General features: G+C 41.6%; 1 protein-coding gene across 1 annotated transcript; it reads left to right on the top strand.

Moving 5' to 3' along the window:
* Window positions 1-20817: 20817 nt before the first annotated feature.
* On the top strand, window positions 20818-45463 carry MXRA5 (matrix remodeling associated 5). The gene is made up of 5 exons (XM_083172576.1): window positions 20818-20921; window positions 22250-22640; window positions 25346-30313; window positions 31481-32381; window positions 41172-45463. Exons 1-5 carry the CDS (start codon window positions 20850-20852, stop codon window positions 43075-43077), a joined length of 8238 nt encoding a protein of 2745 aa, XP_083028702.1. The 5' UTR covers window positions 20818-20849; the 3' UTR covers window positions 43078-45463.
* Window positions 45464-72089: the final 26626 nt, after the last annotated feature.

The raw sequence follows: 72089 nt of genomic DNA on the forward strand, positions 1-72089 counted from the left end.
ATGGAATTCTGAGTACTCACTGCATGCCCAGGATAAATTTATTTGGCATCAGGTACAACATGATGGACTTTCTGTGCATAGCTACTGTACCAATTATTTTACGGCAACTCAGATGATATCAACGTACGATGCTTCCGATACTGGAGAACACTTGCATTGGTTGCCTTATTCCAGGCATGCTGCAAGCATAGCCAAAGTCTGCTTATTTAAATAGCTTTTGACAGGTTATAAGACAACCAACGCTGCCTTCGAAAAAGCCACCCGTAGTTTGGAGAAATGCATTGAGAATAAGGGAGTCTTACTTCTGTATAATATAAGGAATGTTATATAGGATGTTCTTTAGAAACAAAAATGGCTGCTATTGCAATTGGAAACAGGGAACCCCCTCGTTGTTAATTTTGTGGATACTTACATTTTGCAGATATCCCTTGAAAATTTCAGTTTTGAGGGATTTTCAACTTCATGGGTTTAATAAATATGCCAACTTATTTTTACTTCTTTCTTTCTTTCTTTTCATTGCCAACAAGCACCACCACTTACCATTCAATTTATCGCACGTCACAGAATCTGGAAGTGGTGGACTTTATATTACATCTCCTATATTTATTATGGAACTAGGGATTTATTTTTAAATGATTGTTATGGATGGGTGGACTGTCAGGTTAAAATAAGTGAAGGCCATGGGTAATAATCAAATCATCATCCCCTTCTCTGACACTTTATCTGAGACAACCCAGATAGTGATGCAATATATTACAGTGTGGGGTATGAGCTACATTTTGCACAACATACCATACACTACCCAGACTCATTGTGACTTTTACTCTGAAAGTCTAGGTGCAGGCATCAAACAATAATTACCCAAACTCTCGCACATGGATTGCATTAACAGCAGTGCTTGGAAATTACCCGTCACCATTTGTTCCTTAAATGCAGGAAACTGCACATAAAAGCAGCTGAGGACATACATTTTGTCTAATCTTGGTTAATATAGCTGTCCTTGAATTCTGACTAGCATTGACAAGATAATAACCCCTTCTGGCTGCTCCTAAGATAGGGGCAAATGCAGTATTTCTACAGGGTGGTTTTTATATAGGAGTTTCACAACAAACCCTCGGGCAGATGTATCATAGCAGCGCTTATCGCGCCGCTATGATACTTCCTGCTTCGCCTCAATAGCGAGGCGAAGCAGGAAGGGACATCGACAAGATGTATTAACATCTTGTCTGCCGAAGCGGGGGAGCGTTAACTCCCCCCTCCGGTGATGTCCCTTTCTGGAGATAGCGCATCAGTTAATACTGATGCGCTATCTCCTGTCCCCCGGCCGGCCGCACTGGGCATGCGCGGGATCTCGCTGTTCACGCGAGATCCCCAGCGCAGCCCAGACCTAACAGCAGGGACAGCGCTGTCCCTGCTGTTTAGATAGGGCTTCGCCAGCCTGATGCTGGCGAAGCCAAACCTGGCTTCGTGCGGAACGGTCAGCGATGCTATTCATACATATTCATACATATTCATACATATCATTTTGATAGCAGCGCCGATATGGACAGGGGCGCATAGCGCCCCTGTCCATTACCACATCCCGGCCGCTTCATACATGGGGGAGAAGCGGTATCAGTGCACATAACGTGCGCTGATACCTTTCTCCCCCATATCGACACATCATACATCTGCCCCTGTATCGGTTAAAACAATATCATTTCTGTTATCTATCATCCTCTCTCATAGGGTCAGATGCACTAAGCTTCAAAAGTTATAAAATGGAGAGTGATAAACAGTCAGCCAATCAGCTCCTACCTGCCATGTGCAGACTGGGTTTGAAAAATGTCAGGCAAGAGCTGATTGGCTGGCTGTTTATCACTCTCCATTTTATCACTTTTGAAGCTAAGTGCATCTGTCCCATACTCTTTGCCCTCTCTTATGCTTCCCTCCCAGCCTATTTATCCCTCTGATTGTCACACTCGTTTTCCTTTTGCATAACTACTTATACCATCATCATTGCTTTCTCACACTTCTCATTCCCCACTTGGGCTGGATCTCAGCAGCAACAGCCCTTTCAGGTTCCTTCCTGTCACCAGAGCCTTGATGAAATACTTAGCTCTACAAATGTCCAATGGAGTAGCTGCTGTTGCTGGACTCGTGCAGCAGGTCTGCCATCTTCTTTAATACAATGTGCAGAGAGCTGTGCCCATCAGAGCCCTTTTTGAGGAGCTGATCGATGCCAGTGTGTAGAGAAGGAGACAAAGCTGTTCCCATCTAAAGAAAACCTTTGGCAGTCAGGGTGTTTCTGGGTACTCGTAAAACTCTGTGAGAATGCCCCTGCAAGATTCCCTATGGCACAAATCCTAGTTTAAAACATAAGTCTCAATGAGACTCTACTTAATATTAAGAGTTTATTTTCCATCTCCAATGCCAGGTCCCCATAGCAGCTATACATATTATGTAATTACTTCCAAGAAGAAAGTTAAAAGGGAATATGTATACTGTTCAGGTAAATGTATGAGACTGCTGGAGATCATTAAAGATAATACGTTTTTCATATTTTAGGATTGAGCAGATGCAAGTGATTGTGGTTTGGTAAGAACAAAGTATGTGAAGAAACAGAGCCAAGCAGCAGCTTGGAGATTGGTTCAAAATCATACTTCAAAACATAAAACCTTCCCAAGTTGCATTGCACTGAAAGGCTCAAATTGCTGTCAGATGATTGGTCAGATTGCCCCTCTGCATATATTTGATATGTGCAGGAACAGCGTATAGCTTCTGGCAAAATATCATTATTATAATATTTGAAGTGACATTACTGGAGGAAATGAGTAACATAATATAATCATTAAACTCACTTGAGAAAAGAACATAATATGTCTTTTCTGGAAAACTATAGTATTTGGATTTACCTGTAGTACATGAAAGTCTCTCCTGTCAAAGCTACAATATTTGACATGTTTTATACACCCATCAATATACTGTGGACTGCCAAAAGATCTCATATTACAACTGTTTTGAAAACTTTTAAGAATTATCTCCAGGCAACAGTTTGTTTATGGATAATGCTGATGTCTTTAGGGTTTAATAGCAATTGTCTTTCCAAAATGTGTTATAGGCTCGGGACATTTGTACCTAGCTTTCAAAATGAATGGCTCCATTTCATCCCTGCATTTAGAAAGTATAAAAGCATCAGATCTAATATGACAGCAGGCTCCTATTATCCTCGTTTAACATTCCATTCCTATGAAAGGGTACACGGCTGTCATTTCCAGCAATATATCCTTTATGCTCACCATACTGCTACAAAATGTGTGCAGCATGCACCTTTATTATAACAATAAACCCTGTGAGTAAAAAAAAAAAATGTAATAAAAACAGTACACGTCATTGACTATAAAGTTCTCCAAAAATGGCATTCAATGTGGCAGTAAACTTATTACCCTCTATTTATCACCAGTATACTACACAGCCTTTTACACTTAGGGATGCATACACTTGTACATTCAAAATTTAGAATTTCAGTTAAAGGAAAAGCATTAAATGTCATCAAAATGTATTGGGACCAATGCAAATACTCACTTACAGTATCACAATTATTGGTTGCACAATGCTGTGGTAGTTAGTTATGTGACTAGTATAAACATTAGAGATGTGCAGCAACCCTCTTGTTCTGACTTTGGTCCTGTACTTTTTTTTAAAATTGCATCAAACAGCTAAAATCGTGTATTTTGGGCTTGTTTTGGTTCCTGTAGTATCGTTAACACCATTTTGACCATCTCACAGCTCACAAAATTGTGGGGGTTATTCAGTGTGGGATGCATATTCGAAAACATTGCAATTCAGCATTGTTTGCGAATTTGAGCATGCATTGTTTAAACATGTATTGCATAAAATTCATCTTCAGTCTAAGATGGGGCATTGACTCAGCATTGCCAGGAAGGTTGACAGGGTTGCAGTCCAGACCACAGAGGGATTTTCTTTGGGAGGCAGCAGTTGTGTGACACCACAATCAGCTGTTGCAACCCTAAGTGTGGCAGCTGTGCATCTGGCTTTGCAGCTAGGCTGAACACAGCCAGGGCAATACCGGTGATGTGCAAGCACTTCACTGTGTAGAGTAGTGCTAGGATAATAGTGATGCATTTGCAAAAAAAATGAATCACAGGGTTGGACCCCTTGCCCTGTGCTGGGTGGCACTCAAGGCCCACACATGGGAATTAGGGCAGTACGGATGGTGTAATGGTTAGCATTACTGCCTCACAGTGCTGAGGTCATGGGTTCGATTCCCACCATGGCTCTAACTGTGCAGAGTTTGTATATTCTCCCCTTACTTGCGTGGGTTTCCTCTGGGTACTCCGGTTTCCTCCCACAATCCAAAAATATACTGGTAGGCTAATTAGTTCCCAACAAAATTAACCCTAGAATGTCTGTGTGTGCATAGGGAATATAGACTGTAAGCTCCACTGGGGCAGGGACTGATGGGAATGTTCAAATATTCGGTACTTGTTTCCTAGCACGGCGCCACTGATTTTGATTGTATCCATCAGGTCGGAAAAATCAGGTCGATCGCATCGCATGCCAACCAAATCGCATGCGATGCGATCGACCTGATTTTTACATTGGAATCAATGTAAAATGGTCCCTGAGACCCGATTTTACATTGATTTCAATGTAAAAAGCCCCCAAACCCCCCATTTTAATACCAAACCCCCCCTCATGTTTCAAATGCCCCCCCCCCATTGTTAACGCCACCCCACTATTGACGCCAACCCGAAGCGTGGCGAGCGCAGCGAGCCCGCGAAGGGGCGGCGGTACGCGTCCTCCGACCTTTTCATACCCCTACTATCCAAGTCGGCGTGGAGTTAATTTTATATCGTGTGGCGAGCCCGAAGCGTGGCGAGCGGACGCGGATACCTTCACAGGTATCCGCGTCCCCTCGTGGGCTTCACAGGTATCCGCGGCCCCTCGCGGGGCTCGCTGCGCTCGCCACGCTTCGGGCTCGGTGGCTCGCTGTGCTCGCCACACTATATAAAATCAACTCCACACTGACGTGGATAGTAGGGGTATGAAAAGGTCGGAGGCCATGTACCGCCGCCCCTCGCGGGCTCACTGCGCTCACCACGCTTTGGGTTGGCGTCAATAGCGGGTTGGCGTTAACAATGGTGGGGGGGCATTAAACATACTTTTTAACCATATTCAATGTGAAATGGGCCATATTGGCCCATTTCACATTGTCACCTATGTAAAATCGGGTTGATCACGTTCATCGCATCACGGCCCATTATAATGGCCCGCGACCGACGCGATCAACCCAATTTTCACTTTAAAAATAATTTTACATTGTTCCCTATGGGAAAATCGCGTTGATCACGTCGGTCGCATCGTGACCCTTTATTAGGGGTCGCGATGGACGCGATCAACCCGATTTTGTCTTTCACCGGCAAATTAGCTGGTGATTGACACAAAATCGGGTCCATCGCGTTGATTGTATGCCTTAAGTGCCTTAAACTTAAGGCAAACAATCAACAAGATGGGCGCCGTGCTAGAAAACAAGTACCAAATATTCTCTGTAAAGCGCTGCGGATTATGTATGCGCTATATAAGAAACTGTTAATTAATAAATAAATAAATAAATAATTACTCGAGAAAGCAGCACATCTATGATAGGTAAAGAGTAAGGAAGGATTATTTCATTTTATTTAAATGCCAAAATATTTGCATTTGTTGTGTACTTCAGAACTATACTCCTGATGTTCTATATTGTAGAGAAATGTTATTTTCTGGGATCTTGGAATAGGATCAGAGTTAATTAGAGATAGAAGGAAATAGCTGGATACAGTAACTAATGTGCTTAAACATATGTATATATCAGTGAAGGTATATCCAGTTTACCATAAGGCTATAAGGAGATATCCATCAACATTAAAAAAAAACTATATCAGAGGTTTTGGATTAGTAGAGGTGAGAAACATATTCAAGTGTTTGCTAAATATTTGCCTCATTCTACATTTGGTCATAAAATAAGTTTTGCTAGGTAAAATACACCATCATTTGTAGCCCACTCTCCCCTGACTATACCACATAGCAGAAAGGGAGATGTGAAACACCTGTTCCAGCGGTTCAATACTGGTCATAGAATCCATTTTTTTTACAGATACTGTATGGCTTGTCTTCTACCAAATATACTGCCAACAATCCTCTAATAAACTACTGTATACTATACTTTTACAAAAACATGTTAGTAATTCTACTACATTTTTAATGACTTATGAAAGTTTTTGGACAGTTATTAACTCTCAGTACAACTGTCCAAAAACCATGATAGAGAAGTTTTATTTTGTGAATGACTGACATATTAGGACCTCTCCAGGTCATGTGACCAAATTGTTGTGTCACATTTATACTGCTATTTGGTTTTCTAGAACCATATATTCTTTTAGTTAGAAATGATAAAATATACGTTAAAACAGTTACAATATGTTTTATTTTTATTTTTTATACAGGAGCAAAAATGAAGACATTAACCAAAATGTATAACAAGACACATTTATGGTTGTTGCCGGTAATTGTTATACTCTTAAGGCTTCCGCACAGCACCTTCTCCTGTCCCCAATCATGTGCCTGCTATGTCAATTCTGAAGTTCATTGCACTTTTCGATCTCTCGCAACAGTACCAACAAGAATACCTAAACACGTGGAAAGAATAAATTTAGGGTTTGTATGATACTTTGTTTTATTTTTTATTCATCCAGAAATATTAGATTTAGTATGGACATTAAAGATAATTATAGCTTGCTATTTTATTAACAAATAAAAGTCAATTGGGTAAACAGTAATTTCCTAGTTAAACATGCAATCAATGTACAAATAAAAGTGCTAATAAATTATAATGCATAAATAAACTTAGGGGGAGATGTATCAAACACGGCCTGCCTATAAAATGAAAATTCGGAGAAGATTGGTTCTTACTTTACTCTCTCCACTTTAGTGCAATGGACTAATATTATATTCTAATATTCTAAGAATTTGGAATATAGTATATTTCATTAGGAAAATGAATATAGACCTTATTGCAGGTTTCGTTGGAGCGAAATGAGGAATGAACGTTACAATCACAAATACATTATAACAAGCTTGGTATCTATGGAGCAGCTGTAACAAACCAATTAAATAGTGGAGAAGTTTTTTTATAATATCCAATCAGGTTCTACTGTAGCTAACCCTAATTGAGTACTTTTTGTAAAGTGATAGGCTTGTCTACCTCACCACACTGTAGAACAGTGGGGTCAAACCCATGGCCCTCCAGCTGTTGTAGAACTATACGTCCCAGCATGCCCTGGCACAGATTTTATATAATGGATCGCTAAAACTGTGGCAGGGCATGCTGGAACATGTAGTTGCACAAGAACTGGAGGGCCATGAGTTTGACACCACTGCTTTAGAAGGTCTAAAACATCTCTTCTTTTGTTATACTGTATGTAGCCAATAGAAATGTTTCCAGGGTATGCTTCTATATCTATGACTTCACCTCTTAATTTGCTTTAAGGTGGTATATTTAGACTACTTTGTATGACTGAATAGCTGGAGAGTGTCATCAAACCTCTAGAGGTTCACAGATCTTTAACTAAAATATTTGTCAAATCTAAAGACTGTGTGTCGGGAGTGAGCTATTTGATATTACGGTCCGGATGTAATACCATGCGGGCTTCCAGCCGAACTCGACAAAACCATGCCTTGTAAATGGCTGCCCCTTTATAAAAAGTTGTAACTACATCCCGCATGGCCATTGGACTTGCCCTGCATTACATCCGGAGCTTATAATTTTTATCCTGGTTTGTGTCAGCATCAAGTGTTTTGTTTATTTCTTGTTGCTTTTTCAGTCTCTTATTTTGACTTTACTAGTATAGTTTGTTTGTATCATGCATTACTGTATTTGGCTACAGATTGCACAACTTGTATTATTAATTATTTTTTGTATTTCTTTTTTATTTTCAGTTTATCTTTAATACTGTGCAAAATTTATAGGCAGGTGTGGAAAAAATGTTGAATGCTTTGAAAAATAGTATTACCAATAGTTTAGTTTGATCAATTAACAAAATGCAAAGTAAATGAACTGAAGACTAAATCAATTCAATAGTTGGTGTGACCATCCTTTGAATTCAAAACAGCATAAATTCCTCTAGGCATATTTGCATACAGTGTTTGAAGGAGCTTGGCAGGGAGGGTGTTCCAAACATCTTGGAGAACTAACCACAGATCTTCTGTGAATGTAAGCTTGCTCAAATCTTTCTGTCTCTTCACAGACAGACTCAATAATGTTGGTGATCAGGGCTCTGTAGGGGGACATTTCATCACTTCCAGGACTCCTTGATATTCTTTTATTATATTGGCATTATGTTTGGAGTTGTTGTTCTGCTGCAGAAGAATTTGGAGCCAACCAGACACCTCTGTGGTGGTATTGCATGATGGATAAGTACCTGCCTGTTTCACAGCATTGAGGGCATCAATAATCCAAACTTGCAAAGAACCTCCACCATGCTTCACTGTTGCCTGCAGACTCATTATTGAACCACTCTCCAGCCCTTAACCCCTTCCCGACATTTGACGTACATTTACGTCATGGCCGGGATGTACTTCCCGAAAAAAATGGCATAAATGTACGTCATGACTTTAAACTGTCACTGCGTCTAGAGACGCAGTGACAGAGGGACGATGTCTGCTGTCCCTGACAGCAGACATGTCCCTGCATGCCCAGGGGGGGCTGCGATGCCGCCCCCCCGTCGGCGATCGCTGTGATTGGTGCAGATTTTTTTTTATACATATAACTGTCAGTGCTGCTGCTGCAGTGTCCTAGAGTGATAGATAGTGATAGATAGTGATAGATAGTGATAGATAGTGATAGATAGTGAGAGATAGAGAGAGATAGTGACAGAGAGTGATAGAGAGTGTATATTTTGTGTCTGCTACCCCCCCTTTTGTGCTGATCAGTATATCTGTGCTGATCAGCAACTTTTTGGGGGCGCAGGGTTTTTTTTTATATATATACCTGTCAGTTGCTGCCAGTTGCACTGTCAGTTGCACCAAAGGTTGTGCACCTGCTGCCCCTCACTGGTAATCAGTGTCGCATCACTGATCACCTTTTTTTTTTTGAGAGTGCTGTGGGGTCTTTTTTTAATTTTTTTTTACACACACTGTGATTTTGTGGGTGTCCTGTGGCCACTGTGCTTTTTCGGCACAGGGTTAATCTATTTTTTTTTTTTTTATCAAATTCCTGTTGCCTTTGAGCGCTGTTCAGTGACGGACGTTACTGACCAACATCTGTGCTCAATTTTTGGCGCAGGATCTTTTTTTTTTTTTTAACCCCTTCAATTTTTTTTTTTTTTTATTGGGATCAAATTCCTGTATAAAGTATTTTTTTTTTCTGCACTACATACACACTACACACTACATACCCCCCAGGTTGAAATAAAGTTTGTACCCCCCCCTACACTATACACGTGTTGAAACATTTCACTACCAGTAACACAAAAATAAAAATGGCATCCCAAATGTCATCCCAAATGTCATCCCAAATGTCATCCCAGTCATCCAGAAGAATGTATTCAGTGGAGGAGGCATATGCCATGCTTGCCTCTGACTCTGACACAGCCAGTGATGCAAGCGGGGAATTTGAAGGATTCGTCTTAAGCTCCTCTTCCTCCTCTGGTGATGAGGGACCCCCTCAAAGACGCCCCCGTAGAGCAGCTGAGACCCCCCCCCAATAATTGATCTCGTATGGACCCCACCACCAGACAATTTTGAGCCCCAGGTTCCTGAGTTTTTGGCCATGCCAGGAATCCAATTTGATTCCACAGGTCTCAGAGAAATTGACTTTTTCAAATTATTTTTCTCTGATGATTTTATAAATTTAATGGTGGACCAAACTAATTTATATGCCCAGCAGTTTATTGCTCAAAACCCCACGTCATCATTTGCTAGGTGGACCCCTGTAGATGCAGTAGAGATGATGACGTTTTGGGGTCTGGTGTTTCATATGGGCATAGTAAAAAAGCCAGAAATTAGGCAATATTGGAGTACAGATGTTCTGTACAGCACCCCATTTTACCGTATGGCCATGCCCCGGGCTCGATTTGAGACGATCCTTAAATTTTTGCATTACAACGATAATGCACAGTGCCCACCCAGAGATGATCCCACCTTTGACCGGCTATTCAAAGTCAGGCCGGTCATTGATCATTTCAGTGCCAAATTTGAAGAGATGTACATCCCTGAAAAATTTATTTGTATTGACGAGTCCCTTATACATTTTAAAGGAAGGGTTAAATTCCGCCAGTACCTTCCCAGTAAGAGGGCAAGGTATGGCATAAAAATGTATAAGCTGTGTGAAAGCACCTCAGGGTACACTCACAGGTTTAGGGTATATGAAGGGAAGGATTCAAGAATTGAACCGCCAGAATGCCCCCCCTCCCTCGTAGGTGTTAGTGGAAAAATTGTCTGGGATTTAGTGCACCCCTTCCTGGATAAAGGTTATCACCTCTATGTGGATAACTTTTACACTAGCATCCCCCTGTTTAAGGCCCTTGGTTCAAGAGGTACAGCAGCTTGCGGTACTGTGCGCAAGAACCAAAGAGGCCTCCCAAAAACGCACATTGCCCAAGTAATGAGAAGGGGTGAAAGCAGGGGAATATGCACCGAAAATATGTTGTTGGTCAAATATAAGGACAAGAGGGATGTCCTTATACTGACAACAATTCACGGAGACAGTACCACCTCCGTCCCTGTACGAGGTACCAGTACCCACACCTCCAAACCTAATTGTATCCTGGATTACAATAAGTACATGGGCGGAGTGGATCTTTTAGATCAGGTACTGAAGCCGTACAGTGCCCTGCGGAAAACAAAAATCTGGTACAAGAAGCTGGCCGTGTATATCATCCAGATGGCACTGTATAACGCTTACGTGCTATTCCGTTCTACCGGCCAGAGGGGGACATTTATGCACTTTCAAGAGGAAGTCATAAAGGGCCTAATATTTGGGAACCAGCAGGCAGAGGGCCCCAGTACTTCTAGTACTGGCCCCCGTATTGTACCAGGGCAGCATTTTCCTGATGAAATCCCCTCCACTGGAAAAAAGGGCAGGACACAAAAAAGGTGCAAAGTTTGCTATAAAAAGGGAATAAGAAAGCAAACTATTTTCCAGTGTGACACTTGCCCCGACAAACCCGGCCTATGTATAAAGGAGTGTTTTAAAATATACCACACATCTATGGATTATTAGGTTCATAATTTTACCGTGCTTCGGGGGTCTTGCTAATGCCACATAGCACCCACCATTCATTCCACCAGAATCTGAGCCGCAAAATCCAAAAATCACTCCTTCCCTTCTGAGTCCTGCCATGCACCCAAATGGTATTTTTTGGTCACATGTGAGACATTGCCGTACTCGGGAGAAATTGGGGCACAGATTTTGGGGTGCTTTTTCTCCTTCATACCTTCTGAAAATGAAAAATTTTGAGCCAGAACTGCATTTTTGTGTAAAAAAATGTAATTTTTCATTTTCACTGCCCAGTTGTATCAAAATTGGTGAAACCCCTGGGGGTTTGAAATGTACACTATACCCCTAGATGAATTCCCTGAGGGGTGTAGTTTGCAAAATGGGGTCACTTGTGGGGGGGTTCCACTGTATTGGTGCTTGGGGGGTCTTGCTAATGCAACATAGCACCCACCAACATTCCACCAGAATCTGAGCTGCAAAATCCAAAAATCACTCCTTCCTTTCTGAGTCCTGCCATGCACCCAAATGGTATTTTTTGGTCACATGTGAGGCATTGCCGTACTCGGAAGAAATTGGGGCACAGATTTTGGGGTGCTTTGTCTCCTTCATTCCTTGTGAAAATGAAAAATTTTGAGCCAGAACTGCATTTTTGTGTAAAAAATGTAATTTTGCATTTGCACAGCCCAGTTGTATCAAAATTGGTGAAACCCCTGGGGGTTTGAAATGTACACTATACCCCTAGATGAATTCCCTGAGGGGTGTAGTTTGCAAAATGGGGTCACTTGTGGGGGGGTTCCACTGTATTGGTGCTTGGGGGGTCTTGCTAATGCGACATAGCACCCACCAAAATTCCACCAGAATCTGAGCTGCAAAATCCAAAAATCACTCCTTCCCTTCTGAGTCCTGCCATGCACCCAAATGGTATTTTTTGGTCACATTTGAGGCATTGCCGTACTCGGGAGAAATTGGGGCACAGATTTTGGGGTGCTTTTTCACCTTCATACCTTCTGAAAATGAAAAATTTTGAGCCAGAACTGCATTTTTGTGTAAAAAAATGTAATTTTTCATTTTCACTGCCCAGTTGTATCAAAATTGGTGAAACCCCTGGGGGTTTGAAATGTACACTATACCCCTAGATGAATTCCCTGAGGGGTGTAGTTTGCAAAATGGGGTCACTTGTGGGGGGGTTCCACTGTATTGGTGCTTTGGGGGTCTTGCTAATGCGACATAGCACCCACCAACATTCCACCACCAAAAATCACTCCTTCCCTTCTGAGTCCTGCCATGCACCCAACTGGTATTTTTTGGTCACATATGAGGCATTGCCATACTCGGGAGAAATTGGGGCACAGATTTTGGGGTGCTTTTTCTCCTTCATACCTTATGAAAATGAAAAATTTTGAGCCAGAACTGCATTTTTGTGTAAAAAAATGTAATTTTTCATTTTCACTGCCCAGTTGTATCAAAATTGGTGAAACCCCTGGGGGTTTGAAATGTACACTATACCCCTAGATGAATTCCCTGAGGGGTGTAGTTTGCAAAATGGGGTCACTTGTGGGGGGGTTCCACTGTATTGGTGCTTGGGGGGTCTTGCTAATGCAACATAGCACCCACCAACATTCCACCAGAATCTGAGCTGCAAAATCCAAAAATCACTCCTTCCTTTCTGAGTCCTGCCATGCACCCAAATGGTATTTTTTGGTCACATGTGAGGCATTGCCGTACTCGGAAGAAATTGGGGCACAGATTTTGGGGTGCTTTGTCTCCTTCATTCCTTGTGAAAATGAAAAATTTTGAGCCAGAACTGCATTTTTGTGTAAAAAATGTAATTTTGCATTTGCACAGCCCAGTTGTATCAAAATTGGTGAAACCCCTGGGGGTTTGAAATGTACACTATACCCCTAGATGAATTCCCTGAGGGGTGTAGTTTGCAAAATGGGGTCACTTGTGGGGGGGTTCCACTGTATTGGTGCTTGGGGGGTCTTGCTAATGCGACATAGCACCCACCAAAATTCCACCAGAATCTGAGCTGCAAAATCCAAAAATCACTCCTTCCCTTCTGAGTCCTGCCATGCACCCAAATGGTATTTTTTGGTCACATGTAAGGCATTGCCGTACTCAGGAGAAATTGGGGCACAGATTTTGGGGTGCTTTTTCACCTTCATACCTTCTGAAAATGAAAAATTTTGAGCCAGAACTGCATTTTTGTGTAAAAAAATGTAATTTTTCATTTTCACTGCCCAGTTGTATCAAAATTGGTGAAACCCCTGGGGGTTTGAAATGTACACTATACCCCTAGATGAATTCCCTGAGGGGTGTAGTTTGCAAAATGGGGTCACTTGTGGGGGGGTTCCACTGTATTGGTGCTTTGGGGGTCTTGCTAATGCGACATAGCACCCACCAACATTCCACCACCAAAAATCACTCCTTCCCTTCTGAGTCCTGCCATGCACCCAACTGGTATTTTTTGGTCACATATGAGGCATTGCCATACTCGGGAGAAATTGGGGCACAGATTTTGGGGTGCTTTTTCTCCTTCATACCTTATGAAAATGAAAAATTTTGAGCCAGAACTGCATTTTTGTGTAAAAAAATGTAATTATTCATTTTCACTGCCCAGTTGTATCAAAATTGGTGAAAACCCTGGGGGTTTGAAATGTACACTATACCCCTAGATGAATTCCCTGAGGGGTGTAGTTTGCAAAATGGGGTCACTTGTGGGGGGGTTCCACTGTATTGGTGCTTGGGGGGTCTTGCTAATGCAACATAGCACCCACCAACATTCCACCAGAATCTGAGCTGCAAAATCCAAAAATCACTCCTTCCTTTCTGAGTCCTGCCATGCACCCAAATGGTATTTTTTGGTCACACGTGAGGCATTGCCGTACTCGGGAGAAATTGGGGCACAGATTTTGGGGTGCTTTTTCTCCTTCATACCTTCTGAAAATGAAAAATTTTGAGCCAGAACTGCATTTTTGTGTAAAAAATGTAATTTTTCATTTTCACTGCCCAGTTGTACCACAATTGGTGAAACCCCTGGGGGTTTGAAATGTACACTATACCCCTAGATGAATTCCCTGAGGGGTGTAGTTTGCAAAATGGGGTCACTTGTGGGGGGGTTCCTAAATTTTAGCATCTTATGGTGCCTAGAAACCTACATGGTGCCTAAAAAATAATCTCATAAAAAGGAGGCTCCAAAATCAAGTAGGTGCTCCTTCTATTATGAAGCCTGTGGTTTGGTCAACGTGCACACTAGGGCCACATATAGGATATTTATGAAAACAAAAGAATTGGGGGAATCAATTTTTAGTCACATTTCTCTAGTAAAATGTACTGTGTTCCTTAGAAAAATGTATTAAAATTGCAAATCTGCAAAAAAAATGAAATTTTGAAATTTCACCTACACGTTGTTTTAATTCCTGTGAAACACCTAAAGGGTTAACAAACTTCCAAAATGCTGTTTTGAATACTGTGAGGGGTGCAGTTTTTGAAATGGTATCATTTATGGGGGTGTCTCACATACAAGTCCCTCAAAGTCACATCAGAACTGAACTGGTCCCTAAAAAAATCAGTGTTTGAAATTTTCTTGAAAATTTGAGAATTTGCTATTCATATTGTAAGCCTCCTAGTGTCCAAAAAAATTAAAAGGAAGTTGAAATAATGATGGAAACATAAAGTAGACATATGGTCTATGTTAGTTATTAACTATTTTGAGTGGTATGATTATTTGTCTCACAAGCAGAAAATTTAACATTTTGCAAATTGCTAAATTTTCCATTTTTTTACGACATTTTGGTATTTTTCACAAAAAAACACAGACTGTATCGACCCAAATTTACCACTAATTTGAAGTACAATGTGTCACGAGAAAACAATCTCAAAATCACTGGGATAAGTAAAAGCAAAAAAAAGTTATCCCCACTTAAGTGATACATGTCAGATTTGAAAAAAAGGGCTCTGTCAGGAACGCAAAAACTGGCTCTGTCAGGAAGGGGTTAAACAAACAAACAAACTGCCTTCTGTTATTAATAATAATTTACAGTTTTGACTCATCAGTCCAGAGGACCTGCTGCCAATTTTCTGTACCTTAGTTCCTATGTTTTCTTGCATAGTTGAGTAACTTAGCCTTGTTTATATGTTGAAGGTACATTTGGCTGTTTTTATTAAATTCTTCCAAGAAGATTTCTCTTAACAGAAGTTGTTGGTGTATACCTGGGACCCACTAGTTTCTACCAGTCCTATGCTGATGGCGCTGCTAGATATCTTTCAATTTCAAAGGAAAGTAGGCATGAAGGGGTAAATGTACTAAAACTTCTAAAAATTAAAATAGATGATGTTGCCCATTATTGCAGCAGATACCTTAGATCTTTCCAATATATGCTGCTATCCATCCATTATACATAAAGGGGCAGCTAACCTGTTTTGCACAGTATTGTATTTAACACTAGATGCATTAATGAACATATTCATAATTTGGTTTTTAACCCTTTGATTGTCAACATCTGTGAGAGATGTGCAAAATATCTGCTAAAACTGTCAGTGCGGCTCACATTTGTTATATAAATCCAAATAAAAAATGTTGTGTAAAAAAGATTAGATTTCTTATATAAGGTGAACATTACAGGTCTGTATGATGAATAAAAATGTCTGCTTTACTACTTACACACCAATTTTTACAAACTCACTTGGCATTCAAAGAGTTTAACCTTTTCGCACACTTGTCTCCAGTATCACCTGCCTGCTGGTGTTATTCTCTTCTTGCAAGGGCAGCTCTATAATAAATGACTGACCCGGGGATGACTGAACTTCCAGGTTCATGACCTTAAAGTCAAAAGGAGAAGCCATCAGTCTGTACATGCTCAAGGGAGCTGCTTCTATTGAATGCATTGGCTAGGGGGCACAAGCTCTGAAACAGTTATGCTTTCCAATGCTAAATCAATCAATAAAGTACATTTAATGTTAAGAATTAAAAGTGTACCTTATATTAACCCCACATTCTGCATATATGCTGTAAATCACACATAGTTTTGGATGTTAGATATGGTTTAACCTCAGAACTGTGGGACTGAAGGTACAATGATTTGGCTCTAATGGAGCCCATGAGATCTTGGGTACAATCATGCAATTTAGATCAATCGCACCAACAAATCGCATGGATCAGAAGCCAATCACATGTGTCACCCGACACAATGCACAGGCATGTTAGTTGAATTTCACATCTCAAGATATTATGTGCTGCACATAATATTTAACGCAGTCCATTTACGATCGCATTTGGTTTTAAACATATGAGATTTATCATAATGCAATCTGCCAGTTTATTTAGCACAGCCCTCATTCTATCACTCGATTTCAGGTCGCAAGGGGCATGCGAATTATCTCATGATTGTATGCACATTGAATGCCAAAAAAACCTTTGAGATGTGATTTATCGCACGGTGAGCTTCAAGGGAAATCGCAGTACGGTTGGCCACCTTCTGGCGCTATTGCAGCCTCGAGTCTGTACTATCCCACAGTTATCACCCAATAACAATTTACAAAACCATACAATACAACAAGATTGGGGTTCCGGACTTCTGAGGCGCAGGGACTTCGGCAAGGATGTCGAATGCCGACGTCTCCCTGGATCTTATCACCACCTTGGATGTTCACACTCGGTGTGTTCCCAATATGAGGAAAAAAACAATAAGAGAAAACCAAGTGTTATATATCGTTCCTTAATTAAAAAAACGCAAGGTGGATACGGGAAAAAGAGGTAGATGGGCGTAACCCACTCACAGTGTCTATGGCGGGGTATGGGCACGTAGCATTTTCTTTAAAGTCCCTCTGATTCTTGTCTATCGGACCAGCCTTTTATTCTCCCGGTGTGTGTACATAAGAATAATAAAAAAGTATATTTGTGTAAATGTGTATCCTTTGTTCGGATCCTGAATAAATAACACCTTTCAAGAATACAGAACAGGATTTTCCTTTCTATGGGTGTACCTCACTCACCAAATGAAAGGTGGGGGTACACCTATAAAGGTTTCTTTTCAGTGTGAGAAAACAAAAATAACGTGTTCAAACAGGATGGGCGTACCCCACTCACGGTATTTCTGATGGTATATAAGCCCGTAGCGGGTTCTTTTCCTTACGTCCTCTGTTATTCAGAAGATTTCGGAATTCCTCATCCGGTCGACATATACAAAGTAGAACATATATGCAATGTGTAAAATACCTTCAAGTATTTTTAGAAACTACAGATAGTGTAGTGAGAAACGTGGATATACAGGGAGCGTACCAGAAACTCACACTCTATAGTGTTTTTTAAAGGTGCGTAAAGGTATCTTTTATAAAAGGAACCGGAATCCTTCACCGTGCAGACATAAATGTGCAATATACCCAGTAGCTTTCAGTGTCTTAAAGGAGGTTAGGGGGTTTGCGTACCAGACTTACGGTTAGGAAAGTCTTAAAACTCCCATAGCGTTTTCTTGGCCCTGTGTCTTTATAATGATTCCTCCGCTTAATCCGATGTAGAGGTATATACCCAGAAAGACAGATATAATTCACAATGAGTGGTTCAATTTGAAGAAAAAATCCCCTCACAAGTTGTTTAAAAAAGTTAAAAAGTTTTTTTTTTCTTTATTCTTATTCCAACCACATATCCTCTGTCCCCATGACAGTAGGACAGACCATAAAAATGGGGGGGGGGGGGGCGGGGTACAGTACATAGACCACGCAGGGTCACAACAGGTTCAAAAAAGGATTCAAGAGAATCCAAAAACATCCAGATAAAAAATACAGCAATAAAAACAATAAGATAAAAAAATACTTACATCCAATGCAGGGTTGGATAGAAAGAGTGATGGCTGCTCACACTGGCTGTCGACGCGTTTCGGTGTGTCAAACATGACTTTTTCACTTTTTTAAACAACTTGTGAGGGTTTTTTTTCTTCAAATTGAACCACTCATTGCGAATTATATCTGTCTTTCTGGGTATATACCTCTACATCGGAGGAATCATTATAAAGACACAGGGCCAAGAAAACGCTATGGGAGTTTTAAGACTTACCTAACCGTAAGTCTGGTACGCAAACCCCCTAACCTCCTTTAAGACACTGAAAGCTCCCGGGTAAATTGCACATTTATGTCTGCACGGTGAAGGATTCCGGTTCCTTTTATAAAAGATACCTTTACGCACCTTTAAAAAACACTAAAGAGTGTGAGTTTCTGGTACGCTCCCTGTATATCCACGTTTCTCAGATGCATGTAGTTTCTAAAAATACTTGAAGGTATTTTGCACATTGCATATATGTTCTACTTTGTATATGTCGACCGGATGAGGAATTCCGAAATCTTCTGAATAACAGAGGACGTAAGGAAAAGAACCCGCTACGGGCTTATATACCATCAGAAATACCGTGAGTGGGGTACGCCCATCCTGTTTAAACACGTTATTTTTGTTTTCTCACGCTGAAAAGAAACCTTTATAGGGGTACCCCCACCTTTCATTTGGTGAGTGAGTTACGCCCATAGAAAGGGAAATCCTGTTCTGTATTCCTGAAAGGTGTTATTTATTCAGGATCCGAACAAAGGATACACATTTACACAAATATACTTTTTTATTATTCTTATGTACACATCGGGAGAATAAAAGGCTGGTCCGATAGACAAGAATCAGAGGGTCTTTAAAGATAATGCTACGTGCCCATATCCCGCCATAGACACTGTGAGTGGGGTACGCCCATCTACCTCTTTTTCCCGTATCCACCTTGAGTTTTTTAATTAAGGAACGATATGTAACAGTTGGTTTTCTCTTAATGGGGCATATGTATTATCCGTCGTTATGGGGGAGAAGGGTATCAGCGCACGTTATGTGCACTGATACCGCTTCTCCCCCATGTATGATAGAGCCGGGATGCGGTAATGGACAGGGGCGCTATGCTCCCCTGTCCATATCGGCGCTGCTATCAAAATGATAGCAGGTCGTTCCGCATGAAGCCTGCTTTGGCTTCGCCAGCGCTGTCCCTGCTGTTAGGTCTGGGCTGTGCTGGGAATCTCGCGTGAACAGCGAGATCCCGCGCATGCCCAGTGCGGCCGGCCGGGGGACAGGAGATAGCGCATCAGTATTAACTGATGCGCTATCTCCAGAAAGGGACATCGCCGGAGGGGGGAGTTAACGCTCCCCAGCTTCGGCAGACAAGATGTTAATACATCTTGTCGATGCAGGGCCGAATTTAGGGCTCAGGCCGCCCCTAGGCACAAAATCTTTGGCCGCCCCCCCATTTTTACATATTCTTGCAGATCCAACTGTGCAATTCACATTGCATATCAATCTGCTGGAGGGGGTATTGAGACGCAAGGAGGTGGTACCGTGATGCAGGGTGGCACGGAATGGGTAGAGACACGCATGGTGGAAGGTAGTGGGTAGAGACAAGCATGGTGGTAGGGAGGGAGTTGAGATGCAAACACAGGACCCCTCATTGTCAGTGAGGAAGCCTGGGTCATCTGCACCTGGCCCTGCACTTTCACCTTATCTGTGCTGTTGCTCCTTCTCCCTCTCGGGTCCGGCTGCTGCCACTCTGAGGGTTGTTCTACTGATGGTCACCGGCTCCTCTTCTGCTTTTCAGAGGGGTACTGTCCGTCCTCTCTCCTCCTTTACCGCAACTGTTCCTGGTCGAGGAGAGGGGGGGCACTGTCTCGTGATACTAGCGCTGCTCCTGGTTGAGGAGAGGGGAAGACTGTCCCCTGGTACTGCTGGCAGACACCGCACTGCTGCCTCTACTTGTCTGCCAGCTCACTTAAGCCCTGGACCTGCCGCATCAGTGTTAAAAAAAAAAAAACGCTGCTCTCTAGCTGGCGCCGGCATGGCCCGCCTCTGCTGTCTGACAGGTCCTGCGCCTCCGGTCCCTGCAGCAGTGCTGACAATCCAGGAGACAGCCGCGCAGACTCCCCCGGCTGCCCCAAGCCATGGCATCAGCACTATTATTTATGGTACTGTGCTCTGCTTCCCCTCCACCACTGCCTGTCACTCGCTTCTGCCTGATCTGCCATGGTGACAGGCAGCATGCCGCCCATGATAGGTGCCGCCCCTAGGCCCGTGCCTCACGGGCCTAGTGACAAATCCGGCCCTGTGTCGATGTCCCTTCCTGCTTTGCCTCGCTATTGAGGCGAAGCAGGAAGTATCATAGCGGCGCTTATCGCGCCGCTATGATACATATGCCCCATTGTTTTTTTCCTCATATTGGGAACACACCGAGTGTGAACATCCACGATGGTGATAAGATCCAGGGAGACGCCGGCATTTGACATCCTTGCCGAAGTCCCTGCGCCTCAGAAGTCCGGAACCCCAATCTTGTTGTATTGCATGCTACACAGCTGCTTAGTACATCTCCCCTAAAATGTCATTTTACAGGCATATTTTTGTTAAAAAAGGAAGACCCATATTTATGAGATTTGACATTCCATGCCTGAGGTTATCTATTGATTGTCTAGAACACAAAATGTAGATCTACTCTACAGTATTTGCCAAATAGTATTTTCTGTTTGCAACAGGTTCAACAGTATTCAAGCCATACCTGAAAATGCATTCTCAGGATTATCAAAACTGGAGATGCTTTTAATTCATAGCAATGATGTGCAAAATATTCCCAATGGTGCTTTCAAAGACCTAAGATCTCTGCAGGTAATATCCTTATTTTATCTTCTGAATACATTTTTAAGTTATTAAAAGTCACAAAACTATGGGGGATGTTATAGTTATACAGTATATACATTATACATGTTATAGTTATACAGTACTGATAAAATGGGGTGCCGGACAGTTTCCCGACAGTCATTACCCCGATGTCTGAGTCCAGCCAGTCGGGATCCCGACTGGCTGGACCATATACCACACCCTTATAAAAAGACTACAGAAAGCAGAAAATTTTACAACAATGGTGAACAGTATTGGTTCTGTAAATGGTTTCCAATGAAGCAAGACTTTATAAGTAAAACCTTCCCGATCTTTATGTCTACAGTAAAGCAAAACTACCTGGAATTTTATTTTAAGCATTCTTTCATTTTGCATGTATTTGTTTCTTCTCTGAATATGCCAGGGTGTAACCTATTTTAAAGTATATAGGTTGAGCATTTAACTGTAGTTAATCAGAGCAGTAGTATTTAAGTAGGACTAATTCCCCTCAGAGAAATCCTCAAAGCATAACCCTTGTGGGAATAACTCTCATCTAGCACTATAGCTTTCAGAGACCCACTGTATTTTTGGGTATGGTATAACTTGCCAACAGTCGGGATTCTGACGGTCCTTTTTCCGACATTGGAATATTGACTGTCAGGAGCCAATAGGGGAACGAGCACTTTCAATCGCTCCAACTGGCCATGCTGCAGGCTCGGCTATTCCATTGTCCCTCTATGGTGGTCGTGGACCCCGATGAGGGAAAATAGCCTGTGTAAGTCTGAATTCTGACCGTTATGCTCCTGACAGTCGGGATTCCGATGTCGGTCCCTAATCCAGCACCTGTATCTTTGGGTGTAATGATTGAGAATGGATCCATTTAACTTTCTCTTTTAGGCACCAATATAAATCTGGTGGTTCCCACTACATGCAAAATCATTTACTATGATCATAAAGAAAGAATACTGCAAGATATTGTTAATAGTTCTAAATACTTATAGCACTCAGGGCCAGATGCACTAAGCTTCAAAAGTGATAACACGGAGAGTGATATACAGCCAGCCAATCAGCTACTACCTGCCATGTTACAGACTGTGTTTGAAAAATGACAGGCAGGAGCTGATTGGTTGGTTGTTTATTCTCCATTGTATCACTTTTGGAGCTTCGTGCATCTGGCCCTTATACTGTATATGATTTGAACATGAATTGCCAATATCTGCTTTGTAATTTCTATGTATTAATACAATAAAATGTACAATAAAATGTTATACCTTTGGAAATACAAGTTATATCTGTACTCAAAATCAAAATATTTTGTTTTCTTTTTTTCCCTATAGGTTTTCAAAATGAGCTATAACAAGCTGAAAGTCATTAACAGCCACACATTTCATGGACTTTCTAGTTTAACCAGATTACATGTTGACCATAATAAAGTTGGATTCATACATCCCAATGCATTTAATGGCTTAACTGCCTTAAGGCTACTTCATCTAGAGGGAAATTTGCTTCAGCAAATTCATGCCAACACATTCTGCACTTTTAATTTTTTGGGCTATTTTAGACAATCAACATTGAAGCACCTTTACTTATCAGACAACACAATCCAAACGCTCCCTGCTGCCATGATTAAAACATTGCCATTGCTAGAGAATTTATATCTCCATGGCAACCCATGGGCCTGTGACTGCCAATTAAAATGGCTGCTTGAATGGGATGAACAATCCAATGGTAAGTACAGTCAGGGCCGGTGCAAGGCACCGGAGCGCCCCAGGCGAGTCGGGCTGGGGGCGCCCCGGTGCCGGGGGGGGGGGGGGGGGGGGGTGGGGGGGGGGGTGTGAGGTGGTACCTGTCCTACCGGCGCTGTCTATTTCAATCTGGCGGCGGAGGCAGCGGGGGTCCCTGCAGTCTATTAAAAATCACGAGCGCTATCCGCCGGGCTATGCGGAAGCGCTTCTAGTGTGAAAACTCAGGCAGCACGCTGATTGGCTGAGATCAGCGTGCACCGTGCTGCCAGAGTTTTCACACTAGAAGCGCTTCCGCATAGCCCGGCGGATAGCGCTCGTGATTTTTAATAGACTGCAGGGACCCCCGCTGCCTCCGCCGCCAGATTGAAATAGACAGCGCCGGTAGGACAGGTACCCGGGCGGCATTTTCCGCCCTCCAGTGGCCGGCGCCCTAGGCAAATGCCTAGGTTTGCCTAGTGGTGGCGCCGGCCCTGAGTACAGTTTGATCAATTATATTATAGCAATAAAAAACTTCTGTCAGTATTATCTGAGGTTGCCGACTTTCACAGTCTCCTCTCCGTGAGAAGCCCGGAGAGGAGACTGTCAGCATCACTTTAGGGGTGGGATCTGATGGCGACATCATCAGTCCCTGCCCCCAGTAATGCAAATCCCGCAATATGCGGGTCTCCGGTGACAGGGCGGGGCTAAATATGCATGATTACCCTCTTCCGCCAAAAAGCAGCCAGGTACGTTAGGGGCAGAAGGGGGTCTGCGGGAATCCGGGAGGGTGGCCCACCTTTCCGGGGGGCCGGGAGGGGGACCCGATTTTCGGGATCCTCCTGGCCATTCCGGGAGGGTTGGCAACCCTGTATTATCTACATTAATATTGAGCATATGCTTATTATGAAAAATGATCTTACAAATCCACCATAACACGGACCAGTTTAGTGTTTTTAAATAGCCACCTCCAGGTGACCGCCCAGGAAACAGAAACAGAACTCCCATCTTAGTAATATTCCCTATGTGTCTCCATTGTACATTTTTTTCCTTTTGCATACAAACAGTGTACTTTGTGAGCCATACTGTATGTGTTAGGAATTTTTTGTAGAAGCGCAGTAACAATAAATAACTCAAATCCATTAACATTGGCATTTTGTGTGGCTCAGAATCAGTTATTAGGAATCACAAGCAGTGTCTGCTTATTAAAATGATAAGTGGCATGATTATTGTCAGTGTGTGACTGTTAATGTACAGTATCTGCATAACAAATTGGATGTTAGTGTTTTCCTGGAAAACACTGTAGCGTAGCATTTCGTATGCAGATTCAGCTGCAGACACACATTAATATAAACATGTCACATCAATTTAATTAGCAGAAACTGCTTGCGCACCTTATTCATTCTATTCTTTTGCAAAAAATGCTATTTAAAGAGACAAAGGGCCTGATTCAGGTTGGCTTAATAGGCAGCGTGCATAGTGAGCCAATAAACTCTGCTCGCCCAAATGCCTGCCCACCTCACCGCCAAATCACCTTGGTACCATGAAAGGGGATGTGTAAGCTAACACTACTCCTCGCATTCGGCCTAAGGGGAGAGGAATCATTTGATAGTCGCTAACCATCGAATAATTTCTCTCCCCTTCGGTAATAAAAGTCAGTCTATACTGACTTTTAATTCCAACACTGTTCGCTGAAGACAGGACAGCCGCTGATGTCATGTGATGTCAGCCACCCGCCCCAAGCAGGCATCGCCATACCTTCTTCTACAGGGGAACACCCAGCGTTTTTATGGGGACACCCATAAAAGGCTGGGCATACCGCTGCTGCCTCCCCCTGCAGACCCCGGGCCTCCCTCCCCACAATGAATGGCCTGGCCCGTTTGTAACTCACCAAAGCCATTCGCTGCCAGGCTTTACACTTGCACATAAATGCTCACGTGCAAACCCAACCATCAGGGCTGGGGCCACATTTGGATCACAATGAGTGATCCTGAATCGGTGCCAAAGTCATTAAAATATGCTTGACCCTAAAGAGTCACGCGGAGCTCACACACACACACACACACAATGGGGGTTATTCTGATTCACTTGGAAAGGCACAATCACTCTCTACTGGACAAAACCATATTCACTGCAGGTGGGGCTGATGTAACATGTGCATAGAGTTAGATGCGGGTGTTTTATTGTTTCTGTGCAGGGTAAATGTTGGCTGCTTTATTTTTACACTGCAATATAAATATCAGTGTGAAGTACACCCCCCCACCACCCAAATCTAACTCTCTCTGCACATTTTACATCAGCCTCACCTGCAGTGCATATGGTGTTGTCCATTAGAGAGAGATTGTGCCTTTCCGACTGAATCAGAATAACCCCCAATGTACAGTATAATGTGAATTGTATTGCATAGACGTATGTGGACACATCTGTGAAAGTTAATTTCAGCTAATGATAAACTTTGTATTACATAGTGTAACAGTCTGTTTGATCATTTTATTTTAATGTAAAGTGATGATAGCAGTCACGCTATCACGCTGTAGCAAGTTCTAAGCGTTGTAATTCTTTCTTTTTAACTTAAAAGCTGAGGACATCACTTGCTTTGATGTCTCTCTATTTATGTGTGTACTCTTTTTAGTATTTCAAGATAAGACATCTTTTAACAATTGGCTCATGTAGTTTTTATATTAAAATTCATGGTGTTTCATTTTACTTTAGGTGTATTAAAATGTAAGAAAGACCGATCATATGAAAATGGACAGCTGTGCCCAATGTGCTCCACTCCAAGACATCTGCAGAACCAAGAAATTCAGAGTCTGAAAGACATGTCCTGTGTACGCCCTACCATCTCCTCACCTCTGAAGATAAACAGCAGTGATTCTGACGATGATGATAATGATAATGATCTTCAATTGTTAGAGTTAAATACAGATTTTCTCGGGAAAATTATTTTAAACATGACTGATGAGCATGGGAACAAGGTTAATTTAGATTGTCAGATAAAGAAAACAGAAGATTTTGCCAAAATGAATTGGAACCAACTCCACCCAGAAGAGATTGATATCAATATGACCTTTGTTCTGGATTTTGAGTGCCCCATGACACGGGAAAACTATGAAAGACTTTGGAAACTAATAGCTTACTATAGTGAGGTTCCTGTTAAATTGGAGAGAGAGTTGCTATTTACCGATAGCACAACATTGACATACAGGTATAAACAAAATCTGGACCACGATTCATATTATTACACAGGTGTTAGGGCAGTAATAACAGCAGATCCCGAATGGGTGATGCAAAACATTATCAAGATTCAACTGAACAGAAGGTTGAGCACAGCTAAGAAGGTCACACTGTCTTTCTCCACACAGCTCTCGCAATCTCTTCACACAAAGGATATACAATATCCAAAGAATACTTGGGTCATGATAAATAGAAATGAATTCACCAAAACAACATATAGTGTTGTTAAAGGGAGTGTTTGTCAACTGAACTGCAATGTGAAATCATCAGAAACTCCTACTATTAAATGGAGTCTTCCAGATGGGACAATACTTAAAGCCCCACATAGTGACCAAGATAACAGATATTCCATATCCGCTAATGGCCAGCTGGTAATCAAAGCTGCAGATTTTGCTGACTCTGGGGTGTATCATTGTATAGCACAAGTAAAGCATGAGACAGATGCCTTGCCCATTAGAGTGGTGGTACAGCCTTCAGCAAATGACATATCTGAAACTAACATTAGAGTGGTCACTAAAACCATTGGAGAACCTTTAAGTTTAACTTGCAATGCGTTTGCAAACCCTGATGCGGAGGTGAACTGGATTTTACCAAATAATAATATTATTAATTCAGGGACAAATAAAAGTGGTGCCTATTTTTTAACTGATGGATCATTACTGATTCAAAATACCAAGCTCACTAATAGCGGACTTTACCGATGCATAGCTTTAAATCAGTATGGCACAGACCTGCATAGCGTGCAGGTGACAATACTCAAAAAGTTCTCTGAGCATTTAAATAAAGTAAAAATTATAAAAAAATATCCTGTGGTCAAAGTTTCTACAAAGCCCAAGTATGATGTGATAGATGATGACAGAGGATCAGGTGAGAGAGATATACAAGAGGAGACAGATAAATATGTTGTTGAGAATAGAGGAGAGTCTGGAAAAAATAAAGGTTCTTCTGCAGCTAGAAATCAAGGCAACAGAAAAGACAGAATAAAAATGAATTCATGGAAAAATACAGAAAAAGATAAAGACAGTAACATAGCAGAAGGAAGAAGAAAGTTTGAATCTAGGAGGAGAATAAATGTGGGAAATAAACAAATTGATCCTAAGCAATGGGCCAGTATTTTGGCAAAGGTTAGGGGAAGAAATGTTCAAAAGACAACGGAAATCCCTCTTCTAACCATCCCAAAAGCCACTACTTCACCAACATTCAGTCATAAAGTTACAACTTCACCTTCCACAACTGAACCACCATTGAACATTGTAACAGAATCATCAAATAATATCGAAGAGGCATCAGCAGATGAAGATGATTTACTATTTATAACCTCTTCACCAAAGGTAACTATAAGACAATATCAGGATTTAACTACACTGCCAGATTATAGTGTTTCCTCTGTAACTAATGAGGAGTCAGATGATTATAGTGAAGTTTTATTTGCAGAGGAACAAGAGACAAGTGAACCACCAGTTTCATTGACTAAGTTATCTACTTTGAATCCTGTAATATCAACTCTTGAGAACGTTGATTTAGAGGACTCCATTTATTCAACAGATGAGGAAGAGGTGTATCCTTTTACAGAAATGTATAACACAGAGACTGAGATTACTGATCCAACAAAAATCATTAAAACATATGAATCTGATCACATTCCTGATCAAAATACTATAAAACCGCATCAAAAACACTTTTCAGATAAACATTTTTCTTCTGTTGAAGTTCAAACCCTTCCTAGTGAGTACAACGTGGAAACAGATGAAACTGAGAATTATGCAATGGTTACAACACCTAACTATGACATTATAGACCATGCTACAGATGGAGAGTCTATAATGATCACTTCTACACAGTTTGCTTCTGAATATCCTACATCAGACTACAATGAGCAGCCAAATTCCATTAATTTGCACAATGATAACTTAATGCATGTGAAAGAGAATACTAATAAACATCATTCATCTCCAACCAAAACTGGTATTCCAAGACATGATCAAATGGTCTCTAAAGCCATTGAGAGCATTATACCTATATCAACAAGTTCTACTTTTACACCATTACCAACAATTGCAGCCACAACTTATGTGGACCCTATGTTATCTATTCCACTGGTAGAAGATCCTGTTGAAATTAATACATCTAAGGATGATATTCATCCCACAGAAAATGGATTAACCACTAAAAATGACAAAATGGTCTATATAAACAATTTAAATGATTCTAAAACAATCACTGTAGATATCGAACAAAAATTCCTAACTACGGCAAGAATTCCACATACTATTAAAAGTCCCATTGATAAATTCAGAACTTTGACATCTGCTCTCCCAGGAACAATTAAAACAACTTATATTTATTCACAAACACTTAGCACAACTACCCCCCTTCTAACACATGGCTACATTCAATATCCTAGACGAAGAAACCAAGGGAGACGAAAGTTCCGACCAAATCGACCCAGACATCGGCAGAACCAAATTTTTCCTACAGTGTCTTCTATGGAAAATAAATTCAACATTATTACTCAAAATCCACTTCGATCAATATCTGATGAAGACAAGACCACCACAACTTTAGCCAACCAAGAAAATAACCTTTATCAGACTAGGAAAATGACAAACCCAACCACTATACTAGCACCAACTGAACCTGTTTTGCACCCAACTGTAGAAAATGTCAAATTGATAGATGTCCCAGGTACTATGCCGACTGTTACCAAAATCTTGGAATTACCACTTGCTTCTCCTGTTACAACAACAGATATAGTATATGTCAATACAGACAACAAGAGAGAATTGTACACATTAAAACCTGCTGAAGGTGCAATAACTACACCTCATATTCAAACTACAAGACACCAGGATGGAAGAACTAATTATGCTAAAGAATTTTATGCTCAAGACACCACCATGAAATACGCAATTACAAGTACACCTTCATCATGGCCTGCAACAGTTAGATTACAAGATTCTGTAAACGAAGTTGACACAGAAGTACATCATTCCACAGAAACAGAGCCCTCTCTTGTACTCCTTACTGAGGAACCACCAATGTCAACTACTCAAACAACTACAACTAGCAATTTCATGAAAAATATAAATTATGCACAAAAGAATATATCTAAGCAAACTATGTCTACATCCACAGAACACACAACACACAAATCCACAACTCCTGTTTATAGGGATGAAAATAAATACAGAAGATTTCATGTTCATTCTGAAAATACAGGTAACCTGGGGAAACCATTCGTTGCGAAAGTAACACCTAACCCTGGTAAATTAATGACTATGTCTCCATTTGCAACAAAGACTTTTAATCCTATCACACACATTCATTTATCTTCTCCAAGCACACGACCCACCACGCCTATTCAGCATTCAATCCCTAAAAGAATAAAAGAGCAAGAAGCTATAAATCAAGTTGTACCAACTAGGGCTACAAAAATAGTGCAGGCAAACACACCTTCCTCAAGACTCAATGAACTGGATACATTTTCTTCCAACCAGAACAAAATGTTTTCACAGTCTAAACAAGATCATTTTAAGAATACCTTTGGTCCAAAGTTAAATAACAGCCTCTTTTATAATTCAAAACATCGGCAACCACCTCGAGTAGTGAATAGCTACCATCATGCAATAGCTCCCCCATATTATAATCCCGCGAGAGGCACCATAAGATCACCTTACATTGGCACCCATGGCCCTCTGCGTTACTATACCACTAACCAGCCTTTTTCAATAACTAATAAACCAGAAATAACAGCATATACAGCACAATATGTCCAAGAAAGAAAAACAACTATACCAAACTTGCCAACAACCACTCCGGCAACAACCACAACAACCGTTATTCCGTTGTACAGACCAAGGCCAGTGACACCAAACAAATTTATTCCTGGACAAAGAATTTCACCTAATTACAGACAATTCGGAAATAATTTTATAACTGATGGCAAAAGTACTTCATTAAGAATACCATACCAAGGAAATCCATACTACATAAACCAAAGAGTGCTATATCATTTAAACAGAACAAGGCCTTTTCAAAATCCTGGGACTCCCAAAACTAGTGTTTTGACTATTTCACCCCCTGTTAGGGAAAATAACAAAGTCTGGACAACAACAATCAATACTAATATAAGAACAACCACTTCTACGCCAAACATTTTAGCTACTACAACTGCTACTTACATTGCACAAACTCGAATGAATCAGCAAGTCTCTACAGCTAAGCCCTATTGGTATAATTTAAATGTAAATCCAAGACTTCGACCTCCAACAATTAAAGAATCCACCCCGCCACCTCCCATATGGAACAAATTGCAAGAAAACAAGCCCAGGATTATGACCACTGGACTCCACTTTGTATCTGTGCCATATGAAATGGATGTAGTTTTCCCATGTGAAAGTATTGGGGAACCAAAGCCATTGATTACTTGGACAAAACTCGCTACAGGTAATATTATGCTACTATACGGTTTCAATATTATTTAGCAAAATAACAGCCAACCTTGTAAAACTTTTGGGCATTTATAAATCTATTAGTGAATTTGGTTAAAAAAACATTAAAATATGCAGGCCTGGACAACCTGTAGCTCTCCAGTTTTTGTGACACTACAAGTCCCAGCATGCCTTCCCACAGTTTTTCTATTAGGGAATGCTAAAACTGTTGCAAGGCATGATGGGATGTGTAGATTCACAACAGCTGGAGCACCACCGTTTGGCCATGCCTGACTTAATGCAAGCAAATATTAAAGGTTTACAATGTTGCCTATTGTTTATCATCTCATTTTTTATAATCTTCCTCTCTGCCATTTTCCCCATCTCTATCTCAAATCAAATTATTTATTTTCTAGTTGTAGAATTTTTCCAGTATCATCTATATATACAGTATGTCTAGTGTCTGTGAGTCTCTGAAACACTGCTATCTGCTGGCAGAGAGTGAAACTACATCTCTTTTTCACACATGCACAATCACAGAAGGTAGCAGACTAGCTTTCAAAGCTTTTGCTTCGAGCATGGCTCACTAGTGTTATGTAATTAATGTTGTCAAAGATTCTCAAGTAATAGTAGACTTTGTAAATGTGATAGTAACTCGGGTTCATAGCACAGGATTGTCCATCTGCCTCCCGCATAAACTTTGGTATGGCAAAATAAGGATCAAAATTATATCCATGTACAATTCCTGATGACAAATTAAACCGATTTGAAACGTTGATAACTTCACTGGCTGCCGTTTGAATTCATTACCAGAGGTACGAGTGCCGCGCCATTGTCTACTACATTGTGCTGATTTATTGGCTGTGAAGGCACCGATCCAAGTTCAGCTGTTATTGGGAGTGCCGGACCCTGCTACAAATACATGTACAATTCTATATACTCCTTGTAGATTCCTCATAGGCAAACAAGGGAGCCCAACTTGCTTTTTTAATTATCCACTATAGATTAAGTTAATTTAAGCTATTTTAAGAATAGTTTGATAATTTAATTGAAAAAAAAATATTGTCACTATATCATTTGTTAACACAAGTGTATGGAATTGTAGTTATCATGACATGGTATACAGGATAATTATACATACGTTATATTTTTATTGACATTGTTCTTCTTATGATTCCAACAGGGGCCATGATGTCATCAAATACCAAAATACAGCGATTTAAAGTCCTGGATAATGGCACATTACATATACAGAAACTTCAACTTCAGGACCATGGGCAATATATGTGTACTGCACAAAATGCACATGGTGTTGACAAGATGACTGTTACTTTGGCAGTAGTTGCCCAGCAACCAAAAATGTTGTTATCTCGTTTCAAGGATACTTTGATATATCTTGGAGATACAATTACAATGGACTGTAATGCCAGTGGTATACCCTCGCCACATATTTCTTGGATACTGCCTGATAGGAAAATAATACAGACTATTTCTACAACAGAGTCTCGCATAACACTTCTTGCTAATGGAAGTTTATCCATTAAAGAAGTGACGTTTCCTGACCGAGGAATCTACAAGTGCATTGCTAGTAATGTGGCAGGAGCTGACAGTTTAACTGTGAAGCTTCAAGTATCACCTCTGCCTCCAATAATTCAACAAGAAAAAGTGGAAAATATTTCTCTGCCTCAGAGTCATAGCATTTTTATTCACTGCTCAGCAAAAGGTGCTCCTCCACCTACTATCCGATGGCTGCTCTCAGACGGTACTCAGGTCCGTCCATCCCAGTTTGCAAATGGGAACTTATTTGTATTCCCTAATGGAACACTTTACATCCGTAACACCTCACCAAAAGACATTGGGAAGTATGAGTGCATAGCAGCAAATGTTGTAGGTGCAGCCAGGAGACTTATACATCTAGATGTAAGGAAATACCCATTAAATGCCAAGATCACTTCAAGCTCTCCACAGAAAACAGACGTATCTTATGGTGGAACTCTACGATTAGACTGTAGTGCAGCTGGTGATCCATGGCCAAGAATTATGTGGAGACTCCCGTCTAAACGTCTGGTGGACTCTTTCTTCAGGTATTTTATTATTGTTTAGTAACACAATCACAAATATTAGGCCATGTAACCTATACAGTGTTACACAATGGACAAAACCATGTTGCACTGCAGGTGGGGCAGATGTAACGTGCAGAGAGCGTTAGATTTGGGTGAGGTGTCTTGAAACTGAAATCTACATTGCAGTGTAAAATTAAAGCTGCCAGTATTTACCCTGCACAGAATCAAAATAACTCACCCAAATCTGACTTACTCTGAACATGGTACATCTGCCCCACCTGCAGGGCAACATGGTTTTGTCCATTTTGAGAAAAACGCAGCTTTGCGATCAGGTCTGAATAACCCCCTTTGTTATATTCTAGGTCTTTTTTAGGCCAGTTTATACTGTAGCTTAGTTATGATGCAGAGATTGACCAAATACACATTTTTCTAAGGAACCCCAACTTACAACCCCCATTCTTCAGTATCATTAGGGCAGTAGAAGGTATTGACAGCAGGCCTTTCATGGTGAAGTACAATCTCTTTCTTTCTATGGCACAACCGATTTAATTACATATACAGTATAGAACACAATACACAGCTGTGTTATGTTTGTGAGCACTTTGCAACCTTTTGCATGTTACAGCTAGTCTATGCTTCCAGTTTCTACACAAACTTCAAACGGCACCATAAGGGTTCATTAATATTTCATTTCTTAACATATTTGAAAATATTTTGATTACACTGAATTTATGAGGTTTGACTATTAAATAACAAGAATGGGTTTGTAAAAAAGTAAACCATGCTGCATGCATTAAACGAGAGTGGGGAAACATTGACCAGGACCATACCAATAAGGTTTAGTAAGTTTCAACCCTCTCACACAGTCAGATAGTTTGCAGTCCTAGGGGACTTTGATCTTTACCACTATTTGGGTATGGTATACCTTACCAACCGTCTGCATTCTGACGGTTGTTTCTCAGACATCGGAATCCCAACGGTCAGGAACCCGACAGAGAGGAGAGCGCATTCAAGCCCCTTGTGGGCTAGTGTGTTTGCCATGCTGCGGGCTCAGTGGTGAGCTGCGCTAGCCACCTATTTTATTTTCCCTCTATGGGGTTCATGGACACACAAGGGTAAATAGCCTGTGTAAGTCAGGATTCCAACTGTCGGGATACTGATAGTCGGGATTCCGATGTTGGAAAAACGACCATCAGAATCCTGACTGCCGGCGGAAATAGTGGCACTCGCCTAATCGATGCTGCCATTTCTGACAGTATTGAAGGCTTTCAGTTTTGGCTTTATTTAAATTTGAATCTGAATTGTTGGAAACAGCCACTACTTCTCTAGTTCGCATCTGTGTCCGACAGTTTAGCGTTCATTTCTGACAAAATGTGGCCATTCCATGCTTTACAGTCGGAACATTGAATACCGATTGTTGAGTTCCAGTCGGAACAGATCCAAAACTGACAGTCTCGACAGTCAAATTCGGGATTGAACATACAACGTCCTCTAAAATTGTGTTTAAAAAAAAGGCTTATTTCAAAAGTAGAGCAACTATTTTTTTGTTGAACTGAACAAAATGCCCACAAATATTTCAGCTCCTATCCAAATTTATAGGGCAGATTGTATGTCACGTGCACGTGTGATTGAGTGCCACAAAATATATAGTGATGTTCATGAGGATTAGTAAAAAATAAATTGCAAAATTGTAATTCCGTATTTGAATGATAGCAGTAATGGTAAACATCGACAAGGAAACTGTTAGGAAAGATTTGTTAAGATGGTTCCAAGGTTTCTCACTGCTGAACAGAGAGAATATCCAAAGCAAATTTGTACAGACATTTTGGAACAAATTCAAGTTGTTCAGTGCTAGAACAACCTCCATACAGTATTTGCCAGACCTAGCACAGTGTGACTTCCCTAAAGTCAAATCTGTACTGAAGGGAACCCGTTTTGCATCAGTTACTGAGTTAAAAAAGAAAATGATGGAGCTGTTGAGATACAGTAGCTGACAGATCATGAGCTACAGCAATGCTTTGTGCAATGCTATATAACAATGCAGTGGTGTGTGTGGATGTGGAGTTAAATGCATTCGGATAATTCAATGTATTTTATAGCCGCAATTTATTAATATATTAGACATGTCTTTTAGATTTGTCAGCATTAGGATATAGAGGCCACAGAAGCTAGCTACAGTATGTGAGTGATAGACTATAGCTACCTGTATCACCCATAGCATTTGGACCTCCACTGCCACTAACCATGTCTATGCATGGAATTTTCTTAGCTATTTGGAAAGGAAGCAACTATAGTATGAAAGAGGCATACACAGCCGGTCATTAGGTCGACCATGTCTAGGCCGACAGTCACTATTGGTCGACAGGTAACAGGTCGACATGCATCCGGTTGATATGGTCAAAAGGTCGATACAATGAAAAGGTCCACACGAAAAAGGTTGACATGGAAAAAGATTGACATGAGTTAGATTATAATAGAGATATTATTGGGGCAGATGTATTAAGCCTTAACAAGAGATAAATGCAAGGGTGATAAGGAGAGATAAACACCCAGCCAATCACCCGCTAACTGCCATGTTACAGCCTGTGTTTGAAAAAAGTCAGTAAGGAGCTGATTGGCTGGACGTTTATCTCTCCTTATCACCCTTGCATTTATCTCTTGTTAAGGCCTAATACATCTGCCCCACAATTCCTTAAAACTAAACAGAGTGTGCCGAGCGCAGAGAGGTACCATGCCTGAAGCATGGCAAGTGAAGTGGTACAAAGAGACGGTGAAACACTCATGTCGACCTTTTTCAGGTCAACCTTTCATGGTGTCGCCCTAATGCATATCTACCTTTTTCATCTGTCAATCTTCTGCCTGTCGACCATTAGTGGTTGAACTATTGACTGTTGACCATTCATACCATAACCGCACAGCTAAGCCAATCTTTATTGTCTTCTAACAATATACTGTACAGTAAGTAAAGGTGCTCATACACGTTGCGATTTTTATGTGCTGTGCGTTTTGTACTTCAAAGTGCCGTGCGATTTTGGCACTTGTAGGGGATGCGATGCGATGTACTGTACTGTGCGGGTGTGATGTGATGCGATTTTAGCCTCTTTTCTTTCTCTAAAGTTAATAATCGCATCGCATATACTACAAAAGTGATGCGATGTAGCACAAAAAGTACTGTCTGCACATACTTTTTGTGTTTATACAATATTGTACCCGCGGGGACGTGCATCGCATAGCAGCCCTGCAGGTACACGGTGCGATTCTAACCAATGCAAAACGTTTTGAACTTTAAAAGTTCAAAACACATGCTAAAATCGCAACGTGTATGGGCACCTTAAGGCACACTGAGATAGCAGAGTCACACCTGTGAGCTGCCTGTATGCTGGGAAGAGAAACTGTACACTCGTAATTATGAGAGGGGGGAAAACAAACTCACTCATTTTTTGGTAAATGAGGCCTTCTTTCAAAACATAGATATTTTAAGATATAGTGTAATGAAGCAAAGTATTTCAAGTCCTGTATCTCCTATTAATGCAAATGTATTGTAAAAGAAAGGCATGGTCAACAAATAAACAATGTAGCTGCTAAGCAAATTCATATAGAGGCAGGGTTGCCTACCTGCTCCCTGGTAATGTATGATTGCCATCAGAGCCAGATTAAGGTCTAAATGGGCCTGGAGCTGAAAATGATCAAGGGCCTATTATGCGCAATAATGTGGGGGGCGTGACCAGTGTTCTGGTTGGGTGGTCTGCTCATGGGTGTGTCTTTATTTGTGTAAATGCTTTCAACTAATTATATATGCCTGGAAAAGGCAGGGGGCTGGCATAAGAAGAATGCATGGAGATATATTGGCAGGTGCCCTCCAAAGGTACACCCGCAGGATGCCGATGTCCTCAGATACTTGCGGGGTGAGGCGGCACTCCAGTCATAAAAAAAATACTGAAAGCCGAAACTTGGTAGACAACATTTCAGCACCTTTTATGTGGTCACCTAAAGTTTCCACACCGTATACCCCTTATATAAATCATGTAACACAATAGTAACCCCCTTATACTGTACTTGCCTCTTACATATTATGACATATGGAATAAGCCAAAATTCACACCGATTGAGCCAAAATTCACACTATGGCAAACAGATTGAGTCAAAATTTACGTTATGCCACACAGATTAAGGCAAAATTCACATTTTGCCACATGGATTGAGCCAAAATGCACACTATACCAGGCATGTCCAAACAGTGGCCCTCCTGCTGTTGTGAAACTACACGTCCCAGCATGCCTTGACATAGTTTTAGCATTCCCTAATAGCAAAACTGTGGAAATGCATGGTGGGACTTGTAGTTTCACAACAGCTGGAGGGCCATAGTTTGGACATGCCTGCACTATACCAAACAGATTGAGCAAAAATGCACAATATGCTCCATAAACAGGGGCATTTGGCGCGCATTAAAAATTGACACCATAATGCCCATTACATGTTAAGCCACACACCATAATGTCCGTTAGGTATTATGCCAAAAACCATAATGCCTATTAAAAATGATGCTACATAAGTGTTGCTTACCTACATGTTCATTGCCAGGGGTTCGATGCTCATTGCCAGGGGTTCCATGCTCGTTGCCATGTGGGATTACATGCTCATTACCAAGGGGGAATACATGCTCGCGGTAACTGGGGGACAGCCACCGCGGGGCAGAAATGACAGCCATTGACAGCAGGGCCAGATAAAAGCAGGGGCAAAAGGGGTCAGTACCCATGGGCCCCCTCTAGCTAGGGGCCCCCTGTGGTTGGCATGTATTTTTAACAAAAACATTATTATTATTTTTTTTAGATAAAGGTTTGGTGCATGGGAGTGGGGTAGTGCTGCAGCTTCACCTATCTGCCAATGTGACATTGATTAATGGTGCTGAGCATCGGGAGCCAAGGCACACTGACTGCACAAGTGTGCAGTGCATTACTGGGAGTTGACTAAGTCGTATGACACTTTGCACAAGAAGGCAGAGGCTGAGAGGTTTATGCTGAGCTCTGATTGGTGGAGCTCATTTCATGCTTCTCAGGCCTATGGAGGACAGCAGCAGCAGCCTAGTCATGGGAGGGTTTTTAATCAGAGGCACTGACACTGTGAGGTCTCCTACAGTCCTACAGAGTAAGCAGTTACCCATTGACCAAGTTTATACTGTCTTTACTCTGTGTTTTGACAGTATAATATTCTCTCATGCAATTTGTGGCCAGTAATGACAAGTGCAAGGGGGTCCCCCTGTCTAAAGTGCCCCGGGCCCCCCAAAGGCTTAATCTGGCACTGATTGACAGCCGGGCAGAGAGCAGGGGGCTGCCCGGCTGTATTCAGAGCACTGCATGTCCCGGCTATTTGAAATAATACCCCTTTCACACCAGAAAATGCAGGGACTTACCCGGGAATATGATCCCAGGATCATGCAAGGACATTCTCGGACTAGCCCCTTTTACACCAGCCTAATCCCTGCATTTTCTGGTGTGAGGGGGAGAGAAAACCACCGTCGCCCCCTTTAAACAAACAGCTATATCTTCGGAACCAACTGACCCATTTAAATGTAGGCTTCGAATGATTTTGGTCCCGTGAAACTGGGCCATTTGGTTCCAGAGAATTCTGACCTCAAACAACATGAACAGCCATGAAATTACATTTTAGAAATGAAAAAAAAATTTGGTTTACCCACAATATCTCTAGTACCAATGAACCCATATGCACCAGGTATCAGATTGAAGGCCCAGCGATTTGGGTTCGACTGAGATCAACCTCGAGTTTCTGTAATGCCGGAGTGGGAACTGACAGCCGTTGGAACCGGGTGGAGGTCGGAATTAGCGGGTCCCATGTTATCCTATGGGGACAACGTTCCAGGTTTGCCTGGCGGTATCTCTGGTTCCCGGGGGGCTAGCGACACGGGGCTGGGCTCGTTGGAAAGCCCTGATCCTCAGCTACAAAATGGGCCTATTTGGAGAGTGGGCCTGGAGCTGTAGCTCCATCAGCCCCATTGTTAATCCGGCCCTGATTGCCATCACCTGTGTATCACACGCCTTTCTTATCAACTACCTAGCTCCCCACAGGTGATGGCAATCATACATTACCAGGGAAGTCCTGGAACAGAGCATTTTCTCCTTCATGGAGAGGGTCTGGTTGGCAGCCCTGTATAGAGGCGCAACTAATATGACAGCCTTCCTACATCAGTTTGACAGACTCCTGTGCTGCTGGGGAATCCTGCTCATCTACTCCTCTATCTGTCTGTTGCTCCTGTTTACCTCTGCTCTCCTCACCAATCATGACACTGCCCTACCCCCTATCACTACATGCAGCTCTGGCCTCACATAAGTGAACTGGCCACTTCATCCTATAAGATCAGCACACTTATGAGTGCAGTTACATGTTGCTCTGTTCCAGTCCACTTTAGAATATTACATGCAAACTAACATGAGATGAAGAATGGTGGTATTAAAAGTGCCCAGATCCTAGTCAAACAAGCCTTAAACAGACAGACAGCATATCCGACACCTTTTAAGTTTAGGGAATTGTCACATTGTGTAGTGCATGCATGAGAAGTGGCTATGGCACTTATCACTGCTGTTCTACTAGACAGTACAACAGTGACCAGGTCATTACAACTTTCTCAACATGGGACACAGCTATCCACATAAGCGATGATGGGACAGAGTCCTTAAGTTAGGACTTTATGGCCTAAACAGGGAGCATTTGAGATGTCTGAACGGTCTGACAAATATACATGTTCCTATACATGTTCCTCAGTGGTCACAGTGGGAGATTAAACAATCAGACACCACAAACAAACAGAGATTAACACATACCTGGAACTCCAAACTATAGAGACACGAAGAACAATAGATGTATGTATGCAGCACAGGAAGAAACAGACAGGACAGGCAGCCCCAGTAGGTAAGCAGAAATACTGTGCATAGATGATAGAACCAACAAAGTCACACAGCAGAGAAAGAAACAGACTGGACAAACATAAACACATATAGGTGTAAGAGACAGCTAGTAGAGACCGATGAAGACATGCCAATTACAGGCAGACATATTTAGATATTCCTATTTCTGTTTGCAAAAGGAGAATATCTCTAGATTTGAAAACAGACATGTGCATATTTATCATTACGTACAGTCCGGTATCACAGACAGGTGCATATTTATCATTATGTACAGTCCGATATCACCAGCAGTGTTCTATGCATGAGCTATACTACAATATTGTTGGGAATACCAGAGTTCAGGTGTGTCAGAACCAATACCTGGTAGTTGACTAAACCCACGGCTGAGGCGTGGAGTCTAACATGTCGGGGGTATTCACCAGGGGCCCCTGTAGGGGACATATACATTGCTGCGATCGACATGAAGGACGCAGCGCTCTGCCCAGGTCCCCCGTTACTGATTTGACTAGAGTCACAAGGACACAACAGAAATGAGGTAACCAGAAAGATAAGACTGAGCTGTGGAATATCAGATGGTGAAGAACTCCAGGCAATAGAGGTGCATGGGCTGGGAAGCAGCATGTTAATATTGATGAACAAAGGTTGGGAGATTGAAGGCCAAACTTTCAGGTACAGTATGACAAGGACTGTAAGCCCAATATTTTGGTACAGATTGCAGGTCAGCTCTTCAGGCTTGCAGTAGTAAAGGATTGCAATTCCTGTATTCACTGTGCAGGTGCTGAGAGATTGCAGATAGCTTTACTGGCAGCAGATTGGGCAGAGAGGATTCTAGGCAATATCTAATGGAGGTAGTATCCACTGAAAATCAGAAGACAGGAGCAGTACCAGGGAGAATGCAAAGTGCAGACACTAATTAACGAACTTCTGGAAGGTGTGAGCCAGAAACCTATTTAAACAAACACACACTCACCAATAACAGGGGATTTAGCTACAGGCAGGTAATTAATTAGTGATAAGTGCCCTTATGCAGCCATGCAGAGAGTGTGGAACTAGGAAACCCAGGACGCAGTAATAATCCGGCGTTCCGGTTGCCTGGTAACAGAAGAACTCCCACTAATATGCCCTGTGATTTCCCACCAGGTGTAAAATGACCGGTCCTTACATCAAGGACTTATCACAAACTGGAAAGTGGAATCTAAATGCACATCTGTAATTGTCTGACAAGGCCAAATAGAAGAGTAAAAAATAAAAGCATATAAAATATATCAAACAGGATAAAGGCTTTATATTGATTTCAGCAAATTCAGACATCATTTTTGTTAAGATAATATCACAGTTTTTTGCATGCACATAATTGGGTTCCATCTGGCTTAAACCGTTGTCAAATAACTTTAAAGTTCTCAAGTTCTCCTCTATTATTAAAGACTAATAAGCACAGCAGGATTTGATCTCTTTTTAACGGTGTTCATATATAATGTTCCTGCACCTGTAGCAGCTTCCTAATATAATGCAAGATAAAAGAGTTTTGCAATGTCATAGGAATTGATTGGCTGTTCAGTTATAAAATTGTGGAAAGTTATGGGGCTATGGCCTTTATGAAAGATCACAGAAGTAGGTGAACACAGAATTGGAATAAGGAAATGAAATGTTTGCAAAGGCAGAAAGAAAGCAAGACCATGATGAACTGAGCATTGTGCATTGCATGATTTATGTTCCATCTCCATTGACAAATGTGTGGAATTAGAAGGGAAAAAAGCAATTTAAAGAGTGTATATCAAAGTTATGCTTTCACAGTTTACTTGTCAAAAAATTTTTAATTAAAAATGATTATTGTTATGGGAAATACTTCAATCTATTAATAATGTCAAATTTATGTTTTTATATCAAACAGCTTTGACTCCAGAATCAAGACCTTTGCAAATGGAACACTGATCATTTATACGGTTACCGAAAAAGATGCAGGGGACTACTTGTGTATGGCCCGAAATAAGCTTGGAGATGACTACCTGGTTCTCAAAGTAAATGTGATGATGAAACCTGCAAAGATTCAATATAAAAATGATGCTGACCACAAAGTCAGATATGGTGGAGATCTAAAGGTCGATTGTGTTGCTACTGGTGTTCCAAATCCTGAAATTTCATGGAGCCTCCCAGATGGAAGTATGATCAACAACATTATGCAGTCAGACGACAGTGGTGCACGATCAAAAAGATATGTTGTATTTAATAACGGTACATTGTTTCTCAATGAAATCGGAATGAAAGAAGAAGGTGACTATACATGTTATGCTGTAAACCAAATTGGACAAGATGAGATGCGGGTGAGTGTCAAAGTGGTGGCAGAGAAGGCAGCTATCAAAAACAAGACTTACTCAGTTATAAATGTGCCCTATGGTGATGTCATCACTGTCTCATGTGAAGCGAAAGGAGAGCCCGTTCCAAAAATAACATGGTTTTCCCCAGCAAATCGCCCCATTCCCTCTTCATCAGAAAAGTATCAAATATACCGAGATGGGACTCTTCTTATCCAAAAGGCTCAACGATCTGATAGTGGGAACTATACATGTCTAGCACAAAACAACGGTGGGGAGGACAAGAAAGTTGTTAATATACTGGTCAATGTTCTCCCACCTAAAATCAATGGTTACTCCAATAAAATAATGTCCATAAAAGAATCTGCAATGAAAGATACACGTTTATTGATAGACTGTAAATCTGAAGGAATTCCAACACCACGTGTTATGTGGGCTTTTCCTGAAGGAGTAATCCTTCCTGCACCTTACTACGGCAACAGAATTACTGTTCACCGGAATGGAACTCTGGACATTAAAGTTTTACGGAAAACAGACTCTGTACAATTAGTCTGCATTGGAAGGAATGAAGGGGGAGAAGCCAAGTTAGTTGTACAGTTAACAGTTATGGAGCCAGCAGTGAAACCTCAATTTAACAGTGACAATGGAAATGTTGTTGTGGCAGAGGGACAGTCTGTTAAACTTAACTGCTCAGCTGTAGGCTCTCCACAGCCAGAAACAATATGGATTCTTCCAAATGGAACAGAGATTCGCAGTGGTAATCACCTCCACAGAATGTTTCACCAACAGGATGGTACATTACACATTGGTACTACAGCAGTTGGCGATGGAGGCACTTATCGTTGCAGAGCTGTAAACATTGCTGGCTCCGCTGACAGTCTGGTGACTTTGCAAATTGGGCGTAAACCACAAATAAATAACAATTATAATAACTTAGTGAGTATAATCAATGGGGAAACTTTACAACTGTACTGTACCACACAAGGAGAAACAAAGGCTCATATCTCTTGGACACTGCCTAATGGCGTGGTGATTGATGGTCCTCAGGTTAAAGGTCGCATTTCTCTGTTACAAAATGGCTCCCTTGTTATAAGAGAGACTTCCGTTTACGACAGAGGAAGCTATCAATGCAAAGCAACAACAGAATATGGTTCATCCACAATGAATGTTCCTGTGATAATTATAGCATATCCTCCACGTATAACTACTAGCCCTGCACCTGTAATATATACAAGACCAGGAAGCTCTGTTCAGTTAAACTGCATGTCAATTGGCATACCAAAAGCTGAAATAACGTGGCAGCTTCCGGATAAATCTTACTTAACCTCAGGAGCACAGTCTCGCTTGTACGGAAACAAATTTCTTCATCCTCAGGGGACATTAGTTATTCAACACGCTTCAAAGAGAGATGCAGGTTATTATAAATGCACAGCCAAAAATATATTAGGCAGTGACACCAAAACAACCTATATACATATATATTAGGACAAAGAAAAAGTAACTATACAGGTAAAATGCCCATGACTGCCATGCAAGTGCAAAGTATACTGTATCAAGAATTGTAATGGACATTTCCTAAATGATCATATTGTTTGAATAAATAGTATACCAGTCTGCATACAATAAAATGTAATCTAAAGATATAGATATACATCCAGTGGACAAATTGTCCCAAAGCATTGGCAGGCATATCTCAAAAATGTTAATGTTTTCAAATGGGCTGCCGGAGACCAAACAATGTGCCTGGTGGCCAAGAGAGGAAGAGGGTCCTAATCAGTCACTCTGATTGTTTTAAACATAATGAAAGTCACAGCCTAGTTTCCCCTGTTTGGATCTCAGGAACCAGGTCCACCAAGCAATTCCGGTCATGACAAGGAGCACACTGCTTATTGGATGACACTGGCCACCCACCAATCAGAGTAGTGAAATTGCACCATACTGTACTGTACTTTGATCTTTGATTAGTGGATCGCTGGAACCATGCATTAATTAACATGCATGAGAGGCTGTTGCCAGTGCTGGATTTCTCACAGGGCAACACAGGTGCCTGCTTAGGGCCGAAGTGTCCCAACGGGGCGCATAACCAGACAAAAACCAGTGGGAGCCAAACCGGTATCCTGCATAGCACTCCAATAGGTCTAAATTCAGATCTGGCTAATGCATACAGTAGCTGGGACAGCAAGGTGCTGCAGAAAAATGAGGTAATTTATTTGGATCTTATTATAAACCAGTTAACATTAAGTAGTTGGTGAACCTTTGTTTTATAATACCACCAGAAATATCTGATTTTCATAAATCCAGAGATTATGTAAACTGCCATCCCCCTAAATGAAGAGCACAGATTCACAGCTATGTACAACGAAATTATAACATTCAATCACATTATTTACAGCTTAAAGTTTCTGAATGATACAGTATCACATTGGCCCAATCTGCACCTTACTACCAAAGAAGTATTAATATTATACACATACTACAGTAATATGTGTTTTGCTCTTTGCTTGAAGATAATTATTTTTATCCTTAACCTTTGATAACGGTCATGTTCCTGTACCATTATTACAGTACTTAAAGAAAAATGATCGCAAAAATGAAAATTGCTTCTATTATACGAAAAACAGAAAAATAGAACTATCATTGTGCTATTGAAATTGAGCTTTTGGGGGAAATGTAATAGGGTCTGAATTTGTGACTTTTGCGATTAAATCGCCAAAAACATCCGAAATCGTACATTTTTCGAAAATCGCACATGTAATGTAGTGGTAAAAAAATTGCACTTTTTGCTGCGAATTCGCACATTTTGAGTCACACTTCAATTCGCATCCAGATGTTTTCCCATTATAAAGTATACAATTCACAAATGTAATAGGCTGCGATTTTTTGGTGAATGTTACCAAAAAATCGCCCAAAAATAGACCAGGTTCTGACAGGCGAATATGACAGAACCATGCACAGATCATTGAGATCTGTGCATGGTTCTGTCTTTAAAAATGGCATGGAGTCCCCCTCCTGAGCATAACCAGCCCCGGGCTCATTGAGCTGGACCTGGTTACAAAAATACAGGGGACTAAAAGTGTAGGGGTCCCCCGTATCTCTGAAACCAGCCCTGGACTCTTGGACCGGTCCTGGTTCCAGGGGACAAAAACTCTGGGGGTTCCCCGTATTTTGGAACCAGCACTGGGCTCCAACAGCCCGCGTGTCATGCCACAGCCGGGGGACACTTTTTACATAAGGTCCCCCGGCCGTACCATGAGCACCATGGCTGGTCAGCCTTGGACAGAGTACCTGGGGGAGTGAGAACTTCCCAATAAGGCTGAAGCCCGGGGCTGTCACCGGTGTCCATGGGCTGTGGACGCCGGCCTGATAGGGATAAAACATCCATACCAAACATTGCTTTATACAGGTAAATTACAAGTGCCAGCAGGCCTCCCCCCCATGCTGGGACTTGGCGAACCACAAGTCCCAGCATGCGGGGCATTAATGGGCCCACTGGGACCTGTAGTCTACCTGTAAAAAGAATGTTAAAATAAAACACACACAGAAAAGTACATTTTTAAATGTGCGATAGGGTGCGATAAAATCGCACCCTATTACATTTCGCCCTATATTATCTTATACAGTAGGAGCATTTTGCATTCAAAATATAATTTTTCTATAATGACTTCTAAATGACTTCATCTAGAAACTGGAAGGCCAACCCATCCCAGTTCCGATATGGGCTTTGAGAAATATGAACTAATAAGCAACAGAAAAACATGTCAATGGTTGATGCTTTTTGCATATGTTTTATATTTGTAATCTACCCATGAGACAAAAATCACTACAGTCCTTGTCTCATTTTTATAAATTATTGGTCTTTAAAAGACTTTGCTGCAAACAGTTTTTATATTATTATGATCATTGTACTGTACATTTTATATTAAATATTATTTTCCAAACAAATGTTGAATGTTTTTCATCTGTGTAATTAAAGATTGCAGTAGATAATGGACTTATTCACGCGGCCAATGTTTAGTGTTTACCCATTTCTGTGCAAGTGCATGCGTTGGGTGCGTGCACCCACTCCGACCAAACTGTTGCGGCCGGAGGGTGGGTGGGGGGTTTTGGCTGGCCCATCAGCATATGGGAATTCCCTGCGTTTCATGGGCGTTTAAATGAGGACGCTGGTTGATCTCATGCTAATGGGGCAGTGACCCACAAGCAGGGGGCTAGCATCTGACATCACCGGATGTCAGCTGCCCGCCCACTTCCCCCCTGAGTGTACTTGCATATGTAAGGTTGCGCAGAGCAGCCTTACATATGAGTGCACCTCATATGTAAGAAAGATGCGGGGGGTTCCCACTGACATGCAAATGGATGTTTATGTAAAACATCCATTCACAGCCATTGCGAAGGAACGCACCTTTCAAATGGTGGGCCGGTGTACCACCATTCACAAGGCTGGATCTGGTTCACTCACAAGGATGCAAATTCACATCCGAGTGAATGAACCAGAATGACCCCCAAAGAGTGTAAAAGTCTTCCCATGCAAACTTGCTGTTATGCATGTTATATTGCTATTTTCTGAAATAGAATCAAAGCAGCTCTTTAATTTTTGTTGAACTTTATTACAAAAATTAGCCCATCTGAGCGATATCGTTAATTATATTGCCCAGTGTTTGTACCCTGCCTGACTGCTGATGCTCACTCCTGCATGTCGTTTTGACCCCCTCCGTTGTCTGTGCATGTACAGATGAGGGAGAGGATCATTAACAAGGGCCATGCTGCAGAATGCAGCATTGTCCCCGTCCCCCCACACACACACCCCTTTCACCACCGCTGGTATCGGGGCAAGTGGCAGGTCACCAATGCCTCTGATATTGGTGGCAGTGGGGATCACCTAGTGTGTTCCTGCTATAACAAAGGGAATTGCTTACTTGTTGGTGGTTGATTCAATGACATTTATTTGTCCTCTAACAACAAGTCCCATGGATGGCTTTTGTTTCATCTAAAAGCTTTGATTAGACACCTTAAGCTTTCCACATTAATTTGACAACAGTAGTCAGACATCAGTACTCTATGCTGCTTGGGTACCCTGATCCCTGCCATAACCTGCCTCTATAGGTATTTATAACTCTCCTTGCCTCATTTACCCTTCCCAGATCATTCCCTTAATCACATGAAAAGGTCATTGCCTTACAATATATTGGTAAATGTGTGTTATAACACTGGAAGTCCAAAATTTGATTAAGATCGAAAATATTTGGGATGAAATTGATCAAGATTGATTCAAATTGGCGGTTAATAAATATACCCACTAATATTACGCTCTGTAGGTATAATGAGCAGGAGTAATGCCAGAGGTTACGGTCCGGAACATAGGCATAGCATTTTTATTTACATACTCTATAGGCAGTGATTTTTTTTTTTTGTACCTTTTTTTTGTACATTATAAAATATAGTACCATACTCACTGAAAGATACAAGTACATGCAAGTTTTATAGGACTCAAGCACCTTGAGTCATGTTGGAGAAATTGTGCTATATATATCAAAAGTACTTATAGTCACTTTTATACTCTGGATGTGCACATAAACATACAGTACTTTGTTCACTGATTTCTTCTTGTTTCTGGTACTAGTGGCATTGGCCACCCTTGAGCCAGGTAAAGAAACAACAATAGTTGTGTTGCCCATTGGCGAAAATAAAAGGAAAACTTACACCGATGTTTTAAAAGTCCATATAACTGTTATTTTTGGAAGTGAACAGAATAAACTGTAGATCCAAGGTTTCTAAAGAAATTCAAACAGAGAAAAACATGGTGCAATATTTCAAGGTGATTGGAGTAATTTTATTTTCTTCAAGGTACTTTTTGTTAAAGCACATAACAAAAGGGTGTTGGTCTCAAGGTTATTCTTAGGTAGGACCAAATTCCTAAAAGGGCTTGAAGAAACCGAAGATAGTGCAAATACCGTTTTTTGATGTAAAAAGCACACAATTTATTCATTACACTCACATTAAAATCCAAGATAAAAAGCATATCACCCAATTGGGTGGTGGAGCTCCAAGGATAGAAGATTCACAAAAAATATAAGAAACTGCTAATAATAATAATAATAACAATAATAATAAATAATATTACACCGCATGTATGTGGCAAAAAAATTTATATAATAAATATCCTTTGTTTTTGAAGCTCATACATCATTTTACTTTGGTCAAATATCACACATTTATGTCATTGTTATTCATGTAGGAGATATACTCAGAGTTAGTATACTGTATATATGTTTATTTAGTCGTTTTTGTCCTTCAGCGATAAATCTCGCTGTAGGTTTCTGGAGTCTCTTTACTTGAAACAACTTTCAGTCTCAGTTACAGTAACCAAGTCACCACAGGTATCTGTCTATAGTTGACATGACTAGATAGGCCAACTGCTGACCAGCTGTTTTGTTAAGTTACTATTTCTGAACTCAGTGTTTAAATAGTCTAAACGTCTGCTAAAAAAGAAACTTCAAAGGTGGTGACATAATACTTTGTTGTAAGAAAAATACCTAGTGAGTAAATGTCTTGGCCCCATGGTATGGCCTTGGTGCATAAATGAAAATACATACAATACATAAAGGATTATAATTTTACTTCGTTATTTATTGTATAAGTAATTAATATATTCTACAATGCTGTAAAACCAAGAGATGCAAGCAGTAGTCATGGACATATATAAAAACTAGTTCCTAGCCCATCAAAATGTTGGAACAACATAACTGTAATGTCAGCACCGGTGGCTGAGCTTGGCCAAATGGTGCAACACCTCAATTGCCCCCATAGAGGTGAGGAGCAGTGTTAGCCTTTTATTATACAGTATAGTATAGTTATATAATAGAAATGTACAAATAATCATAAGAATTGTTTAATTTGTGGAGATAGTCCTTGGAATATGCAGTTCTGATTCTGTTCCAATTGACTAGATTACATTTAACATAATAGAATACATTATTGTTTATTTCTATTGCTTTTAAAAAGGTGCTTAAGCACCTGGTTGGGATGGAATTACCGACAATTCTTTCGGCGGCATACTCAACAGTATCTAGATCGATAGTCAATAGATCAACCATTATTGGTCGGCAGTCAAAAGGCCGACACATGAAAAAGGTTGACATGCAGTAGGTCAACATGTTCGAAAAGTAGACAGGTAAAATGTTGACGTGGAAAAAGTTCAACATGTGTTTTTCTTAGCTTTTGTTGTCAATGCTGACCTAGGTGGACATGGACACCGTATTATTGTACCGCGCCTCCTCACATGGCTCACTGCTCTCACCGTTCATCTGGCACACTATTATATGCTCCCTCTATGCTCGCTGTGTTGACTTTCTGCATGTCGACCAATAGTGATCGGCTTTTTCACTGTTGACCTGGACACTGTTGACCTAATGACTAAAACATCTGCATTTCTTTCTTCCTATATTTGCCTTTCATTTTCCAGATCTGTGGGATACATTAGAGCCACTTAAATGTCAGCTGGGGAGAGTGGCATTTAGAATAGGAATTTATCACCCAATAAGTGACAGAAAAAGGTCTCTGACCCTGTAAATACATATGGAAAGAGCATGCATTTAAAAGGGATTGTTTGCGTTTTGGAGCAAGGAAAAACATTCCATAGCAAAGGTGTTATAAAATATATTTATACAGCATGCATGCCAGGCAAGGATCAGTGTTAAAATACTGGCACAGATTGCCAAACAGGTTCAGCAACATACTGTAAATCATTAAAAGTAAACTATCAACCACTAGATTGATACAGACTTTGGGGGTCATTCAGACCTGATTTCTGCAGTGTAATATTGCAGGTTCCAGCCTTCAGCTAGCCGGCGCCCCGCCAGATTGCAATCCCACCCTGGGCAAAGGTTTGCTTAAAATATCGCAACTCACAGAGATCTGATCTAATGATTTTTTCCCACTGTTTGCAGTCTGTATGTAACTCAGGACCTAGTCAGCCAATCCAATAGAATCTGGCTGATCAAGGCCGGGGTTGACGTCACACACAACCTCAAAAACACCTCAGCATGACTGTGCTTGTGACTCCCCCAAGTTTGTAGCTGGCTGGCTTTGTGCACACACATTGTGGCACAGACACATGCACAGTGGTTCAATAATCTCCCACCTTGGGAAATAACAGGGCTGCAATCAGGTCTGAATTCCCCACCTGATTGGATTCCATGGAGACGGCTACTGTCAATCAAGGCTGAGCTCAGCACTACTTTGTTGAGGGGATACCCAGTGACTGACAGAGTGACTGAGTAGCAGGGGAGAGCCGCCTATGAGTATGCACACAGTGGCTTCTCCAGTTTGGAATTTGGGTTTTGCAGTGGTTTTTTTTAACACCCTGGAGCCCTACTGGAGAAGTTGACAGACCTGCGTAGGAGCTGGGGGAGGTAAGTACCAAAAATGCGATATGGTGCGATTTTTTTTTAGCTGTCTAAAAAACCACACCCTCTTACATCTCACCCCTGAAATAAGGATTTTCTTCTTTAAAACAAATGTTAACGTAACCAGAATCCTTTACAACAAACACGTATAATACTTGGCATTCTCTGTCCAACATGCATATAATAAAATAAATCACAATACATTTGGCAACAACATAAAGAGACCAAGTTCTAAAGAAATGTATTTTATGATGTAAGATTTAGTTTCTTTAACTTGGACAAGTCTATTCATTAAATATAGAAAAATGCTCTTTAGAGTTGTAAAGTAATAATAATACTTGCTTTATTAGATACCCAACTCACTTTTGTATAGATCCCCCCCCCCCCCCCCCACACCTCCCAAAAAAAGGTTTGGTAGTCAAGAGAGAAGCAACCTCTCTTCAAATAAGAGACATCTTAGTACTGTAGTTAGATGCTTAGATCTCTGCATCCGGACTTCTGTAGCCTCAAAAGTTCTAATTTTTGTTAGGCTGTCTACTTTTTAAAATGATGTGCGATATGAGACTATGCTATTATTATTGTTTTGTGCAATTTATTCAGACTAGTAAAAATAAAATAAATATATACATTTCAAGTACATACTTTAGTACAAAATCCAATGAGTAGACTTTTTTGCAGGATTGGTAAGGTGGATTAATGCATACATAAGAACCACAATGTATTTCTTGAATACCAGCTTTGCAAGCATATCAGAAACAATCCCGATTTGTCTGTGTGCTATGAACGATGTAGTCCAGGGTTCACCATTGCAAAATAAAATACTGTAAGTAACATCAGATTCAATTAACTATGTAGTGCTATAAATAAATTGTTTATATAATAGTGGCTAAGAGCTCTAACATAATTTTCCTTCCTAATCTTGTTCAATTAATTTTCCATCTGTCAGAGGCATGTGGAAAATAAAGGAATCACAAAAACAAATTATAAAAAAAAATAATAATAATTCAATAGAATTAATCAACATGACAGTTAAGAGCTGATTGGCTGGTACTTTATCTTCTCAACTTTGTCTCTCTCTAATGTCACTCTAAGCTAAATTATATACTATAAATAACTGATGGGTTTGTCCTTAGTTTATGAACAATTGATGATGCTTATTCCCAACTCTTTGACCTGAATGAGATCCCATCAGTATAAAAGTAAAAAAGATGGGGTTCAAGAGTCAGTATTCTGAAGTGAAGGGATAACATATATATACAGTATGTGTGTGTATATATATATATATATATATATATATATATATACAGTGGTCGAAGTGGAAATTTTGAAGTGGGGGTATGGAAATTTTGAAGTGGGGGTATGGAAAAGTAAAGAGTGAATATAGTGCGCACCTTCGGACACCCCCCTGTCCATCAACGTCCCCTGCCAGACTGCCCCGTTGTACAGGGGTATTACAAAAGCACAATATGTGCTGCTGAGTGATCAGAGAGCATCCTGAGGGGGAAAAAAAACTTTTTTTTTTTATCTTCAGATTAAAGTGGGGGTATGCCATACCCCCGTATACCGCCCCACTTCGACCACTGTATATATATATATATATATATATATTTATATATATATATATATATATATATATATACGACGAGAATGAAGGATGGCACTCAGGAGACTTAAAAATACGTGCTGTATTAAAACGTGCAAAAGGAGACCAACGTTTCGGGGTGTGTACCCCTTTGTCAAGGTGCTAGTGAGAACAATAACCTATGCAAAGTGCTTACCTTATAAAGGAGTGGATAAGTGAGGGTTCGCGCCATCCAGCGCCGATCACCTGTGGCCGCGCCGTCTCCCCGCCAGAAGGACGGGGGCTCAAGCAGGACGTGCGTCACGCCGGCATCTAGGAAGGGGCTGTGTGGTACGCAAGCCATATAGTTACCATGGAAACCGCTATGCTATGAAACTGCGGCTGCGGCTGGCGGTAACCGGGGGCTGGACTTGGCGAATCCTGTACAAAACATAAGAAACAAACAATAAAGTGATCGCTCACAGACTGTGTGTCATTTAGAATGTACGTGCTGCGTGTATATTAAAACTTTTGTAAATTACCGTGTAGGACATGATTCAATATTAGGTGCCGTGATGAGAAGGCAGGGACCTATCGTATTGCGGCTCCTGCTGATGTGGTCTACTGGTGAATAGTGTCTCTTACATAAAAACGCAGTGTGTACAGTATGGTGATGGTGCATGTGTGTGTCCGGGGGGTTTGGGTATCCGGACTGCAGTACTGAACCATCCATGTTCCTTCTAACACTAATTCTCCATTATTTTATATCCTAAGATATGTATTTTGCACAGCTTGAAGCATGTCAGTAAGGCCGTCAGGGATTGACAGTTCCCTGCATGTGTTAGTTTTTAAGGCTGTATATTGGTGGGCACTGGCCAGTGTTCGACCCCTCACCTCCATGTTAATGAGGCTGCCGCCCTTGTGCCTGGGCCCCGTGCTTGGCCTTGCTGGATGGGGGGGAATGGATGCGGCTCTCTGTGGTACATGATGCCTTCCTAGGGTATGTGTAAGGGTGAGGGGTCGAACACTGGCCAGTGCCCACCAATATACAGCCTTAAAAACTAACACATGCAGGGAACTGTCAATCCCTGACGGCCTTACTGACATGCTTCAAGCTGTGCAAAATACATATCTTAGGATATAAAATAATGGAGAATTAGTGTTAGAAGGAACATGGATGGTTCAGTACTGCAGTCCGGATACCCAAACCCCCCGGACACACACATGCACCATCACCATACTGTACACACTGCGTTTTTATGTAAGAGACACTATTCACCAGTAGACCACATCAGCAGGAGCCGCAATACGATAGGTCCCTGCCTTCTCATCACGGCACCTAATATTGAATCATGTCCTACACAGTAATTTACAAAAGTTTTAATATACACGCAGCACGTACATTCTAAATGACAAACAGTCTGTGAGCGATCACTTTACTGTTTGTTTCTTATGTTTTGTACAGGATTCGCCAAGTCCAGCCCCCGGTTACCGCCAGCCGCAGCCGCAGTTTCATAGCATAGCGGTTTCCATGGTAACTATATGGCTTGCGTACCACACAGCCCCTTCCTAGATGCCGGCGTGACGCACGTCCTGCTTGAGCCCCCGTCCTTCCGGCGGGGAGACGGCGCGGCCACAGGTGATCGGCGCTGGATGGCGCGAACCCTCACTTATCCACTCCTTTATAAGGTAAGCACTTTGCATATGTTATTGTTCTCACTAGCACCTTGACAAAGGGGTACACACCCCGAAACGTTGGTCTCCTTTTGCACGTTTTAATACAGCACGTATTTTTAAGTCTCCTGAGTGCCATCCTTCATTCTCGTCGTATCCATCCCCCTGTGGAAGGGCACCGGGGCAGCTGACCAAGTTAGTGGAGTGCCGGGCCGCAGAAGCTCTATATATATATATATATATATTTTTTTTTTATTAAATAATCACTTTGAAATTAAGTTAATTTCTTAATTATTTATTTAAAAAGAAATGGTACCGACTGTACATCAAAATTTTAATTCTGGGCTTTAGTAGTTGCCCATAAAAACCTTAAAAATAAGAAATGTCTACTACCAAAATTGGATTCAGTTATTTATTATTTTTTTGTTTTTGTTTATATTCATACATTTTTAAAGCTGTAAATGTTTTGAATGCATATTGCTTATCAGGACCAGAAATACATGCAGTTTATGGTTACCGTCATAGAACTGTGAAGAAAAGTCTGGTTTTTCCCATGTTTATTATTACATTTAGGTGTCTGACTCCAAAAGTGTGATGCAATCCCCAGCAGTAAATGTTTCATGCAGCGCTAAACTTCACAGCCAGCTGTTTACAAAGCTGTGGTATGTGGGGGTAGCGATTTCCCTGTGGTGATGTCAGCGATAGCCAAGCAATGCACCTCAATATGAATTGCTGAAACTCCTTTTGAGAAAGAGACAAGAGACCATCATCTTTTTAAATCCAATAAGTTCTAGATATTTCAATATGAATTTAAACTCATCAGTAATTTGGACGTTCCTTAATACTGATTTGTATTTAATTTCATTAGAGAAAAAAACATTTCTTACACACTTTTTAGCTTTCTTGCACACTTTTTAGATGGGCTGTGTGTTACTTCTGCCTATTATAAGGAAGAATCAGTAACGTTATATATGACGCACAAAGGGTTCACCTGTTAAGTTACTGCAGCTCTTTCTGATTGGCTGATTTGGGACTAGTTGGAAATGTAAACACACCTTATAATGTTACCTCTGTTTCAGACAACTACATAGGCATTTATACTTTGTAGTTAATTGTTCTGCTCTTTCACAGAAAAAGGAATGCCTGGATGATGTTTATTTAGTAGAAAGACTGATTGGGCTTGCCAATTGGGTAAGGGAAATAAGGTGAATATACACTTTTATAATTAAGTGGATAAATATATAACAGGCGAACCACCCACGCTGATGATAGGATCTGCCTACAAATATGTTCATCTGGCATTAGATTAAGGAAACCCAAGCACATACTTTTTATGGCTCATTAGAAATCTAAACAAAGCATGCCGATACATATAAAAATTGCTTGGCTGCAACTAAAATGTGCATGAGAAGTTAAAATATCTTAATGAAGAATAGATTTGCTGATTATACTGTATGCAGTTTTTTTAATACTGTGTGGAAACTATTGTATATCTCATTATCTCATTCACACAATTCAATTCAGACCTTTGAACCAATAAAGAATGAATCTGTAATGTTAATGACATATCATACATACAGTAGGTAGTCACAGAAGCCACGTTTCAGAAATGAGTATCTTCCAGAATACTAAGGAACATATTAGCCCCACGCATGTTCTGTGATGGTCTTGCGTCAGCGGTTGCCATGTGGATTTATGTGCAAAGAGATTGACAGTCATGGAACATTTGTGAGTTGCAACTGGTGAGTATAGAATTCGACGTATGTGTTTCACAACTATTTTGGGGTATAGCAAATCTTGCGACTGCAATCCCGTATGCAGTAAACATGGCTCCAGCTTCTTATTTCCGACAGCCATGCTGCGCGGAGCTAGGGTTACTCAGAGGGATGATTATCAAACAATGTGTATCCCATTGTTGCATCTTTGCAGTAGCAGTGGATTTGAGATGCCTTCAGTGCACATCTTAATACAAATCCTGGTAATCTGCAAGATTTGCAAATTTTCGCAGTGTACAAAGTTGAATATCCGTTATTCCAAAATTTTCTTTTTTTGCCAAAAGCACTACTGGGGACATCTATAACTGGCACTACTGGGGACGTGATATGTAATTGACATTAACCCCTTGAGTGGTGGGTTTTCTTAAGCCAGTACAAACCTACCAGGGAAAGTTTGTCCTCCCCCAGATATACTCAACCAATGCACTTCTGTTGCAACCCCTGCTCCCCTGGGGCTGCTGCTGGCTTCGGCTATTGACAGCCACCCCTGGCTATGTGGGGGGGGGGGGACAGGCACTTGGACATTCATGTGTTTGGGTGCCTGATCGTCCCCAAACATCCCCGAGCAGCGATCCCAAGGATCGATGGTGGGGGGCCCTGGTGAATGATCACCAGGGTGATCTCCATGGGGGTAGGGTGAAGCACCACTGCAGACACCACAGGCGCACCCCTATTTTCAAGTGATATGACCAGAAATTTTCTGGGAGAGCCCAAGTCGGCAGCAAAGCTCAGCCCGGAAAATGTACAGGCATACCACCAAAGTGGTTAAATATGTATAAAAAAATAATTGCTTAGCATTCAAATTCAGTGCCTGAGATAGTACACAAACTTTGTTTCATGTTTTGAAATCTTGGGCCTGATTTACCAGCTAAGCAGCATTCTTTCGCTGCCTAGCAAGCAGGTAAGTGTTGCCCGCAGCCCTGCCAAAAGCCCGCCCCCACACTGCCAGCATCCTCTTGGTAACATGCTAGGGGAGATGTCCGAGAACACATTCCCTTGCATGAGTTTGAAGTGAAAAGAAATAATTTGATGGTTTCAAATGATTTCTCTCCCCTTCGAAAATAAATGTCAGTTAAAACTGATTTTAATTTCCGAAAAGGGGGCAGGTGCTGACGTCATGTGCCACCCATAGACGCCCAGGTTAAACTTTAACATGGGATTCCTATGGAGGCGCGAATAGTCAATCAGCCGCGTCACTTCTCCGAAGTCCGCAGCTGATTGCCTGGGGTAGGGGGATGGGGTATGGGGAAGCTTGGAGGACCTCTGCACAAGTTACACCTGTGTGTTAGAGAATTTATTATAGCGTTTATGATGTGAGTTCCACAGTAAACAAGAAAATATTGATATCAATATATAGTTAGATATATAACTCTTGTGGAGGTGCACCCCTGAGAGCAGAAAACGTTCTATTTCTACTTCTACATACTTCTGCTAGAAGTTATCTTATCACTGCAGGGGGATTTGGCAGGACTCTGCTCTGATTATAATTCAACAGGGCACCATATACCCTCTTAAAGTGACAGGAGACACTCCACTCTATATTTCTAACACGGCCTATGGTGAGTACCGCTCACTTCCCACCAATGTTTCAACACTGGGAAGCAGCAGCCTACTAGCCCATCAGGCATAAGCCGTCTTCCTATCACATCGACATAGCACTCTCAAGTACCGTTTCAATTAGCACTCTCATCTCCACCCATTAAATTCCGGCAGGACCCTGCACTGACAGTGTCAACAGGGCACCTTTTTATTGGGGAAGAGACAGCAGATGCTATTTCTTTATATTTCTTTATACCTCTCCAGCAAACTCCCTGCAAACGGACTGACCACACACTCCACTCACTGTGTCGACTTAGGACTACGACTAGTCGGTCGATACAGCAGCAGTGTTTGTGTGCATTACCGTGGAGTTCTATACCTATCTTAAATCTAAATAGAAAATTACAATATCACCCTCTTTTTGTGGCTACCACTGCATTACCTGTCTATCCGCAAGCATTTGGAGCTCTGTGTTTGTTATTATAAATTGTTGCCGTTTGAGCCTATTGTCATTTTTTTATTTTTTCATTTGAAAACGTAACGGATACACATCATACAATTTGTTGGATGAAACCCACTTTGATAAATTAATCCATTTTGCTACCAGCGTTTTTTCTTCAAAATCAGTGTATCTCATTGACCCACATTAGTGGATATATATTCTCAGAATTTACCCACATTGGTGGAGTAACACCAGCGACATATTGCTGGAGGGACCCAATCGAGTCCAAATAGTGGTTTTCTCCACTGATTTATGTTATATGTAGTTTGTACTTGTGTCTCTGTCCATTATCAAGCCTTTTAGATTTCTTGATTAAAAGTTATGTTTTAAATTTGATAACCATCACATAAAGATTTCTTTTTGACAAGCGTGCCCCCAAACAAAGGAGAGTACTTTTTCTTTCTTCCCCAAATTTGCCTGGGGTAGGACCTGGACTCTGACGTCACTGGCAAATCCCCCATTTCAGGGGAGGAGCCCCTAGTGTTAACACACACACACGGGGCTTCTCATGTTTGCCATGATAACGGGACAGCAGTTTGTTTTTTTAACCTCTGAATGCCTACATGGAATGAAGAGTTCGCGATCTACGCCGGATTGTTGGGGAGTATAATTTCTTTCCACAGGAACCCTACTGGATTCTACTGGAGAAGATGACGAGTCTACTGTGAAAGCCATATGTAAGTATGGATGAGTGAATGTAGTATGAATTCAAGTTTTATTTTTCTAATGTGTTTGTGTGAATTATTTCGCTATTTGTTAAGCTGTAGAACTACAAGTACCAGTGGGCCCTTTAATGCCCCGCATGCTGTTAATTGTAGTTTTCCATGTCCCTGCATGTAGGGAAGGCTTGCTGGGACTTGTAGTTCCACAGCTTAACCTAATAGTTTATCATTATAAATTTACACCCAAAAATCAGCACAGTGCCCACTGCCCAGGGGCAACAGGAACAGCCCATGCTGAGGTTATCATGGAGAGGGGTTCCGCACTCCCCCAGGGTCCCAGCCCAGGCTGACCAGTCAGGGGGTTAATGTTTTGGCCAGGGGAGCGTGTATAATAAGTCTCTCCCGGCTGTGACATTACCCTGCTGACTGTTTGGGTCCGCTGCTGGTTGTCAAAATACAGGGTACCCCTATTAATTTTGTCCCCCATATTTTGGGAACCAGGACCGGATCTTTGCACATCTTTACTCTAAAGGGAAAAATGTCTACCAGTACTCTCCAGCCAGGATTAAAAATGAATCAAGTGATATAATATTTAAACAAAGCATCACAACACAGACCTAATTTATTAAAAACAACATAACACTTATGCAGGGTAGGATTAAAATACTCATTGTGATTGTGATCACCTGGATGCTGCGGTCGGTATTCTGACCATTGGGAACCATTACCGTCTCAATGCAGAATATACTGTAAACGAAACGAATTTTATAAATGCTAAGCTGACCAACTCTCACCAATGACTTCCATTTCTTGTCAGGCTTTCCATTGAAATAGTCATTCAATCAGAAATTTTAACTCAATTAATGCTACACTTTATATATACTGTACTGTGCAGTAGATTAAGTCATACCACCAGAACACAGCTCTGATCACTTCTCAAGCAAAAGCAGCTTAACTGGACACCAGTGAAATCACCTGACACAAGTTGGGAGGGAAGAGAAATGACAATAGTAGAACTAGAAGTACCCTGTGCATTCAGAGGGTTCCTTTATTATTTATAGTTTCCCTCCCAATTTGTGTCAGGTGATTTCACTGGTGTCCGGTAAAGCTGCTATTCCTTGAGAAGTGATCGACTTGTGGTTTCTCCCTTATTGCACTTAAATAGTAATTTACTTGTTGTGTATATTCCAGTTTTGTACCGCATTAACCCTTTGAGTGCCGACATTGCTGTAAGCGAAATACAAATACAGCCAAGTCAATCCATTGAAGTTTAGGTAAATATTGCACCCAAAAAAAGAACAGTTGCTGTGAGTGATGCTGGCATTTCTAACTGATATTTTGAGGATCTCTCACAGAAACTTTGGCACTCAAAGGGGGGATGCTGTAACATCCACGCCCCCTTACCGCCGCCCATCGCCGGCTACCGCTAACATACTGAAATTATCGCATATGATCTAACATATGCGATAATTATGACAAATGACAGCTCTTGCATTAAGAGCTGTCTTTTGCGGTGACCCGGCGATGATCGGCGGGTCCCCGGCTGGTCCCCCCTCCCTCTCTTACCTGGCTACTTTTGCTGCTGCAGGGAGGGCTGGCTCTCCTCCTCCCTGCACCTGGAAGAGGATGTACAGTGCAGTGAGGAGGAGGTCACAGGTGAGGGGGAGGGATCAGTACAGGGCGGTGGTGGGTCGCGTTAGAAGCTCATAGGCTTCTATAGGGCATCGCCAGATTTTTTTCTGGCAATGCCCCCCGTCGCGGTAACCCAGTGGGGGATGCTTAGAGCATCCCAAAATGCGGTAAAAACCCTGATAACAGGGTTTTTACAGCATTTTTAGTTTAGGGATTCTCCCCCAAAGGGTTTAATAAAAAGGTTTGCTTGGCATTTTTTATACCTATTTTGACAAATTCCCTTGGCACTCAAAGGGTTAAATAATACATTCAAAAAATACTTTTATTGTTTTATCCTAAAGAAAATACTAACGTTATTCCTATGAATGAGTCATTTACAGTATTCACCAGGGAGGATTTGCCCTGTGCCATATCAAGGTCCATTACCTAACACAATAGCTAATTCTTCCGGCTGAATGTAAATAATCTGACTCCGATGGTGGTATTTCTTCTCTTCAGTTGCAACCATCTTATTTTCTTATATATCCTGGAGCTGCAAAACTTTTAATCCTGAGTAAGTACTATTGTAATTACAAACATTACCAGTGGCAGTCTTATAGCTGTAGTGGTACATACTATTATACAATATAGTGTCCATTTCCCCTTATGATCTAAACAAACATAATTATACCCTGATTAGCTACAGATGTGGAGATCACTAAACAAACGGTTACGTGGTGTCCTGAAGGCATTTTTAAATGTTTCCTTCATATCTTCTTTTGCTAGTGAAACTGATGTTACATAATGACTGACACATGGTGAAAGGCCTCATTGTTTTAATGGTGCATAAATCCCATGTCACCCGCCCACTCTACATATTTAGCTGTTCTGATAGAGCTTTATTTGTATCTAATGTGCATTGGTTTCCATCTGGGGCCACTACAATGGTCTGGCCATCAGGTCTCAGTGACCGTCTCACAACCTCAGTTCATGAAGTAAAAATTGACATGGTTTCTGGGCGCATGCTGACTGTGATATTGAATCACAGCAATCTCAGTAAAAGTTTGTTTGCAAACTTGTATTAGCACCCCCTCCCCCTTTCTTTTTCCCTCACAGTGATTTTATCCTTTGGGGAGAGAAAGGCACCGTTATTTTCTGGTAAAAAAAAAAAAAGAGTAGATCACAGGTTCTCAAACTCGGTCCAAAACCTGGTCTGGATCCTCCACCTTGCTTTCATGTGGAGAGATGCTGTCTCTGCCACACAACTTATCTTAGATGCTGTACCTTCTATACTGCACATACCTACTTCTGGCATCTGGCTTTTAATTTGTATTCAATAGGTGTCACCAACTTGAAGAAATACATTGTTGGCCCACAACAACAAAAAAATTCACCTATTAGGTCAGTGGTTCCCAACCCTGGTCCTGAAGTACCCCCAACAGTGAATGTTTTTCAAATCTCCTCACATAGGCCCTTATTCTGGTTGGTGCGGTAATATCCGCGTGCGTTCGTGCCGCCGATGTTTTGTGTCTGCGCATGTGCAGAGGCATCTCTGCGCATGTGCGAGCGGGGCGTACGGCCAAATCCCGCCTGAAATGTGAACACTCCGAACAGGGGGTGGAGAGGGGCGTGAAGGGCTATTTGGGCTCATTACCATATGCATACGCCCCGCGTTTCATGGGCGTTCCCATGAAAACGCTGGGCGTACGTATGGTAATACGGCCGTGACGCACGTGTAGGGGGCGGACATATGACATCGCCGGATGTCAGCTGCCCGCCCAGATCCCTGCTTTTGCATGGAAAAATGTCCGTGTGGTCTGAGGTTGCGGGAGCTGGTGGACCACTCGGTCCTGCATTCGATGGTCTGCGACCATCGAATGATGGGGGAGGTTCCCTGAGATGGAGGAGGCGTATTCCATGAAAAATACACATGTGGTCCGTTCGGCCAGCTTCTTACCGCGTACGGACGGAGTTGGCGATCCGTATGGAAGGCGGGGTTTCGCATGCACGGCCCTGGCCGCATATTCGGATCCGGCCGCACCGATCAGAATAAGGGCCAGAATCACAAGTGAAATAATTAGCTCCACCTGTGGATCTTTTCAAATGTGTCAATGAGTAATGAATGCACCTGCGCACCTGCCAAGTGACCTGGAAACCGTGAACTGTGTGGGGTTCTGAGGACCGGGTTTGAGAATCACTGTTCTAGATCTTTGTGTCATCTTCCGACAGCAATTTTGTATATGTTATTAGGTTTTTGGATATTGACAACAATCACATCATCACACCTATGAGATTATGGGTGAGTCTATAGGTGCGTACACACAGGGGGAGATATGTTGCTCAGCCATATATTGCTTGCAGTATATGGCTGAGCAATATATTGCTCAGTTTCTCCTTTTCATCAGTGACCAGAGATGGTCGCTGATGAAAGGGAACCTCTGCCGGCGGTGCCTTGTGCCATATCAAGGTCCTGCAACCAGCGATTAGAACAGGGCTGAAAACGGGAGTGCGTATCCGGCGATTTATCGCCGGGGCACACTCCCATCACTGGCAATACCCATTTTTTAAGAGTACCACTCTCCCAGCTGTTAATACCACCCAGACAGATTACCCATATAAGGGCCAAGAGGTTGGATTAAGGAGTTTGGAGCAATTAGAAATACCATATTTTATATAATAGAGGGATGGGGGGGCAGGGGGGGCAGTTATAGACATTGAGTCACAAGATTACTTATGCCTTTTTGCAGATGACACAAAGGTATGCAACAGGGTAGACACACCAGGAGGGGTAAAAAAAATGGATTGAGGAATGGTCAAGAGCATGGCAAAAAATGTGAAATCATGCACTTGGATCTCAAAAATCCAAAGACTAAATATAGTATAAATTGCACTATAATGGAAACCACTGAGGAGAGGGATCTAGGTGTCACTATTTCAGGGGACTTAAAGGCAGTTAGGCAATGTAACAAAGCAATGAAGAAGGCAAGTCAGATGCTTGGTTGCATAGGGAGAGGTATCAGCAGTAGAAAGAAAGAAGTAATAATGCCACTGTATAGGTCATTGGTACGACCTCATCTACAGTACTGTGTTCAGTTCTGGAGGCCATATCTCTAGAAGGTATATAGTTGTGCTCATCAGTTTACATATCCTAGCAGAATTTGTGATTTTCTGCCCATTTGTCAGAGAATATGAATGATAACTCACAAACTTGTTCTTTCACTCATGGTTAGTGGTTGGGTGAAGCCATTTATTGTCAAACAACTGTGTTTACTCTTTTTAAATCATAATGACAGCTGTGTAAGTGTCACCTCAGGGGGCATGATGTTAATTTTGTTAGCTATTTATAACACTACTATTATCATTACATTCAGTGATATGCAGGAGTTATAATTTACAAGTAAGTAGTATAAAGCAAAGGATTCGGTGTGGTGTGATACGCGAGGAGGTCCATGCAGGTGGGGGTTAACACAATAAGTTACTACACCGGTTACACCAACCATAGTGACACCTCTGCCTGACATTTATACGGGTTTATAGACTACATCATTAGAATGGGACACAAATTAATTCAGTTGTTTATCTTTTCAACATGTCAATATTTTTCTCACTACAAGATTGTAAAACAAACTGTTCCCTTTTTCAGCACTGATGTTGCTTTGCACTTGGTAGCTAATACTGTATATGTTCTGGCTTGTTCTGACCTCTTATAAGCAACATGATATACATGTAAATGATGGCATCTGGCATGGATCCAGAGTAATGATGACAATTGTGGGTGGTAAACTGATTATAACAGTCAATGAGTGATACTTTGCACAGCTTAATTGTATATGCTCCTATGAGCTCAACTCAAAGGTATGCCAATCTCTGCATGTTTGTGTTCCAAACAAAAAAGTAAGAATATGAAAGCAAATATTAAAGAAAAAATGAAATAAGTAATAAAAGAAAAATGTTTGAAAAAAGAAAAAATGTAAATGAAATGGCCCACACGAAAATGCAACACACTGTAATGCCCCTTACACGTTATGCTACATGTCTGTATATATATGGGCAGAGCCGGCCCTAGCCTAAATGAAGCCCTAGGCAAGATTTTGGCTGGTGCCCCCTAGCACCGCCACTAGTTCCGCCTCTAACCCTGCTCCCCTTTCCCAGCACGATCAACCCTCATCATAGCAGTCGTCATTTTGGTGCTCCTACCCGCAATATTTTAAATAGAAACAGTGCACACATTCGGTGCGCAGCCCAAACGGGTGTGTTCTTGCTGGGAAGGGGCATGGCCACACAATAGTACCCTCAATTCAAATTATGCCACACAGTAGTGCAGCTTTATTCACATTATATCATGCAATGGTTTCCGTTATTCATGTTACATCACACAGTAGTACCACTTTACCTTATATACATTACTCCTCACATTATTCACATTATACCCTTAGAAAAAAATCCTGAGAAAATATTGTATTTAATCACCTCCATGGCCACACTGCAACCAAGCACAAAGCAGTGTGTGCTGGGCAAAGGAGAAGAGCTGCAGCTGCTGCTGTCACTTAAGAGGAGGGGGCCCTGGGCCCCCACTGGGCCCTTCCATCAGACTTTGGCCTGGTTAATTTGTACCCCCTACCCCTTTCTCTCGGTACCCCTGATAATACCACACAGTAATGCCCCTTGCACATGACACACATTATTAATGTCCTTATAAACATAATGCCCCTTACACATACAGTATGCAAACCTTTTATTAATGCCCTTCCTACACATAATGACACACATAATGCCCCTTACACCAGTGGCGTAGCTACGTTTTGGGCCCCGAGCACCCCTACCCCGCCGCCCCGCCGCCCATGTAAACCCCCCCTCAATCCCCCACAGCCTTACCTATCGCGCTGGTCCAGGCGGCTCCGTTCTTCTGCTGAGGACCACCAGAAAATGGCCACCCCCATACAGCAGACAGTTTCAGAGAACTGTGTGCTATATGGGGGCGGCCATTTTGTGGTGGTCTTCAGCAGAAGAACGGAGCCGCCGGGACCAGCGCAATAGGTAAGTCTGCGGGAGATTGAGGGGGGGTTTAACTATAGCACCGCAGCCCCCGGCGCCCCCACATGCACAGCGCCCCCCCGCAGTGGCGGGGGCTGCGGTGCTATAGTTATGCACCTGCCTTACACATATGTTGCACATTATTAATACCCTTATACACATGACACACATAATGCCTGTTACACATATGTTGCACATTATTAATGTATTTATACATGACACACATAATTCCCCTTACACATATGCCAAAAACTATTGCACAATCAACCCACCCGCAGAAAGCACTCGCACAGCCGCTACACTGTGACCTCTGCCTCGGCTTGGATACAGATGTTTCCTCATACATCTTGCTTCAATAGGCCATGCAGCTCCTGACCAGTTCTGTTAACGTTTGGCTGTACCTGCATACGGAATGCTATGTTACAGTGATTTCCATGAATACACTATTTCATATGCAGATACAGCCTCACTCACACACAGAATATAGACATACTGCATATAGTTTTAATCAGCAGAAGCTGCTGGTGCCCCATGGCATTCCAAACGCAATAGGCATTTGCCTATGCCTAGGGCCAGCTCTGTATATGGGATGTGGTCAGCATCCGAGTAGTCAGGATGTTGGAGCTCAGTATAGCGACACCAGCATCCTGACAGCTGGTTAAGGGGGAGGGGGGTTAGGCACCAGTGGGGGGGACAAAGGGCTAGGCTATGGAGGGGGGGCGGGGTTAGGGTACAAACACATATATACTGTATATACATGCATGCAGTATGTATCCATGCATACATTCGGGGGGCGGGGTTAGGGTACACATCCATCCATACATAGGGGGTTTGGGGTTAGGGTACACACACACACACACACACACATATATACTGTATATACATGCATGTATGCGTGTATGTATGGATGGATACATACACATACAGTATGTATCCATCCATACATACACGCATGCATGCATGTATATACAGTATATGTGTGTGTGTGTGTGTATATGTGTGTGTGTCTATACATATATATCTATATATACATATAGAGATATATCTATATACAGGGCTATTTTTCAGCAGGCTTCAGCAGGAACTGAGGCCCTTATTCTAGTTCACTCTTTCTGACAAAATCCTTCTTCGATGAACAAAACCATGTGCACTGCAGGTGGGGCAGGTGTTACTTGTGCAGAGATAATTAGATTTGGGTGGGGTTTTACTTCAAAGTGAGATCTATATTGCAGTGTAAAAATAAAGCAGCCAGTTTTTACCCTGCACAGAAACAAAATTACTCACCCAAATCTAATTATCTCTGCACATTTTAAATCTGCCCCCCTGCAGTGCACATGGTTTTGTCCATCTAAGAAAGATTTTGTCAGAGTGAACTAGAATAAGGGCCTCAGTTCCTGCTGGAGCCTGCTGAAAAATAGCCCTGTCTATATATTGATAGATATATATAATCTTTTGAACACATGCAGGCAGTGCTGCGCCGCCTCAACACACCTTTTTTAATCAGGAATCAATTTGCCAACAGAATTCCCCGTCCTCTTCTGTGTAGGCAGTACTCCACAGGTTGGAGAGCAGATGGAGGACGGCGGAGAGAGTACGGACCTGGTGTACGACAACAGTGGGAGGAGGGAGGGGGGTGTGGCAGTGGAGAGAGAAGGGAGACTTTTGCTGCACCAGTGGTAGGACGGCCGCGGGAGGTTAGAGCGGCAGATGGTGGAGGGAGGAGGAGAGACTCACACTGTTCCAGTGATTGGACAGCGAAGGGAGGATGGAGTTTGGACGGCAGAGAGCAGAGGGAGTCTCGCGCAGCACCAGTGATGTGTCTGTTCAAGCAGACTGCTCCCGGTGCAGCAGCGCTCCCCGTAGACCTTGCCGCAGCTGGCTCCCCCAAGCTTTGGCTAGGTCTGCGGGTGCATAGCTACGCCACTGGGCCTACTCCACATTGTATATTAGACAATATGACGGGTGACACCTGATATGACTGAGACTCCACAAGAGGGTAGAGGACTTGGTCGTGAAGACACAGTGAAAAGTGCTCACTGTAAAACTAGAGAGGATAGAGTTCAACTTTAACTGCATAGGAATTGATTTTCCACATGTACACAGTCATAGCTGAAGCACAGTGGAACTTAGTGGGATGAAAGGTCCCTGTTTCACAGATTCAGTTTCTGATGTTTTATTTATGTAAATACGATGTGCATTTTAAATTACGAAGATGCTCAATATTGCCAAGTTGCATGGGACCTTCTAGGAGGTGACATCAAAATGCTCTTTTTTCTGCAGTGACGGGGATCCAGGTACTCCACTGTGACCTTATCATGCAATACCTGCCTCCTGTCACTGAGGAGGAGTAGGAAGTGTAGGCAGAGTCTCCAAAGGCAGCCCAGCATCTCTGGCAATGCTTCACACACCACTGGGGTGATACAAACAGGGATTCCCACAAGGCCACGTTCCTTCATAAAGTGCTCACTGCGGACATAGGGAGCTTTTAGTGCATCGGGAGTCACAACCCCAGTGCCACCACTGAACTACCGTTCTCTTTATCAGGATAATAATTTATTATTTTTGTTGCAAAGATTTTAAGAAATGCAGAAATTACGTTTAATTCTTGAGATTATCCAGATTCACCAAAATATTATAACTGATTGTCGCTTTAAGGGCCAGATGTATCAAGCTTCAAAAAGTGATAACGTGGATCTGCCATGTTACATGCTGGGTTTGAGAAATGGCAGTTAGGAGTTGGTTGGCTGGTTGTTTATCACAACTTTATCACTTTTTGAAGCTTGGTGCATCTGGCCCTTAATCAGCAGCAAACTTATTAAAATCAAGCTGGTTCCGTAATCTAGGAGCCTATTACATAGTTCCCAATTGTGTGAACCCAAAAAGAACAGTGGTACTAAATCTATTAATTAAGCCTTTAAGGATGCCATATATCTCTGGTGTATTGTGAAGATTTGATGGACATAGTACATCTGTTTTGAATGTTTTACCATGGGAACATTGGAGTCAGTATCCTCATATTAAGCTATGCCTGAGGGGACTGTTAGGAGAAATGTATACTGCACAGTCAAACAATATATTGTCGCAAGTGATATTTACCTCAGGGGTGAAGATTTTGTGGCATGAAATGCGAGTTGAAAGGACAAGAAATCATAACACATTTCATGTTAAAAATTAACATTTTAACATGATGAATTAATTATATAATTACTATAATCAAACAAAATTGTGCAATGTTACAGACATGTGGCAGACAGCACATTGCAAATTAATAGCATATTGTAATAAATTGCTTTGTTCTAAATTACATTTTCCCACTTGTGCATCCATTTCTGAATCTCGATGAGCAAAATTTGTTGGATAACAGCAAAAAAGTAACAGCACTAGCCTAAGGGCGGTTTTTCAAACTACACCACAACAACATCAGGCAATAACACAACAGGAGATAAAATAAGCCAGCGGTGTTCAGCTTATCCTGTATTCTACTGGCACCAGCTTCACAGATTTCTAAGTACACCATATGGATCCAAAATGAATACAATTACGGCAGTTCTTGTCCTTACCAGTGTAAATCCGTATATAGAGATATTACCATAAAATATACACATTGCTTCCTATTGTGAGCAAAAGATTTACAGCCAAATCTCATTTTATTTGTGTATTATTTTATTTAGAACAAGATTCTCGCAGGATGTGATTTATCCTTACTTTAATTGCTTGGAACATATTCTTCCAAACCAAATAAAGAAAAAAAATGTCTGAGAAACCACCTCTTGGACTAGTGTGTAAATAAGGGCTACAGTACAGAGCAGAAAAGTTTAAAGTGAAGGAAGAATGTAAGAAATGTTACGCCAATAGTGCAGCTCTGTTTTACAAGTCCATCTGTTGAAAACATATCCAGTGTAATGATCTCAGTCTACAGTATGCTGCAGTAATTACTAAAATAAACACTTACAGTATGAACGCATAGTACATTTCAGATACTGTATCCATCCTAAATAAACATCCTCATACTTGATTATTAGAGCATTTCGACCACATGCATGGTTTGGATGGGAAAAAGACCTATTTTTATTTATAAAGTGCTACTGCCATTTTCACCGGAGATGTTTTTTTCTTTGCTGTATACTGTATATACAAGGGAATAATTACCGAAATATGCTTCTTACATTGCATTGGAGAAGTCTATCTGTGCTTTAAAATGACATATCAGGATGGAAGTTTTTTTTTTATCTCAGCTACTTTAATTTATTAAATTAAATGGGATTCTGCGCTATCGCCATAATGCTTTTATATTATATCAATATTATAATTTTTTTACGTTTTAACATAAAAAGTTTTTGCTTGGAGAAGTCCTAAATGATTAAAATTTCTGTTATTTGTAAATACAAAGTTTGTTAAATATTTTGAAGCTAAAGTAAAATTACACTTTGGGGGTATATTCAATGATTTTTGCAAGCTGTGACAGCGAGCAGGGCTGACCCCCTGCACACGCTGTTACCCTGTCAATAGGTTTTTGCAGTGACGGGAAAACGGTGTGTGTGGCCGCTAAAACAGCGAGGCTTGCGGCTAAACGCCACGAGCCATTTCCCCCGGAATGTAGAATAGAGTGAGCCGCCGGAACAGGGGTTAAATGGCCGCTTGTTTTCGGCAATCCCAGACGTTTAACCCCCTCACCGCCTGCATTGAATACAGACCTTGATGTCATTTTAAGCCTAATAATTAATAATAGAGATTATCTGTTTTTATTTGAATTCCCTAGTAATCAAACTAGTATGTTTATAAAAAAAATTTAATTCAATAGCCAAATATTTTCTGTGTCTGCACCAATTATTTTCTGTCCAATCGGTTGGTAAAAACATTAGGCAAGCTATGGGTGTGTGGGTAACCCTACGCAGTGGAACCAGGTTCATAACAAACAATCATTTGAGTTTGACCTTTGACCTTGAGCACGTGCTCAAGTGGCTGACACTTCTATAACTAGCCTGTTTGGCTAGTATGGAAAACTCTGACTATAATGAATTTCTATAACATTTATAGCATCCGTGGTGACTTTACTTTTAAAATCAGAGAAAATTGCTTAAAAGAATAAATCCTACTTTTACTGTATTTGTATTTTAGCAGTGGCAAATGTATTACGGATCAATATTTATTTGTGAAATGTGGTGTGCACATCTGTTATTGTACTTGTTTATCCTTCTTTTGCATACAGTAAGTGCTTGCCCAGTTTAGTAACGCTTGCTGAAAAATGCCATTAGAAATATAGAGGGCAATTCAGATATGCTCTGCCAGGTCCAAATTCACTCCCCCAGCCGATGTTTGGAGTTTGCGCATGCGCAAATATACACATGTGCGTATCCTTGCGATATCAGTCCCCTAGTTTGATACAGTTCTCTGCTACCTTTGATTATCTGGAAAATGAGTTTATTTTGCACAGAGAAAGATCCTTATGTAATTTGCTATGTTTTTCTTGGTCCAGGCATGATTTTAGTGAAATAGCCTCTAATCCAACAGTGCCAAATAGTGTTAATGTAAAACCAGGTTGTTTATGATTTTAAGGCTCATTTTTGCTTTAAATTTTACAGCTAAAGGGCCAGATGTACTAAGCTTCAAAAGTGATAAAATGGAGAGTGATAAACAGCCAACCAATCAGCTATTACCTACCATGTCACAGACTGTGTTTGAAAATGGTCAGGTACAGATGGGGCCGGGCTCTTCTTTGCTGGCGAATCGCCAGAACGTCACCGCTGGCGATCCGCCAGCAGCCCGGCTCGCCATCTGACTGAGACACTCGTGCGTCTCACGCGCACGCGCGTCTCAGTTTCTGCCGGCGGGGCGACGGGAACCCTGTCCGTCTCCACTTCAGGGAGACGGACAGGGTTAGAGGGGGGTGCGGGGAGGCAGCTGGGACCCCGGGTGACCGCCGACAAGCCGGCGGTCACCCGGGGGAAGCGATGGAAGTCGCTGTCGGAAGGGGACGCCCGCGCCTCTTGTACGCGCGCGTCCCCTTCTCGCTGTACATATGGCGGCTGGCGGGGGATGGCGGCTGGCGTCGCGCCATCCCCTGCAAAGATGAGACATGCCCCATCTGTAGGAGCTGATTGGTTGGTTGTTTATCATTCTCTATTTTATCACTTTTGAAGCTTAGTGCATCTGGCCCAAAGTATGTCAGGAAATGTATGCACCAACAAATAGCAGCCTATTACATATGTGACAAATACTTTCTTGATCCCGATAGAAAGTGTCTTATTCATAGTGCAGTGTCCTCATAATGTGAAATCCTGTTCAGATCTCAATTCCAGATGCATAAGTGATGCACCAAGATTCATGTAGGAAAGCACCAATATGCGGAGCCACTGTAATCAGAACATGAAAAATGCTGTACCTCAAAAGCCAGAAAATAAACAAGGTGGGGTATTTACTAAGATGGCAGTTCTATTAAAATTGGATGTTGCTCATAGCAATAAATCAGATTTTACTTCTTATTCATTCAGCACTTTCTAGAAGAAAATAGATAAAGGCCTTAATTTAGATCTGTTCGCAGTACAAATTTGTTCTCAAAATGGGCAAAAATATGTGCACTGCAGGTGGGGCAGATGTAACATATATAGAAAGAGTTAGATTTGTGTGAGTTATTTTGTTTCTGTGCAGGGTAAATACTGGCTGCATTATTTTTACACTGCAAATTAGATTTCAGTTTCAACACACCCCACCCAAATTTAACTCTTATCTGCACATGTTACATCTGCCCCACCAGCAGTGCACATGGTTTTGCCCATTTTGAGAACAAATTTGTACTGCAATCAGATCTGAATAAGGGCCAAAATCTGATTTTGGTTGCTATGGGCAGCATTCCATCTTCAATAAAACTGCCATTTTAGTAAATTTACCCAGGTAAATCAGAATTGCACCAAGGCAGCCCTGATAAAGACCAATTGGGTGGAAACAGGTTAGCCATAGAAGGGGAGAAGAAGAACCTTCATAGGATAGAGGAGAGTGGACACTGTATTGAGCTGAGGTGGACCCAGGAACCATAAAATCTCTTTAGGGATTTACAGGCCCTTTACTCTTCTAGGGTGTGGTATAACACACTTACAGTCGGAATTCCGACAGTCATTAGCCCAACGTCGGAATCCCAACTGTGGGGACTCAGACAGCAGTGCAAGCACAACAAAGCCTCTTCTGGCCTCGTTGCGCTTGCCACGCTGCGGGCACAGTGGCTTGCTGCGCTCGCCTTCTATTTTATTTTCCCTCTGTGGGGTCATGGACGAGGGAGAATAGCCACTGCCCGTGTGTCGGGCTTTTTGCAGTCGGGATTCCGACATCAGGGTAATGACTGTTGGAATCCCGACTGCCGGTGAGTCCTCCGGCACCCCTCTCCTAATTAAGGTAGTCCATCTTCACCATTATATAGTGTAATTTTACCTGGAGTATGAGTCTGTTGGAAATGGGACATTTCTTTATATATACAGTTATTTCAATATTTAAAAATGTTGGAGAAGCATTTAAAGCATTAAAGGGTACTTGTGAGTTATCTGGGCGTCCGATTTTTTGATTGTATGCCTTAAGTTAAGGCATACAATCAGATGCGATGCGATGCGATATCGCATCGCATCGCATGCGACCATCGGATGCGATGACCCGATTTTTCCATAGGAATCAATGTTAAAATGGACTGAGTCCATTTTAACATGGAATTCAATGGGAAAAAGGGGTCCTTTTCATACCCCTACTATC

Source organism: Crinia signifera, chromosome 2, assembly GCF_055691185.1.
Source record: "Crinia signifera chromosome 2, ASM5569118v1, whole genome shotgun sequence".
NCBI classification, from domain to species: domain Eukaryota; kingdom Metazoa; phylum Chordata; class Amphibia; order Anura; family Myobatrachidae; genus Crinia; species Crinia signifera.

Bases quoted from the DNA above. Each gene is read 5' to 3' on its own strand.
- MXRA5 (XM_083172576.1), top strand. From the start codon at position 20,850: ATGCTTTTAATTCATAGCAATGATGTGCAAAATATTCCCAATGGTGCT. The intron at 20,922-22,249 runs GTAATATCCTTA...TTTTCCCTATAG, and splicing joins AAGACCTAAGATCTCTGCAG to GTTTTCAAAATGAGCTATAA. The intron at 22,641-25,345 runs GTAAGTACAGTC...ATTTTACTTTAG, and splicing joins ATGGGATGAACAATCCAATG to GTGTATTAAAATGTAAGAAA.